Source organism: Rana temporaria, chromosome 1 (genome assembly GCF_905171775.1).
Source record: "Rana temporaria chromosome 1, aRanTem1.1, whole genome shotgun sequence".
In the NCBI taxonomy this organism is placed as follows: Eukaryota; Metazoa; Chordata; class Amphibia; order Anura; family Ranidae; genus Rana; species Rana temporaria.
In genome coordinates, this window is record NC_053489.1 from 208,144,999 (window position 1) to 208,212,709 (window position 67,711).

Genomic DNA, 67,711 nt, shown 5'->3' on the forward strand with positions numbered 1-67,711 from the left:
GTGGAGCTACACCCAAAAGGCAGCCCCCCCAAACTGCCACGTTTGGCACTTTGGGGGGGGGGGGGGGGTGGGGGGGTGGAGATCAGCAGGTACCTGGTTTTGACAGGTATCCGCTATCACTTACGGGCAAGATCGTCACATGGATTACCTGTCCAGGGATCCAGCACTGTCCCCACCTAAACCCATTCTTCAATGGGCTTTGGGTCAAGGCGCCGACATCTCAACTAAGAGGAACCAGCAGTGAAGCCTTAAAGCTTACAGCCTGTTTCCCACTGCACTTTGTAAATAGTACAACAGTCTTCTGAGACCCGTCAGTATTTAACCTACCGGCTTTCTGCAGGTTTAGACAGGATATTAGGGTAAACGCAGGGCGATTCCTGTGTCCCTCAATGAATGAACACGTTTTGGTTGTACACTTTAATGCAGTGTTACTGGTACTCCAATGTTTGTGTCCCAAAAAAAAAAAAAGTTCAAGTTAACTAAAAGCAAATATTTTTTTTTTCGTTTTGGATAGAGGGGGAATGGATCAGAACACCTGTCACATGACATCTGTGCCCCCCCCATTAGAGAGAATTGCCCTCTCTTCCCCAAGAGATTCCCTTAATTTGCAAATATTTTTCCTCACTTCCTGTTTTGGCTATGGGACAGTAAGTAAAGGTAAATCTCCCCACTGGGACAAAGATGGTAAAAATAAGCCTTACAGGTTATTACTCTCCCTTACACTATCCAAAAAATATTTTGCGCCTGATCTTCCAGACTTTTGGAACCCGGTACCGGCTGGCCATAGGTCTCCTGGACTCCAAACTTGGCACATATGTAGCCCCACTCTTCCTCTACAAGTGTGCAAAGTTTGTTGTTTGAGGGACCTACTGCTGGGAGCACCAAAAAAGTCAGTCTAGTCATGGGCACAGTGAGGCATGGGCACCCTAGGCTTATACATGAGTCAATAAGTTATCCCATTTTTGGTGGTAAAATTAGGTGCCTCGGCTTATACTCGAGTATATTTAGTATTTACAGTGCAATTCCAGTCGAATTCTAACTAAACCTACTCCCATTCTAAGTTTATTCTATCTACTCAGTAAAGGAAAAGCTGTCTATACTAACTTATTCTGAAGCCTCTCTGGTCTGGACACATGACCAGCTTCAGTGTAGATGAGGAACAGCCAACAACGGCTGCCCCATAGTAAGCCTATGGCTGATGTTATCGCCCAGGCTCTTCAGCCATTGTCGCTGCCTCTCCTCTTCACTGAGGCTGGCTGCTGGGACCCAATCATGTTACTGGACCAGAGCGGCTTCAGAATAGGCAAGTATAGACATTTTTTCTTTTACATGGTAGATAAAATAGCCTTGGAATAGGGGTGTGGGAGTAGATTTAGGCTTAGTTAGAATTTGAAGGGCTTTACTCTAATTGCTCTGTTTCTAAAGTAAAAGCTGCAAGAAGCCCATTTGAAAAAAAAAAAAAAGCATACCTGCTTTCTTCCATAAGCTTCGGAGAAGGTGTGAAGTCATCGATCGGAATAAATTCTGGTGGGACCCGTTCAAGCTTTTTTAGTTTCTTCTTCAGACGGTCCCTTACAACTAGATCCCGTTTAGGATCAGCCTTTTTCTTCTTTTTGGGTTCTCCCCTAAAATATCAGAGTACATAAATTGTATGATCCTTTCAGGACATATGTAAAAACTATTGTTGTTCCAAATGTTGATTTATGTCCCTAACTAAGAAAGCTGGTTATGCCACTGTTGTCTTTATACCTCATGGGAAGAGTGGTGCGCAGTCCAAGCAGGGAGGTCTGCCAGTGGCTCTCTCGTCTCCATACCCAAGGGGGACTGCAAGAAAAAAAATATAAAAAAAATCATTGCCACCAAGCATTGCCCATTATGTCTTATTCCAAATGAAATGTCAAATATGATTACAAAGTAAACATCAGCTACAGTGGGTATAGAAAATAATCAAATGTTGTTGCTTTGAAGCCTGAAATGAAGACAGACACAGTTTTTGTTTTATCCAGCTGTACAACTTATAACATCCAAGTGAAAGATATACCACTAACATGTCAGAAAAAAAAAAAAGAAAATTCAATCAGGTGTAAATAATTACCTTATCAATTGATCCGTGATCCGCACAGATCAATGACTTTGGATAGGCACACACGTGATCCGCAGCGTGCTGTGGGATTGCAGAGCGGTAAAACACAGGTTGCAAACAGCCCCGCTCTGCTTGCAAACAGCCCCGCCTTCTCCTAACCACGCTGTGATAGACAGAATGTGGGTCCAATGCTGGGATGTGTTCTGTCCATCACAGCGTGGGGTTATGAGGAAGCGGGGCTGTGTGCGAGCAGAACGGAGACAGTTTCAACATACGGGCCGCGAGTTGCTTTCTAGCAGAAAATGTGTGCTGCCGTCCGTCCTCCCCCCCACCCACAAACCTCTCTCGGCTGGCTGTCTCTTCGGGACTCCGTCACCCCCCCTCCTCCTCCCCCCCGGCCGCCGAGCCTGTCCCTGCCGCCTATGTACACAGTGAGAGGGGTGAGCTTTGCTCTTCCCATCTCAGCTGTGACAGGCGTTTCAGCACAAGTGCTAGGACTCCTGTTTTTGGAGGCGACAGGGTCAATAAACACAACCTGTCACCTCCAATTGCTATCACACAGAGAATTGTTTTCTCCTGTGTGATAGCAATAAAGTTAAGTGAAAAAAAAGTTTTTTATATAATGTAAAAATTGATGTTACACCAAAAATAAACCTAACATGTCTTGCTTGGGGAATAGAACACACAGAGCAGCAGCAAGCTGCTTGCTGCAAGGTCACTCGGCAGGAGGGAGGGGCCAAGAGCACCGGCGAGGGAGCCGAGAAGAGGAGGATCTGGGCTGCTCTGTGCAAAACCACTGCACAGAGCAGGTAAGTATAACAAATTGTTATTTAATAAAAATAAGAAAGACTTTAGTATCACTTTAAGAATGAATGGCACCACAGAGCACCAAATTACCAATGCCATTTACTGCAGTAGTGTGAACCCAGCCAAAATTTCTGTAGCCTAGCCACAGTGCACATAGCCAAAAGTAAACATGGTCACAAACCAGTTTGGGTCACAACTCGCACTCAAACACTGCATCTCAGTATGCATCTCTTCTTGGGTCCCAGTATGGTAACAACTTTGTAATTTGGATCACTGGCTATAAAAGTTTAAAGCGGAACTAAATCCATTGATTTAATGGTTTTAAAACCTTGGCGTGCCAGGAATGCCAACTATGATATTTGCGTGCGTCTTCAACCAAACTGTCAAACCATCAAATGGCTGGTGTCATAACTGATCACATGCACAGCATCATGGCAAGTGCAGTTCAAACAGAAGCTAAATGGCAGCTTCCTTGGTTTAAAAGCAGAGGAGAGCTTAGTTCCACTTTAACCGCTTGCCAACCAGTCACTGCAGTTCTACTGTGACAGTTTGGCTCGGCTGCGCAAATCGCCGTAGGTGTACATCGGGCTCGTACACTGTCGATTTCTGCCGGCCGCCCGCGATCGTCCCCCGCAGAGACAGAAACACGGCAGATCTCCTTTCTGTCAGGGGATGACAGAGATCCTGTCTTTCTGCTTGGGTGTAATAAAAGTGTAGCTGCTGACACACACTCACCTGTCCCAGGATCCAGCGATGTGGTCACCCAAACACTCTGTTCTCTCCCTCTCCAGTGCCGGCATTTCAACGTTGGGACAACTTGCAGCGTCACAGGCGGGTGCGCACTGCGCGACTCGCATTGCACCTGCTGAATGGTGGGGTAGTCTTCTGAGACCTGTGACAGAAGACTGCACAGAGGGAGATGAGAATTTCTGCTTGGATCCAAACAGAAGTGGGGGGGGGGGGGGGTATCTGTCAAAACTATGTATCCCCCTCCCCCCAAAAAACAACATGCCACGTGGTGTAGGAGGAGCGCTTGTGCTGTGTAATCTGCCCCCCTTTAAACTGTAAAAAACTAAAGCTACCACTTCCTGTATGCCCTCTCTAATCAAACCACTGTAACCAGGGCTGCTCTGCCCTGATCACTGTGGTCAAAGTGCGGCCCTTTGTGATAGGCTGCCTGCTACGCTCTCCTTTAAGGATGAGCTCCGGCGTGTTCACACAGTCCATATGCAGATCCAGCCAGGAAGTCGGCACCGCGCTGTGCTAATCACAGACAGCGAGACATTTCCCGATCTCTGCAGCTGAGCATCGGACAATGTCTCCCTGCCTGTGATTAGCGCAGCGCGGGCCGACTTCCTGAAGGGCTCTGCACGTGGACTGTGTGAACACGCCGGAGCTCATCCTTACTCTCCTCTCTTCCTGCCTTTCATTCCCCTCTGTGTCAGTCTCTGCGCCCCCCCCCCCCCCCATCACTATTCTTGTCAAATAAATGTGCTACATTTTCAGCAGGCAAAGTAAACTTTTTCATTTGTTTTAAAAAAACGAGCGCTGTAAATACCTGATTTCAGCTATCTTCAGGTCGATCACATGACTCGTGGCCGCTTGACAGCTATGATACACAGCTTCTGCGGAGGAGACGAGCGGCCACCTTATCTCCCCAGCTGACATCAGAGGGAGATCACGACCCCTCCCTCAAAAGCAATGTATTGGAGCTGGAATGTGGCCACGAGTGATGCGATTGGCCTGAAGACAGCTCAAATTAAGTATTTACAGCGCTCGTTTTTTTTAAACGAATGACAAAGTGTGCTATGACAGCCTCTAATAGAGGGGCTGGCATAGATTTGTATAGATGGGTTAACATACCCTTTAAAGCAGAACTTCCCCTTTTGGCTGGAGCTCCGCTTTAAGAAAAGTGCTCAGTGTTGTGTGACCGAGCGACCTCCCGTGTTCATTATTCTGCTGCTCAGGACTAGACCTGGAAGACAGCGAGGATCAGTGTGCTGGAGGAGTCGGAGACTTCCAGAGAGATTGCTATGCAATATGAATAGGAACATTAGTCCAAGATGGAGCAACAGAATTCTACTATAAAAGCCCCAGCTGGACCTCAGCTTTTATTGACTGTAACAGGTCAGGGCCCCCAGGCGTGTGTCCCCACGGAGTCCCCATTACAGCTTATGGCACCTGACTGTACAGAATGCAAACACTGTGCGGCCCTTATACCGAGCATTGGTCCGCCATAGAGGAACGTCGCTGACCTCCAGCACCACGTCCAATGCCGGCCGCCCTCCACTCACCAGCTCTTGCCGCCCTGTCTGCACACCCGCAGCAGAGCACTGCACGCCGCCACACTCATGCTCGGTTCCTCCAGCTTCCTCTGTCTGACTCCTGTAACCTCAACTTCGCCGGAGAACTGTGCAACCCTCCTCAGTCACTCGGCCGGAAACTGGAGCCGCGCTCTTCAGTTCCACCCTGTATTGTGTGACGAGCTGAGCAGGGTGATTCTGGGACGTGCATTCTGTCATCCCAGGCGCATGTCTACAGAGTTTCCTCTACTTCTATTTCAGCCCCTTCAGGACCAGGCCAGTTTTTGCTAGTATTCAGCACTGCACTACTTTAACCACTTGAAGTGAGAAATTCAGACAAAATAAACATTTAGAAGGGATGCATACTAGCACATTAGGCTTTTACTTTGCATGGGGGAAAAAAAAGAAAGTAAAACCCATCACTTGATACTTCTTCATAAGAACTATTCTGTTTGTTTCTTTTGAATAGTTTCAATGTTTGACTCACTATCATAACACTTCAGGTGTTTATTGATATTGTGCTAAGCGCTGCAATTTTTCTTGGCCATTGTTATCACAGTGTTTTGTATATCATCTAATTGCTAGCAGATATATACCATTAAGCGCTGACACCATTTTTTCTTTTTTCACAATTTGTAAATTGGCTTTGGGTGCATTGGAAGTAAGAGAAACTGGCAGGGAAGTCTTCTAAGGCCCCTTTCAGACGTGCGCTTTTTCATCCATCCGTTTGCGGATGAAAAAGGGACATACATTGTTCCCTATGTAATTGCGGGTGTCAGCGGATAAATATCCACTGACACCCGTAATCACCCGCCTCCGCAAAGATCCGATTTTGCGGACGGAAGAAAATCCTATTTTTTCTTCCGTCTGCGGATCGGATCTGATGAACACGGACACACAGTCCGTGTTCATCAGATCCCCCCATAGGGGAGAGCAGAGAAAAGACAGGGCAGTCCCTTCACAGTGTGCGGGGACCGCCTGTCAGCCGCCGGCTCAGCGGGGATCAACGGAGCGATTCCCGCTGAGCTTACGGACTTACTGATCCGCCTCGTGTGAAAGAGCCCAAAGATTGGCCATACACCTATAGATTATCTGCCGATTTTCTATGGTCAGATGGAAAAAGTGGAACAGATTCCTGCATGTATGATGAACTGTGTGGATGGAAGAATCTCCCACTGGCCCAAGCTTCCATATCTTGCTAGTCGGCCCCGCTGGTTCTCACAATACCTGAACATTCTGATTGGGTGCAGGCATTGTTTAGGTTGAGAACCAGCAGGGCCGATTAGCAAGATACTGAAGCTTGGCCCAGTGGGAGATTCCTTCATCCATACAGTTTAGTGTACATGGAGACATCTGTTGCACTTTTTCCATGTAACCATAGAAAATCTGCAGATAATCTATAGATGTATGGCCAGCTTTACTGTGCATTTGCAAGTTGCACTGCACTTTCTGAATGATCCTGCCATCCTCTGGGACCTGTGTATCCCAGAAGACAGCGGGGGGGGGGGGAGTATGAAAATGCTCGAAGATCGCTGCAGTGATCTTACCTGGAAGCAGGTACCTGTCAAATCTAGGTACCCGCTCCCCCCCCCCCCAAAAAAAAAGTGCCAAATGTGCAAGTGGAGAGTGCGAACAAGCAGAGCTTCCCCTTTTGGGTGGAGCTCCGCTTTAACCTTACGATTATCGTCCAATCGGTGGAAGTTTTCCAAACTTTTCCCTTACAACCGATTTTCAATTTGTGCCCATTAACCGGACGAGAAAACAAACACACTGTCCGAATGATAGGTTTTCTAACGATTTTCCACCTAGTGTATGGGCACTAGGGTTGCCACCTCATACCTTCAATCCAGGACACATATGAATTACACAGGTTCTGAGGCTGATTTAACGCAGATAGGGCACCAAGTGAGTTTATCTGCCACCTTAATCAGCCACAGAACCTGTGCATTTAATATGTGTCCTGGATCAAAGGGATGATGTGGCAACCCTAATAGGCGACATTATTCTCAGCATGGCAGACAAGCATTTACAGAATCAGTCAGCAATGGCAGCCTGCATGGTTCTTCCACAAAATTGTTCCCTGAAGGAGGAACTAAAGGCAAAACTATTTTTTTTTTTGGCTAGAGTAAGGGAGAATTCTAACCTGTCAGATTTTTCTGTGTCCCCATTGCCGAGATTTCCCTTCACTTCCTGTCACATAGCCAAACAGGAAGTTAAAGGAAATGCCTGCAAAATAAGGGAACCCCCAGACCCCCCTTTAATTACTTTTCTGGGGAAAACTAAAAATTTGGGATTTTCTTTTACTTTTGCTTTCAATGATAATGGTAAACAGGACAAATAGAGAGGGGGAATCTCCGTAATGGGGGCACAGACAGCAATAAAAACTGTCAGGGGATCTAATTTCTCTGCACTTTATGTAAAACTAAAAAAGTTTTGCCTTTAGCCATACTTGAATGTTCTCTGTTTGCTTCCACTCCACTACAAGCATTTGGTTACCCCTGGTGGCCTTCTAAAGAACAGAGCAGCCCAGTGTGGTGTGCAGCGTGTCCCCCAGTATCGTGTTCCCCCCCAATGGTGTGTGATGAGAGTGTGCCCCTAGCATGTCACAATACACAGGCTGCGCTGTCCAGCACTGAGGCGCTTCCTCCGCACGGTGCGCTCTGCACAAGGAACGCCTCGCACCAGGTCCGTGTTTCCAGCAGGACGGATTTAAACCTTACATCCCGCGGGCTTCCGGTCTTGGTGCGGGCGCTGGAGCGGGATGGAGCGGCGCTGAGTGGTGGTTCCGAGGCGGGGAGAAGCCTGCACAGAGAGCTGTGTGGGGGAAGAACACAGCCCCGCGGCTCAATGGGCGGCCGGAGGTGACACCCTGCTCTGGGCACACCGCGGGACAATGAAGCTCCTGAAACCCGCCTGGGTTAACCACAATGGTGAGGACAGGAGCGGGCGGGAGAGGGGCAGAGTGTGTGGCCCCAAGGGGCCCCTGAAGTTGGTGGCGAGAGATTGCAGCGCTGGTATTGCTCATCCGGAGTCGGAGAGTTCCTGCAGCTTTAATTGTTACCTGTACAGAGGGGAGTATGAGAGCGAGGAATGGGGGGGCATCGTTAGTATTGTAGCTGCTCCCATTGTTCGTTCTCTAGTGTTAGAGCAGAAAAAGCAATCTAATATGGAGCCCAATGCAACATCTGTCACCTGAGCATCTTAGTGACACCATATTCCCCCAGGGGACACCATTGTGCAGTCACAGGGATGCATTCACCTGCAGAACATGATGCAATGCTGTCCGCCAACAATACCTGTCACTTTACTCTTATGGCAGCACTTTGCATCATTGCAACCCTCCCATCCACTGCCATCTATAAAGTGGATTTTTGTCTTTTTTGTTTACTTTTTTTTTTTCTTCTAATTTCTCACTCCATTCTTATGAGATGTACTCGTGTCGGATATCCCAGGAAGCATCGGCTCCCTCACTGCGGCAGTATCAGAGCAAACCTGATGATACATCACCAGGAGTCGGCTGTAAGTATCCAGAGGTGACAGCCGGCTGCTGATGATGTAAGAAAAAAAGATGGCGGCGTGGGAGCTGCGTGTGACAGCTGAGTGTTTGATTACAGCAGGACGGCGCTGGATTGGCTGGGAAGTATGTTTATTGTGCATAACCCCAGCGACAAAGGTAAGGACCCATTCTCACTTGTGCTGTCTCTTGACATTTTTCGCAGAATTTGGGTATTTACGTGGGTTTATATTTTTTTATATCCAACGCTGGCTATACATTATACAATTTTTCTTATTAATTTCCTTTAGATTTAACTACAACTATGTAATGCAACGGCCTGCTTGATTGCATATTTTTAGGTTTGATTGCATGGTTTTGGAAAATCTAAAGTAAGTGTACAAGGAAATTGTATAATGTATGCCTGATGCACAATATCATTTTTATTTTATTTTTCATTTAACCCAGCGGGCAGAATAACAATAAACTGAGGCTCATGGGAAGAACTCGCTGTACTAACTAAGAAATGTTAGTACATCAATCTCCCCGTCAAGCTATTGTTTTCTGCCCCCCCAAATTGGCTGAGAGTGCTGATCAGATTCTGGTTTCCAACATGCCCATTTGACAGAAGCAGGCTGGTGTACACACATATCGGCCTGTTCCTGTTTATATTCGGCCCGTGTGTACCAGGCAGGAGCCAGTGGAAAGCTAATTGTTAGGAAAAAAAAACATGCATTATGTGCATTCCTCTTGGGTTCTATTAGGGCTACAAATTGCTACTCTGCCCCCTAACAAAAGCTCATGTACTTTATTTGAATGACAAGCTTCAAGCGACACTATACTCCGGTGTGAACGAGCGCTTTGAAATGCTTGTGATGTAGCTACAATTCTCACTACAGATTGCTCAGGTGTGAATGGAGGCCTAAGAGGGGAGCTAAAAAATGCATTGGAGTGAAATGCCTCTTTAGGATGCAAATGAGCAATTTGTGTTCTGCTTATTTTATTCCTTATGAATATGTGACTTTTTTTTTTTTTTTGTACAGTGCTGTCATTTTTTTTAGGTTTTGGTGACATGTTATGTGTCTAGCAAATGTGATATCTATCTTGGCAGCCATTTAAATATTACTATATATTACACACAAAGACAGAACTTTGATACAGCCCTGACTTGCTTTTCACTGCCTATCTGTGATTTCTTTCCAGTGCCTGTGTTGTAGTGAGCAGATGCAATAATCCTCTCTATAGAGGTGACAGCTAGCCCGACTCTATACATCTTTATAGAGTTTATAGTAGGATATCCTTACTGCAGTACAGGTGCCCAGAGGGAAAAATTGGATGTAATGTAAACACTGCCTTGCCTGACACAGCAGAGAGCCCGCCAGTTTAGACGGTAACGTTGCTGCATCTGAGGTCTGTGTTTGCATACAAACGTGATAGATAGGAGCAGGGTGGGGGAACCCGTACATGGTTTTTAGAATAAAAAATACCCGTACTTTAATACAGTGAATGAATATAATTGGGCTTTTGCATTTGCCTATTTATTTACTACTTAAATATTTAAATGTTTAGAAATCACTTTTAGCTTGTTTTTTGTTTTCATTTTAGGGAAGCCAATCTTTTCAGTGGACATTCACCCCGATGGCACAAAGTTCGCTACTGGAGGACAAGGTGTGTAAAAAACATTTGTAAAGTATGTTGAGGATACTTTCAATATTTCCAAATTTGCTATAGTAATGCAAGTCAGTTATTCCAAAAATGTTCTCAAGTACCACTTGGATTCAACAACAACTTAAAACAAGAAAAAAAAGAGGGTAAATTTGAGGAAATTTGGCATGCCTGGTTGAGAGGTACGAGTGTCGCACCACCAAAACTGTTGGATAGATTTTCTAGGTAGAATGTAGAGGGCAGGGGGGGAGGGGGGATATAAGAAATAAAGAGATGTATATGGGTATATTATAGGAAAGCAAAAATGTTGTATAATGCATGTTAATTGAATTGCAATGGATGTCGAATAGACATATCTATGTATGAAATAAGAAAAGCAAAATAAAAATTAAAGTGGATTTAAAAAAAAAAAAAAAAAAAATCTTAAAGGGGTTGTAAAGCGTTGTGTTTTTTCACCTTAATGCATCCTATGCATTAAGATGAAAAAACACCTTGCTCTCTCTGGCCCCCTGAGCCTGAATCTCCGTGGGTGCCATCCCGCGTCGTTCTTTCCATAGCTGATTGGATAGATTAATGGCAGCGCAGCCATTGGCTCCCGCTGCTGTTAATCAAATCCAGTGACGTGGCCGGCGGGGACGAGTCATATACTCAGGGGCTATACACGCAGAATGTATAACACGGGAGCGGGCCCGCAAGGTAACCACCTCGGGACAGAGTTTCCCAGAGGGGGTTTGCTCTTGCGGGGAGGAGCCGAGAGAGCCACCGTGGGACCCCAGAAGAGGACGTTTGAGGCCACTCTGTGCAAAACGAACTGCACAGTGGAGGTAAGTATGACATGTTTGTTATTTCAAAAAAAATAAAATCTGAACCTTTTGTGTCCCTTTAAAGCAGAAATATGCTCAACTTCAATCCAGTGATGCGGCGTCCTGGAGCTCCCCTCAAAGATGTCAGTGGCCGGTTTCCGGGTATCAATCACCAGCCACTTAGATTGGCAGGGCCAAAATGATGTAAATCCAGAGTGGGAGTTCAGTTAGCTTCAGCATTGCCAAATTTCTACAGTGAGCTGCACAGGGACAGACAGGTGGGTAACTTTAAGGTGGAGTTCCAGTCTGGGTAAAAAATTAAGTCAGCAGCTACAAATACTGTAGCTGCTGACTTTTAATTTATGGACACTTGGCTGTCCAGGCAGCCTGCAATGCCAGCACCTGGAGCCGACCTGTCCATCGACTTCTACATTTTTGCCTGGAACTCTGCTTTAATGCAGAAGAGACAAAGCATGTCTATTCTGCATTTAAATTACCTGCCTGTTCACCCATTTACATTTTCCATATAAAGTTCCACTTTACAGGCACTTTTACACTAGGGTGGGGTGGCATTGGTAAAGCGCTGCTTTTTATAGCAGCGCTTTACCGTAATTTTAGTGGTACTTTTAACCCCGGTTAGCGGCCGAAAAAAAAGGTTAGAAGCGCCCGCAACACATTGGCAGGGTCATTTTAAGAGCGGTGTATACAACGCTCCTGGAACGCTCCAAAGATGCTGCTTGCAGGAGCACCCATGATTTCACACTGGGGTGGCAGGGGAGGTGTTTTTCAGGCACTTTACGGGCGCTATTTTTAGCCCATTGCACATCAATGTCAGGCTTGTTGTACAGCTTTGCCTTTGTTTGTGGTTATCCAGTGGCTTTACCGGGTCATCTTATTTAAAAAAAAAAAAAAAAAAAGTTTTTCAGATTGTACTTCTATTTATACTCAATGCCTAGTACACACACTGAGAAAATTCGGAGTGATCATCCGATAATCTGATCGTAGGTACAAAGCATTCGTGAGCCAATCGCGACAGTTCATGTGAAAATATCCAATGGGAGAAGCATGAAAATTGTTTCTTGCGCGATAAGAGCGAATGATTTTCGTGTAATTAGTATGGTATTTGTACAGAAAAAATTGTGTGACCAAGACCACACATGCTCTGAAATTAAAGAATACAATACATTATATTTTATGCACGGAGAACCTAATGAGACACTGGAAACTTCAAATTTCAGTCTACATTTTATGAATGGGTTGCAAATTGTAGGCCATAATGTGCAGTAATATTGTGGATTATGTATAAATCCCCTTTTATCCTGGACGGTTAAATGTTGCCCAACCAAAGTTTTGCTGTTTAGTACGCATGTCACAGTTTTGGATTTTAATGTCTTTCTAGGGCAAGACTCTGGAAAAGTTGTCATATGGAATATGCCACCTGTTGTTAAGGAGGAAGATGAAAAGAACGAAAGTGTTCCCAAGATGTTGTGCCAGATGGATAACCACCTAGGTACCAATTCGCATCACTAAAGGTTGCATTAGGTTTAACAACTTTGTTTTAGGTTGCAGGAAACTTTAAAATTGTGCCAAGTGCTCCGTGGTGGGGGGGGGGGGGGGCAGTGGCATTTGAATAGCAGATTCAGCATAAAGAAATTGGATTGAGCTTTGCATATTTTCTTTCAGCTTGTGTGAACTGTGTGCGATGGTCTAACAATGGAGCGTATTTAGCATCTGGAGGAGATGACAAGCTTATCATGGTGTGGAAGAAATCTGGGTGAGCAGAGAACTGTATCTTTAATTGATTGTCCCCCTCTCTGTCCGGATGGAGAGAGGAGGAAGGAGCCGGTAAATCTGTCATTTAGCAGCTCTCTCCTTTTCTGAATAAACAGAGTGACTGTGTCCATTCATAACTGAGCATCGTAAATGTGTTTTTACGATGCTTCTGTTTATGAATGAACTGGAGCCTCCGTCTCCAGTTCCTTTTTGTCTTAAGTGCAGCTGAGGCTGCAAAGAAAGGGACTGGGAAATCTGTGTACTCGGTCCCTTTTCCTGTCTCAAATTGGAGATGTCAGGGGTGTTTAGACCCCTGATAATATCACCAAAGCCCCCCCCCCCCCAACAGGGTTGATTTTATAAAAAAAAACACTGACACCGTCCATTCCCTCCCCCTCAAAAGAAAGCATTGTAAAAATAAAAAATAAAAAATTAATTGTGAAAAATAAAAATAAACTACTGACACAGTCCACGCCTTATCGTATTGGTGCCACTGTCACATGACATAAAAAAAAAAGTATCGTAATTGGTGCAACCCTCGTTTTAACGGGATGCAGGGGCAGATAGGGTTAAAGTGGATCAGTATGAATGTTATGTTCATATGTTAACTGTACTGTACCATTTATTTATATCTTAGGTATATTGGACCCAGTACGGTTTTCGGCTCTAGTAGCAAACTTGCGAATGTAGAGCAGTGGCGCTGTCTCATCATTCTCAGGAATCATTCTGGAGGTAAGTTCATTTTGAATATAAAAAAGTTTTTTTTTAAACAAAATGCTGATATTATTGTGTATCTATATTTTTCACTAACTACATTGTAAACATGTTTCTCAGATGTAATGGATGTGGCATGGTCTCCTCATGATGCCTGGTTAGCTTCTTGTAGTGTGGATAATACGGTAGTTATATGGAATGCCCTGAAGTTTCCAGGTAAGTGAGAGAGATTCCCCTTCCCTGAAGATGATAATAATAGGGTTCTTAACGGCTCATTCAGATGGCAGACTAACACATCCTCCGTGCAGAGCTGCTTGCATATGCGTGTGTCTCTACCCTGGAGCTGTGTGCAGGCAGTCCATAGAAGTGGATGCGCATTCAGTGCCAGCACAGACTCAATCGCACCTCAAAGTTTGACATACGAGCAGGAGTGGGTGCACAGATGTGAACCCATAGCCTCTGTTTTTGGATCTGTGCACCAGGTCCTGTCCGCATGTCAAACTTTGAGGTGCGATTCACTTCTATGGTCTGCCTGCACACAGTTCCAAGGTGGATGCACAAGCATCTGCCAGTGGCTCTGCTTGGAGGACAGTACTAATCTGCCATCTGAATGAGCCATAAAGAATAGTGATGCAATGATACTTCTACATTCACTGAAGCCTCTTAAATGAGTCCTTTTTCTTTTGTAATTTAGAAATTATTGCCACATTGAGAGGGCACTCAGGACTGGTGAAGGGACTTACTTGGGATCCTGTAGGAAAGTACATTGCTTCTCAAGCTGATGACCACAGCCTGAAGGTCTGGCGAACCATGGACTGGCAGCTAGAAACCAGTATCACCAAACCATTTGATGAGGTACAAGTCATTTAGTGGGACGAGCATACATGACCTTAATGGCTGGACAAACAATTACAACGCTGTTTTAATTGCAAGAATTTTTCCCTTTCTTTTTCCCATGGAGTGCAAGAAAGTTACTGGTTTTTATTAGTCAAATAACCTATTATATACTACTGTAACAGCAGTGGTTGAACCCAGCATGTAACTAACTCTTGGCACTCCAAACCTTTCTCACAGTGTGGAGGGACCACCCACGTCTTGCGTCTTAGTTGGTCCCCTGATGGACATTACCTGGTCTCAGCTCATGCAATGAACAACTCTGGGCCAACAGCCCAGATTATTGAGCGTGATGGTTGGAAAACCAACATGGACTTTGTGGGACATCGAAAAGCAGTCACCGTTGTGGTAAGATGAACTGTACTTTATATTGTATAGAGAACTTTTTTTTTTCTCTTTTATCTGATATGCTAACTTAGTTTTTACTGGTGGGCATTATACTTTCTATCAAATATATTCTGTTGCATACTAGTGAATTGTCTTTTGGATGAAAAGGTCAACGTATTGTTCTTTTATAAACTTCTTATGTATATATATATATATATATGAAAAAGAGTGGTACTACTGCGCTACCAAATAAACTAATATAAAGGAAAAATAATCAACAGAAATAATTAAATAATAAAAGCTGCGTATCAAAAAGGTGAACAAAACCAATTAATGAATATGTAAAAAGTGAAGATAGCGCTAATATCAACTAGTGCTGATTTAGTACAATATAGTGAGTGATAATCATATTCAATTCAGTGAATAGTGTAAACATAAATTAGAAAACAACAACACTTATGAATGAATAATGATGAAAAAGCAGTGAGTTCATAATGGGTTAACCGACTAATCCCATATGCAGCACTCAGGCCACTCAGCTGATATCTTCTTCAGACTGCTTTTCATTAGACAAACGACCCTATGCAGCAATTCAGTCAGAAACACTCCGATCGGAATATGAAAAAGAAAAAAGAGAGAGGACAAGCCTCATAGCACAATACTGTGATGACTAGAGGGATGTACAAGATAATACATCGACGGTGTACCAACTCACACATCCGCCGATACACACAGGCTCAGAGTTAGGAAAAAAGCTGCCGCTCAGTGCGATGGTCTCCTCACAAGGATGTATTCCCGTCACATAGGCTCCTCCCCCACGCGTTACGCCACTCGTCACGTGGCTTAGTCATGGGTCTCCCCATGACTAAGCCACGTGACGAGTGGCGTAACGCGTGGGGGAGGAGCCTATGTGACGGGAATACATCCTTGTGAGGAGACCATCGCACTGAGCGGCAGCTTTTTTCCTAACTCTGAGCCTGTGTGTATCGGCGGATGTGTGAGTTGGTACACCGTCGATGTATTATCTTGTACATCCCTCTAGTCATCACAGTATTGTGCTATGAGGCTTGTCCTCTCTCTTTTTTCTTTTTCATATTCCGATCGGAGTGTTTCTGACTGAATTGCTGCATAGGGTCGTTTGTCTAATGAAAAGCAGTCTGAAGGAGACATCAGCTGAGTGGCCTGAGTGCTGCATATGGGATTAGTCGGTTAACCCATTATGAACTCACTGCTTTTTCATCATTATTCATTCATAAGTGTTGTTGTTTTCTAATTTATGTTTACACTATTCACTGAATTGAATATGATTATCACTCACTATATTGTACTAAATCAGCACTAGTTGATATTAGCGCTATCTTCACTTTTTATATATATATATATATATATATATATATATATGTATCGCTGTTGCCCATAACAGCTTGTAACAGTTCCCCCTATCCTTTTCTAGTTCAGTTTTGACAATGAAGACAAATGATTGGCTGTGCAGAATATTGAGTTCATCTGCAGTGGCTTTGCTTCTCCTTGTGATCTGCTTAATGCTTAACAATGTTGTGAGTTTGACTTGAAAACATTGTTCTGAATATTATTCTTTCCAGAAATTTAATCCAAAAATCTTCAAAAGGAAACAAAAGAATGGGAGTTCCAATAAGACTAGTTGTCCATACTGCTGCTGTGCAGTGGGTAGTAAGGATCGTTCGCTTTCTGTGTGGGTAAGTCCAATCTTAATCTTAAAGCTTCACTTTTAATCTTTCCATGATCTTGTTTTTGTTACCCTCAAACTGTTGTACTTTCTGTTCTAGCGATCACGTCATTGTCAATCGTGCAGCTAGTTTGACGCAGACCTTTTATCAAAAAGTCTGATGTTACCCTGACTTGCCACCCCCTTCCTAAAGCAGCATGGTGGTGCGGGTGGAGGGTTGACGCCCATAGTTTGGGTGTAATGTGTAACATGCTCTAGACTGGCACCCGCTGAAACATTTTTAAGGTAGTCCAGCCATGCAGGGCCTTGCCCACACAGCCATATCATTCATTCACAGAGATCTGTGAGCCTGACACTGCATCCCTGATCCACTGATTACGGGTGCCATGCTTTGCAGGCTCCTGAGGGCCAAAAAATATATAAATGCACTTTTATTATATTTTCCTGCAAAAAAATGCATTTTATATATATTTTTTTCCCCAAAAGGTGAACTTGGCCTTTTTAAGAATTACGTTGCACAAAAAAAATGTAATACATTTTCTGTAAAGTCTAAAGGTTTTTTATCTTCATGCATTCTATGCATGAAGGTAAAAACCTTTTGGTGGGCTGCCCCATCGCCCCCCCCCCACAGGCCCCCCTAATATTTACCCAATCCAGCGATTGGCTCTCCCAGGTCTCTCTCCTTATTGGCTGAAACGCCGCAACAGGAGCCATTGGCTCTAGCTGCTGTCAAACGCAGCCAGTGTGGAGGGAGCAGGGTTGGGATCGAGGCACCATCTGTGTGTCTTAAAGACACACAGAGATGGCTAAGGGGGAAACACGCACAAGTGCCCCAGAGCAGGCAGCTTGCTCTGGGGGCACTCAGCCCAGAGAAAGCACCAGGAGCGCTAGTGGGTGACCCCAGAAGAGGACAATCGGGGCTTCTATGTGCAAAACCCTTATACAGAGCAGGTAAATATACCATGTGTTTGTTTTTGTTTTTTTTCTGCCATATCTTCATTCAGGACTATATGTTTGTAACGTACCAGTTTTTCAATTTGACATAAAACAGGACTTTGTTAGTAGTAATGGATTTTTTTTTCTGTAGCTTACCTGCCTTAAGAGACCATTGGTGGTAATCCATGATCTGTTTGACAAATCTATAATGGACATCTCATGGTAATTGTTTTCTTTTGTTTGCTTATTCAATTTTTATTTTTCATCGCCTTGAGGCGATTCAGTTCGCATATGTAGCGCTATACAAGTTTCTCACTCATCAAGTGGACAGCACTATCATAATGGTGTATTCATATTCTCTAAACCTTGTGTTAACTATAAGGGTAAAATACAATATATTTATGTGCACAAATTCAGTTCATACAATTCACAAAAAAATTATGCATTCCATCTAAACGCTTATACCTAAATATGCATCATAATGTGCAAAAAACACTAAATATTGTTCAAAACGAAAAACCCTCTAAATAATATTTGTATTGTGTAAAATCATGCAGAAATTATAAATCCATAATGTAAAAAAATGTAATGAAAAAAAGTTCATATAACCAGATCCTTAAGTCCCAAGTGAGATAAATTGTGCAATGACAATGAGGGAAAAAAGTATTTGATCCCCTGCTAATTTTGTACATTTGCCCACTGACAAAGCAATGATCAGTCTATCATTTTAATGGTAGGTTTGTTTTAAAGAGAAAGTAAACTCTGATGTATTTTACTTCCTCTTTATTTCCCTGCAAAGTTAAAACATAATGGGCTACTATGCATCGCATAGTAGCCCATTATGTGTCACTTACCTGAAACTGAAGCCTGCGATGTCGCTGCTGTCCCCACTGGCAGCAAGCGTCCATCTTCACCCCTCTTCCTTCTGGGCCCGCAAACTCCGGCTCTGTGACTGGCCGGAGTCACGTGACATCACTCCTGTGCATGCGCGTGGGAGGCGCCAGTCACGGCATGGCCCTTTTTAGAAACGGCACGATCTGCCCTTTCTAAAGTGCCCATGCACTGTATACATCGGCATGCGGCTTTATTGTAAACATCTCCTAAACCGTGGAGGTTTAGGAGACATTTCCAGCACCTACAGGTAAGCCTTAATATAGGCTTACCTGTAGGTTAAAGTGGTTGTACAACTAATTTAACGGTGAGAGACAGAAAAACAAAAAAATCCAGAAAAATGCTTTTCAAAAATATTATAAATTGATTTGCATTTGAATGCGTAAAATAAGTATTTGACCCCTTCGCAAAACATGACTTGGTACTGGGAAGCAAAACCTTTGTTGTCAGTCACAGAGGTCAGACATTTCTTGTAGTTGGCCACCAGGTTTTGACACATCTCGGGAGGGATTTTGTCCCACTCCTCGTTGCAGATCCTCTCTAAGTCATTAAGGTTTCGAGGCTGACATTTGGTAGCTCGAACCTTCAGCTTCCTCCACATATTTTCTATGGTAATAAGGTCTGGAGACTGGCAAGGCTACTGCAGGGCCTTAATGTGCTTCTTCTTGAGCAACTCTTTTGTTGCCTTGGCCGTGTGTTCATGGTCATTGTCACCATACCCATCAACAAACTATTTTCAATGCCCTGGCTGAGAGGAGGTTCTCGGACAAGATTTGACAGTATATAGTTGTCCTGTCCTCTTAGCAGAAAAACACCCCCAAAGCATCATGTTTCTACCTCAACGTTTGACAGTGGGGATGGTGTTCTTGGGGTCATAGGCGGCATTCCTTCTCCTCCAAACACAGCGATTTGAGTTGATGCCAAAGAGCTTGATTTTGGTTTCATCTGACCACAACATTTTCAGTTCTCCTCTGAATCATTCAGATGTTCATCAGCAAACTTCAGACGTACATGTGCTTTCTTGAGCAGGGGGACCTTGTGGGCACTGCAGGATTTCAGTCCCTCACGGCGTAGTGTTACTAATTGTTTTCTTGGCGACTATGGTCCCAGCTGCCTTGAGATCATTGACAAGATTCTCCCGTGTAGTTTTGGGCCGATTCTTACTGTTCCCATGATCATTGAAACTCCACAAGGTGAGATCTTGCATGGAGATCAACAGGTATTTTGTGTTTCTTCCATTTGTGAATAATCGCACCAATTGTCGCCCTCTCCCCAAGCTGCTTGGCAATGGTCTTGTAGCCCAATCCAGCCTTGTGTAGCTCTACAGTTTATGACATCCTTGGACAGCTCTTTGGTCTTGGCCATAGTGGACAGATTGGAATCTGATTAATTGCTTCTGTGGATGGGTGTCTTTTATACAGGTAAAAAGCTGAGATTAGGAGCACTCCCTTTTTTTTTTTTTATCCAGAAAACGAGTTTATTGAAGCACACATATAAAATTTCATACATCGAGATTGCATTCAGGTATAAGGCATTAGGCTACATTCCGTTACAATTTTCAACAATGGTACATCGCATCACTCCACCATCCACATAGGAGCACTCCCTTTAACCACTTGCCCACTGGGCACTTAACCCCCCCCCCCTTCCTAACCAGACCAATTTTCAGCTTTCGGTGCTCACATTTTGAATGACAATTACTAAGTCATGCAACACCAGTACCCATATCAAATTGCTGTCCTTTTCACAAATCTAGAGCTTTCTTTTGGTGGTATTTGATCACCTCCTGGGTTTTTATTTTTTGCGCTGTAAATGAAAAAAGACCAAGAAAATGCAAAATTTTATAACGGAAATTAAGAAAAATGCAAATTTAGTAATTTTTTTATTCATACATTTTAACCAAAATGTATACTTCTACATATCTTTGGTAAAAAAAATAACCCAAATCAGTGTAAATTATTTGGTCTTTGTGAAAGTTATAGAATCTACAAGCTTTGGTGCCAATCATTGAAAAATTGTTCACACCTGATGTACGGCCTAACAAGCCAGGACAGTACAATCATACATTTTTCTCTCACGCAGCATACCACAAATTTCACCCCAAAACACATTCTGCTATTACTCCCGATTATGGCAATACCACGTGTGAGACTTTAACACAGCCTGGCCACATACAGAGGCGTTCTAGGAGCATAAATTACACACATAATTTCTACACTACCTCTTACACTTTTGAAGGTCTGGAGCACCAGGACGATGTAAACGCCCAATAAATTACCCCATTTTGGAAAGTAAACACCCCAACGTATATTCTGAGGCATAATGAGCCTTTTGACCATTTTTTTTTTTTTTTTCCCCCCACAAGTTTTTGGAAAACGTGGAAAGAAAATTAAAATTATATATATATATATATATATATAATGTGTGTGTGTATATATACACACGTTGTCCCTTTTATTTTTTTTATTTTTTTTTAATGATATTTCTAACACATAGTATATGTATATAGAAAAAATTACACCCCAAAATATATTCTGCTACTCCCTCAAGTATGGCGATGAGAGACTTTTTTTACACAGCCTGGTCACATACAGAAGCCCAACATGCAGGGAGCACCATCAGGTGTTCTAAGGGCATACATTTCAAATCTAATTTGACTACCTATTAAACTTTTGTGAGGCACTGATGTGGCGCGGATGAGCCATGGCTGGGCACAGATCAGCGCTGTGGGAACTTCAGATTCAGCCCACAGCGCTGCTGCACCCAGCTCTCCTCACACGCTGCACCAAACGGTGTGAGGGAAGGAACCGGACAAGCTCATTGTACTGCATGATCACGTGGTAAAGGTGTCTGGGAGACCCGACGTTCATGGAGATTTTCAGGGGGCACGCGATTCTGGAAGGAGGTCATATGATGGCCTCTCAGAGTTGTACGACAGCACTGTAGCTCGGTTGACAACTGGTTAAGAGAGTGCCCCTAATCTCGGCTCGTTGCCTGTATAGAAGACACCTGGGAGCCAGAAATCTTGCTGATAGGGGATCAAATACTTATTTTGCTCATTAAAATGCTAATTATTTTATAATTTTTTTTTTTTTATTTCGTTTTCTGGATATTGTTGTTGTTCTGTCTCTCCCTGTTAAAGTAAACCTACCATTAAAATTATAGACTGATTATTTCTTTGTCAGTAGACAAATGTAAAAAATCGGCAAGGGATCAAACATTTCCCCTCACTGTCTATTGTATGTTATCCACATGCTCTGTATAAGTGTTATAATTGTATTTATCATACTCTACGTGTAAGAATAAAATATTTGTTCTTCCAGCTGCCCCAAGGGTTTCATTCATGAATTAAACTTGGGACAAGTGACAAATGCTTTTATCTTTCCAACCACTTCATTATTTTAGCATTTCATAAGTTTGTTCCCTGGGTTATTTACAGGACGTTAAATGGGCTGGGCATACTGGTCTGTTCAATGGATGGATCAGTCGCTTACTTGGATTTTTCACAAGATGAGCTGGGTGATCCACTGAGCGAAGAGGAGAAGGTAGTGAAACCTTATACCATATTATTGTATGTTTTGTGGTGTGTGTTTTTTTTTTTTCTTTACTACTTTTCCCTCTCTCCTTATGAGAAGATTATTCTGCTCGCAGCTTTTACCTCTTTGTATATTTGTATCAAGTCATGGTTTTATTTTATTTATATCAATCCTTTTACATATTCCATTACAGAATAACATCCACCAAAGCACTTATGGAAAAAGTCTTGCCATCACAACGGGTTCCCAGATTCCTAACACCATCATAGAGAACCCTGAAATGCTGAAGTTTCAGCAGAAGCAGCAAATACTGCAGGATGGAGAACATGGTGCAGCTGCACACAGGGAGACCCAAGCTCCAAAAGTAGCCAGTATGGTAAATGGAGAAAGCCTGGAAGACATCAGGAAGGTACTGTATTGTAGTGAAAGGGCAACAAGTCCGTAGTTTTATATACATTTATTCATTCAAACTGTACATCTTTTACAATATTAGTGTTTATAGTTGTACTGTACCAGCTTTAAAGGGAAGCTCTAGTTTTCTAAAGTGGGGTTTTTGTTTTGTGTTTTTTCCAGATTTATTGCAAGTTTCTTATATTAAAGTTGTCTAAACATGAAATACCTTTTTAGAGTTCCATAAAAGTATTTTGGTGTCTAGAGTCACCTGGAACACTTTTTTTTTTTTTTTTTTTAAACCTGAAAGCCCATTACTCGCTGCTACACCATGACACCAGAATTTTTTTAAATGTTCCTTGGTATCGAATATCCCAGGATACAGGGTATCCATTATGATGTGCTTATGCTGCCACCTTCAGGTAACTGGATGTAGTTTTTTTTTGCTAGTGCCTTAGGTGATGATCATGTCTGTGCAAAGTTATTCTATGTAGCTGGCTTTTTCACAAGATTTCCATCAAAAATAGGAGACTGGCTTATCAAGATTTATTACTGCGGCTTCTGCTAACAGAAACAATACCCAGACCCATTACTGGACTATGCGGGTAGGAGCTACAGCATTGCCATTCGGCACTGGACTCTGTGTAATTTGACCCTGAGCACTCGTATCTTGCCTTGTGGACTGGCAGGGTGCTATACAGGTCCAGGGGGGTGATCCCCAACTTGAGAATCATTCCTGAAGTCCCTTGTGGCGACAGCCCACCATGATGAGTAATGTTTGAACCCTCCCTGGGAGGGCCTCAACATATTGGTACCCAGTGGGCTGGTAGTAGTAACTCTGCCTCTATACTTGTGCACCATGAACTAGATATGTCACAAGAGAGGTGGAGACTACTAGAAGCCACCATATTAGAAGCTTCGACATGAGACAAGACAGACACTTAAGACAGTGACTTTACAGCTCTTATTCTGGATGTGCAGTATAGCAAGTATTCCCAGCACACCACTGTTGTATTGTGGAGATGGACCACTGGTAAATAAAGGTAGGCGTTATTGGGACACAGTTTCTCTTTTTTTGTGGGTACCGGCGTCTGATTGAAATGGCACCCGCTCCTTACTTGGGACTGCTATATTGGCACCAATCCCATATTTATATTGTCAACCGGTCATGTCTTGGCAGTGGCTGAGGGAAGAGAGGGCTTCCAAAATCCTTTTATCAGGTAGGGAGGAACCTGAACCTAGTTCCCCTTGCACTATACCCCCTGGGAGTCGGGTAGTTCCATGTGGCTCTGATGTTCTTCACATGCCTTTTGTTCTTTTCACTATCTCAGGGGCACCTTTCTCCAATTCCTTTGTATCATGCTAACTATTACTTACAAAGCCATACACAAGTCTGCCTCCAGCTACATCACTAGCCTAGTCTCAAAATACCAACCTATTCAGTCTCTGTGTTCCTCTCAAGACCTCCTGCTCTCTAGCTCTCTCGTCACTTCCTCCGATGCTCGCCTCCGGGACTTTTCCAGAGCCTCTCCAATCCTATGAAATGCCTTACCCCAATCTGTCTGATTTATCTCCTACTCTATTAGCTTTTAGACGATCCCTGAAAACCCTTCTCTTCAGAGAAGCCTATCCTACCCACACCAAACAACTGTATTTTTATTTTCTTCATCAGCTCATCCCCCCACAGTTATTACCCTCCCTTTTTTTTCCCCCATTTGACCCTCCCTTCTAGATTGTAAGCTTTAATGAGCAGGGCCCTTTGATCCCTCCTGTATTGTAACTTTACTGTCTGCCCCCATGTAAAGCGAAAGGCGTAAACTGTTGGCGCTATATAAATCCTGTATAATATTAGCATGGGAGGAATTCTCATCTGCTGTTGTTGGGTTACAGCATCAGAGTCCTGTTTTGGGTTAGACCATCTTGGTTGCAATGAAAAGGCCCCTCCCCCCTTCTCTATTAATGGAGGCAGAACCTACCAAGGATCCGCCAGAGGAAGGGGTTGAAGGGAAAGTGACTTTTGTGAAAAAGGGAGATGTAGAAATTCCTCTTCTGAGGAATTTACACCAGAGGAATCCCAGGGTTCAGGGTTATCTCCGACTCAAAAGGACTTTGTAGGCTTTCTCACGAAGGTCTGGACTAGCTTAATGTTACCACTTCCTGAGGCACCTGTCCCAAAGGCTACAGGATTGGAATTCTGGTAACTAGGGTTGTCCCGATACCACTTTTTTAGGACTGAGTACAAGTACCGATACTTTTTTTTTATGTACTTGCCGATACCGAATACCGATACTTTTTTTTAAATGTGTCCCCAAACATATGCAGCCATGTCCCCAAACATATGCAGCCATGTCCCCAAACATATGCAGCCATGTCCCCAAACATATGCAGCCATGTCCCCCGTACCTAAAGGCTGCCGCGTTAATCACCGCGTGGGGAACATTACAGTCAGCTTTCGTTTGAATAGCTGTTTCCCTGCCGCGCTGTGTATAGAGACAGAGTGTCTATGCGCGGCGGGGAAAACAGCTATTCAAACGAAAGCTGACTGTAATGTTCCCCGCGCCACGGAGATTAACGCGGCAGCGGCTTTGCGACACACGATGGCGAGGGGGGGGGGGGGGGGGAGTATTCTATTTTGGCATCGGGGGTATTTGCACGAGTACTCCTGCTAATACTCGGTATCGGTACCGATACCAATACTGGTATCGGTATCGGGACAACCCTACTGGTAACCACTGCAGCATCTCCCATCTTTCTCTGTACATACTCCTTCTAAAGTGTAACTCCACTACTGTTCAGAAAAAAACATTCCCTTCTGGGTGATCTATGTACATTACAAGGATTTTAACAAAATTAGTTGCAGATTCCTACCTTTTTGTTCTGAAGAAATCATGGTTTGTTCCTCTACGCCTATGGGCACAGTGCGTCTAATGGGAGTGGTTTTATAATTATCAATCGGCTGTAGGGCTCTGAGGAAAACCGCTGACGTGATTTCCTATTGGAAATATCTTAACAAAAAAAATATTTTTGTCACAGGGGATGCCAAAAATCTGACTTGTATCTTAGTGTAGACTTCTGGGAAAATCAGTGAGCCAATTGCACAAGCAGGAAATTATGTTTCTGGGAGGTGTTTTGTACACATTCTGTGTACAGAACACCTCCAGGTAGCCATATTGCATTACATTTTACAGAGCTGCAGATTGAAAAGGAAAGGTAAATATAATAACATTCCACTACAGTATGACTTGAATTGCAATTGTATATACTATATTTATTTGTTCATTAAAGTGGCATTACCCTTTAAAGGGTGTGTTTTATAAGCGGATTGGGTTCACCCTGATAAAGTGTTCTTTCCACAAAAATAATTTGCTCAACCGTACCCTACAGAAAGCAATTTCACTAAGAAATGGAGCATATCCAAAAATGTGTCATGCAAGAGAAAAAATTACTTGCTAGGTAGCCCTAAGAGTAACTGGACAACACCAACAACTTTTTTGTTAATATTTTTTCTTTGTAAAAACCTTTTAACTTCTAGAGTAAAAATACTTGTACATGTACACATTTGTAATGCCTCCTTGGAAAGAGAGAGTATGCCAATGGTGGATTGGACTGTTTCCGATGTTGGGAGACCCTCCCCGTTCGAGCGGACGAGTTCCTGGTGTGTTAAGGATGCTTCAAAAATTGTCTGGTGCTCTTATTTGAAGCCTGTCTTGCTCTTGTGGGGGGCAGCCTTACAATGGGCGATTTCAGCTGTAGAAGTGTGTCAAAGCCTCAAGGTTTGGGCTCATCCAATGTTGAGGGATACCGAGTCAGGCAGATGCCTGGAGGTTTTGCCTTGTGCTCTTAGTTTCTAGGTGGATGCCTTCACATACTCTATTCAACAGCTGTCACCTTGGTATCCTGTTTGTGCACATGCCCTGAATCCTATGGCTGAAGTGTTTGTCAGCGGAGTTACTTTATAAGAAGCAAGTTTAACAATTACATTTTCAATGGGAACGTTTGTTTTGACCTGCTCTGGATCATTACATCCAAACGGTTATTGTGGGCAAGAGTACCCTGTTAAAAAAAAAGTCCGTGCCTGTGGTACAAAAGCCTGCCACTCCTTCTTCTAAAAAATGTATTACTTTTCCTAGTCTTGAGATCCAAGTTCTAATCTCAATTCTGAAATAGGACTTGGACTTTAATGCTTTAGAAACCTAGAGACACGTCCTCTGCGCAGGTGCACCTCCACCCTCTGGTAGGGGAACTTTTGTAGGCCTTCCTGTATATTTTGGCAGGAGAACATTGCAGATGTCTGGGTCTGCAACATAGTGGCTCAGGGCTATAAGCTAGAATTTAGGAGCTTCTCTGTGCTTCATGCTCTTAAATGTTTTTTAAATCTGTAAAAAGAAAGGACTGTTTTTTTCGAGCTCTTGATCACCTGCTATCTTAAGAATATCATTCCGGTCCTGGAGATCAGAAAGGTTTCATGTGTGTGTGTGTGTGTGTGTGTGTGTGTGTGTGTGTGTGTGTGTGTGTGTGTGTGTGTGTGTGTGTTTGTTTTTTTTTTTTTTTTCTTGAACCTCCTAACTGAAACTAAACAGCAATGTTCACCCCCTCCTGGATCTCAAGAGACTCAAGTGCAGAAGTTCCGTATGGAATCAATATAGTCAATCGTTGCCTCCCTCCACTAAGGAGATTTTCTGGCATCTTTTGGATATCAAGGATGCCTATCTGCACATCACAATTTTCCCGCATCACCAAAGGTACTTACGGCTTGAAGTGGAAAACCGCCATTTTCAGTTTGTGGCTTTGCCATTTTAGCCTGTCCATTGCTCCCAGAGTTGGCCGTGGGTGAACTTTAATGGCATGGCTGTTGTGGAAAATAAAAATGATCCTGGACTGCCGCCCTCTGATGGGTGATTTATTGAAACGAAATAAAGGATAAAAATCCAAAACTGTATAATGTTCAAAAATTCATGCAACACTGCAATCAATGGTAGGAAGTGGACACAGGGGGAAAAAAAGGCTGACATCATGGATAGATGCTTACTCATGGCTGTTGTGTTGGGATCTAGGATCTTGAGAGACAGAGGCGTATCTGATTCAGTAATTTTTACCCTGCTTAAAGCTAGGAAGGTGACCATTTACCACAGGACAATTTTTTTTTTATTTTTTTTTTGCCTGGGCTTTGGCACTTTATCATCAGATGTATGTCATGGGCAGCATCCTGGCATTTTTCCAAGCTGGGGTTGACCAGGGACTGGTCTTCAGTACAATAAAGGATCAGGTTTTGGCATTTGCAGTCCTTTCAGTGATTTGTTGATTCTCATTCCTTGGTGCATGCATTTGTACAAGGGGTCTCAATAGATATCTCAGCACATTTTTCAATCTTGGTCTAAAGGGCAAATTGCCACTGTTTTTGGTAACAAGCCATTGTACCAGGTGCCTTCTGGGCTATTCAACATCAGACCTCGGTGGCTAATGGTTTATAAGGCTGTTACCTGGTCTTCTGTTCATACTTATACAAACCTGGATGTGGTTTTAGTAACACAGGTTCTTCCAAGCCTTAGCTATGGTTTGCTTAGCTGCTGTAAAAGTTTTATATTTGTAAATGTGGGATTTTTGGGAGGCTGCTTGTTTTAAGAGCATCTAAGGCGTGATAAGCATGGATGAGGTTGTTGGATGGGATGTGAAATGTTTTGGTCCTGAAGGGTCTGAACCACCAGACACAGGACCATTACGTGTAGATGGAAAGGCGTTTTTGAAAAAAAATTACAATTGTGTGGCGTAGCTAATAATAGCTGGTCGCATTCAACTGACATTTGTTCTGTTATTTCTTTTGTCATCCAAGCCACTTGTTCAGTTCCATTATGTGTCAGGAAGATACCCCCAGCACTTCTATCCACATGGTTAGCCTAGACCAGTGATGGCGAACCTTGGCACTCCAGATGTTTTGGAACTACATTTCCCATGATGCTCATGCACTCTGCAGTGTAGTGGAGCATCATGGGAAATGTAGTTCCAAAATATCTGGAGTGCCAAGGTTCACCATCACTGGCCTAGACCCATTTGTTCCAATCACCTTGGAATGTGTAGCTACAAAACATAATTGGATATAGATACTGGGGTAACTTCCTGATACTGTAACAGAAGTGGCTTGGCGAAGCTGTGAAATGTCTTTAAAGGGGTTGTAAAGGTTTGTTTTTTTTTGTTTTTTTCTAAATGTTGTTCTTTTAAGCTAGTGTGTTGGTTCACTTACCCTTTTCTTCGATTTCCCTTCTATATGTTTTTCTTTTGAATTTCTCACTTCCTGTTTCTCCTCAGTAAGCTTGCCCCCATCACCTGGCTGGGGATTAGTCAGCCAGAACAGCTTACTGAGGAACGGGAAGTGAGAAATTCAGACATAAAAAAACATTTAGAAGGGAAATGGAAGGAAAAGGTAAGTGAACCAACAATGCACTAGCTTAAAGGAACCTATTTAGAAAATAAAAAACAAACCTTTACAACCCCTTTAATATTAGAAAACAAGTCCTGTTGAATGTGACTACTAACTTTACCACAACCTGGATAAATGAGAATCTTCAGACCTATTAACAGTGGTTTGAAACGCAAAGTAAATGTCATTCAGTTAAGGTTTACTGAATTAACTACATTTTGTGCGCATTTTAGAATCTCTTAAAGAAACAAGTGGAAACGCGGACAGCAGATGGTCGTCGTAGGATAACCCCATTGTGTATCGCCCAGCTGGACACTGGGTATGTAGTAGTTCCAGATGCTGTAAATGTTATATACATGTTGACTGTGAGGCTTACTTTATGTATTTTTGGAATGTTCTTTTTCAGAGACTTTTCTACAGCATTTTTCAATAGTATCCCAATATCAGGGTCGCTGGCAGGATCCATGCTCTCCTCTCAGAGCAACCAGCAGCTCATATCTGTGGATTCCAACACAACTAGTTCACAGGGGGCCAAGTCAAGCCTGGAGCCTATGGGAAATGCAAAATCTGCAGAAGAAACTCCAAACAAAGAGAGGTGTGATATTAACATTTTCATGCACCTAAAAGGCACTGCGCAAATGTTAACCGCTTCAAGACAGGGTACTCCAGTCCCCCTCCTACCCATGCTAATTTTCAGCTTTCAGCACTGTTGCATTTTAAATGACAGTTGCGTGGTCATGCAACACTGTACCCAAACAAAATTCAAAAATTGTTTCCATAAATAGAGCTTTCTTTTGTTTTGGTATTTGATCACCTCTGGGGTTTTTATTTTTTGCTAAACAACTGAAAAAAGACCAAAAATGTTGAAATATAAAGGTTTTCTTTTGTTTCTGATATAAAATTTTGTAAATCAACTACGTTTTTTATTTTCCTCCTTTACTGATGAGGTGGCACTGATATGCGTTACTGATTGGCCTCCCAGGTGGTCATGGGTGGGCATCCCTGGTGGGCACAGGTGGGCATACTTTGGGGTGGGGGGGATGGTGGCGCGCAATGCACTGAAAATCAATCGGATGGTAAAGAGCCTACATCAGAAACTCTTTACTGAGATCGGTAATGCAGTGTGTCAGAATGATCACCGCACTGCGTGCCCTCGTGGCTTATTCTGCTAAACGTCATGCAACGTCTTGTCAGGATTACTTAACAACTTTCCGGCCGTCATTCTGCTATATGCTGAGCAGGAAGTGGTTAAATGACTCTAAATCTTGCATTGCGTAGATCTCTGTGCAGGCTTTGCAGGTGTTTTTGTTTCATTTTCTCTCCTCGATCGGGTTGTTTCGGGACGTTCCTAAATTCTGAAGATCCTCTTTCCATTGATGAACGATTAGGAAAACAAACAACCCTCTGCATTTATGATCTACTCCTAATACTGCTTTACCAACAAAACTGAAGCATCTTGTGAGTGGGAAGGGTTATACATGGTTGTCAAACAGCTTATTTTTTTTATTTTTTGTTTGCCGTTGTACACTTTCTCCTAAAGGCAGTAGTATACCACCCAGTGTTCTTGAATTCCACTGAATCTTTGTCCCTTGATAACCTATACAAAAATGATTTTACAAGTGTAAAAATTTCAGTTTTTATAGGGTTTGTAATACATGATCCATCCAATATAACGTTCAGTACAGGCATACCCCACTTTTAATTACACAACGGGACCAGAGCATTGATGTAAAACCAAAATGTACTGAAAGTGAAGCAATGCCTTTTTTCACTTCTAGGCTGTAGTGGGGGTGCCAGGGGCTTTAGTGGGGGCATCAGGGGAACACTCGCATGTAAATAAGCTCATCTGATGCAAGGGGGGCCGCTCTAATACATCCCCCGGACATCGCGCTGTGCACAAAGGACAGTGCTATTGAGAGGCTGGATGGCATTCTGTGGCTGACAGGGAAGCCTGAGGGGATGTGATGTCACCGGAGGTGGGGAGGCAGCCAGGATACAGAAAGAGCACACTGGAACTGGGCAGGCTAAGTGCTCAGAACTTCAGTTCCGTCTAATGCGGGTGCACGGCGCGGAATATTTGTACTTGTGAGACACTTTACGTACACTCGCGGGCATGTCCGTACTCGCGAGTGTACGTAAAGTGAGTGTCCGTAAAGCGGGGTATGCCTGTATTGCCCTGCAATATGCAGCACTGTACCTAATGAGATTTTTTTCACACAAATAGATTTCTTTTGGTGGTATTTAATCACCACTGTTTTTTTTTTGTTTGTTTTTTTATAAAATTCTTCTTCATTTCTGTATATAAAATGTTGCAAATCCTCTTTCTTAATACATTTATAGGCCAAACTGTATTCTGCTTCATTTCTTTGGGGAAAATAACCCAAATCGGTGTTAATTATTTTAGTCTTTAGGAAAGTTGTGGAGTCCACAAACTTTGTGTATCATTTCTTGAGGCCCTAAAATGCCAGGACAGTACAAATCTCCCCAAATGATTTTTGAAAAGTAGACAGTCTAAGCTGTCTAAGAAGGCATGGCAAGCTTTTTGAATTTTTTTTTTTTTTTTTTTTTTTTTTTTTTACAAAATTTTGTTAGTAAAATCTATTAAAAAAAGAAATACAAAATTGTAAAAAAATTATTTTTACATAGGCTGTCACCAGCGCATTACAGCATCATCATATAACTGGTGTGGCAGTGATCATTTTTAATGTTTAAGCAACCATTTTTACTGAATGAAATGAATTCATTCAGTGTTTACTATTGTGGTTAGCTGTGATTGCCTACAGCTAATTACATGGTATAGATGGGCTGTGATTGGCCCTGTCTGTACCATGTGATCACTGTGATCAATCCGAGATCATTGTAATAGTACAAAATGGATAGCATGTATTGAAGCCATCCATTGTGCACAATTGTCATGTGATCTGCTGTGATTGGTCACATCGATCACATGGTACCAGCAGCGATCAGTGCACTAAAGTCATCCGCAGCGCAGCCTGTTCTGGGAGGATGTCATATGACAAATGACAGCCAGACGGAAACCGGTTAAATAGCGTTAATTGATGCAAAGCATAACATGTCTCCTGTGTTGTTAAAGAGTGTTAAGTAATTCCATTTTACCTTTTCTTGTAGTGGAAATGCTCCTTGTACTACTCCTACAGCCCTCGCAGGTGTCTCAACTCAGCCTAAGCTTGAACCTATGAAAGCACTAGACTCGCGATTTACAGAGCGATCGAAAGCCACGTCCGGCATAACAGGGATTTCTCACACAAACCAGGCTGCTGCAGAGAAGTATGTAAAGCAACTTTGTAATTGACTATTACTTTCTAAAGGTGGGCATAGACATCAGGGAATGGATGCCCGGACCTGCTCAATCCAAGCTAAGCTTCTGCCTGGAAGCTGAACTTTGGGCACATGCAGGGTAATGCAGAAATGTAGCAGCTTCTCCTTTTACTAAATAGACAATCATTTTTGCACTAAAACATCTCAGACTGGAAAGCGTGTTAAAAACCTGGTTCTAGACTGGGGTAAAGGCTGTCATTTCCTGCTATGGAGACCGGTCACCTCACCACCCTTCTGTAGTTCCATGCAGGCAGCTCTGATGTCACCATGTCAGTGCTACCTGCAATAGCAGTTTCCTATCCTCCTCCCTAATACAATTTTCTCTGTGTCTGTGCACACCGATATACGAAAATATGACGTCTGTGCATGTGTCTGACTTGTTCACTCAGCTCACAGCAGCATGACTCTCTTCGCCTTATTAGATTAAAAGATACTGTCTGTACATATTCAGATGCCTGAGCAATGACAGTGTAGTTCTCTGCTACTCCGTTAATATCCAAAGCACCACCACACACTCCCAAGAGGAAGCCAATGGGCTCTTTTGGAAGTGTAGTCTGTGTGGTGATCCTTTTGTGCACAGGATAACATGCAGGTCACCATGCACATTCCTCTCCCCTAGCTGGCCTGATAACATCACGGAGTACAACTCGGATGTATACTTCTTTTCTTTCTTTTTTTTTTATTTCATCTACTTGATGCTTTGCACTTGGAGAAGGGTTATTTTGCCCCAGATTATCTTTAAGAAAAAAAGAAGCAAACTGGTGATCCCTTTCTCTCCTGAGAAGGGTCTTTTGAGGCTGTGCATTTGTGTAATGGCAGGCAAATCTACATATTAACGTGAGCATGCTTTTACAACAGGATCCAATATTTGTGGACAGCTTTGTTTTTAAATGACATTTATCATTTCCCATGACACTTTCTATATTTTTATCTACACAGACTGAAAGATCAGAATGCTACTAAAGAATCAAAGCAGCGTGACCTCTTGGAGAGCAGTAGCGACAGCGAAGAAAAGATTGTAACCAAATCTCTTTCCAAGCGAAAGGTTGAAACCGACGCCGATCTTGGTGAAAAGAGAAAGAAGGGACGACCTCGGAAAGACGCTCGGCTTATGTCTGTCTCTCTTGCTGTGCAGGTTACTGATATAATTTATTTATTTTTTGCAAATGGAACAAAATTTACGACCCAAAAACTTCATGTGCTCAAAAGCATCACCACAACATGATACTGCCACCTCCATGTTTCACGGTGGGGATGGTGTATTCAGGGTTCTGTGCTGTTAGTTTTCCGCCACACATAGCATTTTGCTTTTAGGTTAAAAAGTTAAAGGAAGGTCTCATCTGACCAGAGCACCTTCTTCCACATGTTTGCTGTGTCCCCCACATGGCTTCTCGCAAACTTTAAATGGGACTTTCTTTCAACAATGGCTTTCTTCTTGCCACTCTTCCAAAAAAGCCAGATTTGTGAAGTGCACGACTAATCATTGTCCTGTGGACGGTTTCTCCCACCTGAGCTGTGGATCTCTGCAGCTCTTCCAGAGTTACCATGGGCCTCTTGGCTGCTTCTCTGATTAATGCTCTCATTGCCCAGCCTGTCAGTTTAGGTGGACGGCCATGTCTTGGTAGGTTTACAGTTGTGCCATACTCTTTCCATTTTTAGATGATGGATTGAACAGTGCTCTGTGAGATGTTCAAAGCTTGGGATATTTTTTTTTATAACCTAAGCCTGCTTTAAACTTCTCCACAACTTTATCCCTGACCTGTCTGGTGTGTTCCTTGGCCTTCATTAAGCTGTTTGTTCACTAAGGTTCTCCAACAAGTCTCTGAGGGCTTCACAGAACAGCTCTATATACTGAGATTAAATTACACACAGGTGGAATCTATTTACTAATTGGGTGACTGTTGAAGGCAATTGGTTCCACCTGATTTTAGTTGGAGGGATCCGAATAAAGGGAATTGAATACAAATGCACGTCACTCTTTTCAGATATTTATTTGTAAAAAAAAATTGAAAAACATTCATCACTTTCCTTCCACTTTACAATTATGTGCCACTTTGAGTTGGTCTATCACACAACATCCCAATAAAATACATTTAGATTTTTGGTTGACAAAATGTGGAAAATTTCAAGTGGTATGATTACTTTTTCAAGGCACTGTATGTGAACATGAACACAACACAGAAGGTATTCCCAGGCATGCCACAGAGAGAGTTATGGCGCGTACACACGGTCGTTTTTTGTGATGAAATAAATTTTAAATCATGAAACCAAACGATGTTTTTCAAACTTCATTTTCAAAAACGACGTAGCATACACACCATCGTTTTTTCAAAATGCTCTAGCAAAGCGCGGTTACGTTCAACAGCCTGCAGATGGACACAGCGCCGGGAGATCAGGTACGTGAGACATGCAGATGGGCACAGTGAGGCTGCAGATGGGCATTATTGACTCTCTTCCACTTACAGTAGCTGCTACATTTCTCACCCTAGGCTTATACTCGAGTCAATACGTTTTCCCATTTTTATTTTTGTGGTAAAATTAGGTGCCTCGGCTGATATTCTTGTATATACGGTATTTTTTTGGTGCAAATCTAAATAAACATTTTGAAACCTCCCTTTTTTTTTTTAAGTTCTGTGCAGATTTCTTTCAGATAAATGAGTCTAGCGGCTAAAGGGTTAAACACTCATGCCTGGCTTTCAAGAAAGTTGCTCAGATGTTGAAAAATGCTTGATGAAGCTGGTGCTCTTTGGGCTGGAATTTATAAGAACACCGAACAATACTCTTGTGGTTAGGGGGATGTAGGATACATTTTCCTAAACTAACTTGAGTGGATACAGGTTTCCTCTTGCAGCCATAAAATTGTATATGCCATGTTTAGCTTTCCTGTTAAGTTTTCACATACGTTTAGTATGTATGCATGTTTCCACCCAGCACCCCCCCCCCCCCTCCCTCTTTGCTGAGCATCCTAATAGAGCAATTCTTTCAGGGCTAATGCATTTTACTTTTTGAGATCATTAATTTTTCATACATTATCTTTTTTTGCATTTAATTGTTTTAGATTCTGCAACGTTTGATTAATTGGAATAATTTAATTATGTTTTATATTTTGCTTTTCTAGTCTCAAGTGGCAACGACTTCTGAGAAAGAATTAACATGTGTAACTACGCCAGCATTAACACTCAGGCTGCCAACTCCAGCCTCCCTGAAATCCTTTACTGTACAGGTGGGTCACTAAATATAGTGTCTTTGAACCATGAAATAAAGCACTGACTATTGGCATAGTTCACAAGGTCCTAATCCAGAGTCCTGTTAAGTACAGGGATATTTTGCTTTATATGTAGGTTTATGTAACCCAATAAGAAACTAAATTGGATAAAAGTGTTGGGGCCCCCTGAAGCCATACTGTGCACATATGCTCAGAAAGTTATGGAACCCTTAACTTGCAATGCACCCTCCTCCCAGAGATGTCCTTTGTCAATGGCACTTCCATTTTCTCTTGGTCTCTTTCCAGGTTTTTATGTTCCTCCATTGTGATTCACTGGACTTGGATGTTATAACTCTGCATAGGAGTTACTTTGTCCTGGTACAAAATCCATGCATTGAATTGTGCATGCGCAGTTCAGTGTAGTTGGGGGGGCGGGGGGACGCTGTCAGGGAGAAGTAATTATGGCAGAAGAGACTTATTTATGACTGTCAGTATTTCCTGGACAATGCATTTAAAGGGGTTGTAAAGGCTCGCGTTTTTTCACCTTAATGCATCCTAAACGACTGGCAGTCACCAGCCCCCTCGTTTTACTTACCTGGGCCCCTACATCTCCTCGGCGCTTCCCCGCCGTCCTTCTCTCCACGGAGTCTCGGCTTTGATTGGATAGATTGATGGCACAGCCATTTGTTCCCGCTGCTGTCAATCAAATCCAATGACTCGGGGGTGTGGCCGAGTCATACACTTGGACTCCGAAGAGGATGTTTGGGGCCACTCTGTGCAAAACGAGCTGCACAGTGGAGGTAAGTATGATATATTTTTTTTTATGTGTTTTTTTTTTTTTTTTTTTTTAAACAAACCTTTTAGTATTACTTTTAAGTTCCTCTAAACTTTATTGACTGCAACAAACTCCCTGGCTGACCAATCTGGTGTGTGTATTTGTTGGGAAAGGGGGTTAGTCAGCTGACCATGTTTATCAATTGCCAATTTTCTTATGAGATGAGGCCTGTTTCAAGGATGTTTCTATTGTAGTTGATCATGGCCTATATGTTTATGTAAAGAAGTATTGCTTAGCACCATCACCTATGGTTATCTTACAATTAAACTGCTGTCAAATTGTTAAACGGTTGAAGTGCATATTTGAGGACTGTTGTAACGCCACAGCATTTTGTCATTCTATTTAGCCTGTGTTCTGATACAGAAAACCCTGCCAGACAATATAGCACAGTCCTGGAACTCACTGCTGAGTATACTGCAGTTAAAGGGGAGTTCCAGCCATTTGTATGTTTATTAAAAGTCAGCAGCAACAAAAAGTGTAGCTGCTGGCTTTTAATAAACAGACACTTACCTGCTCCAGCGCTCCAGCGACGCGCCGGCCGGGGCTCCGCTCCTCTCCCCCCCTCCCCGGCCGGCGTCTTCATTCTGAGTGTGGGCACCCGGCCGTGACAGCTTTCGGCTTCACGGCCGGGCACCCACTGCGCATGCGCGAGCGTGTAATTGGCCAGGAGCTCGCCTAGGACCTGTGACGTGTCCTAGGCGATCGCCTACAGCAGCCCCTTCCTGAAGGCGATTAAGCTTAGTCGCCTACAAGAAGGAGGAAGTGGGACAGGAAGTCCCACTCTTCCTGAAGCCCCCACTCCCCCCCCCCAAAAAAATTACATGCCAAATGTGGCATGTAAGGGGGAGAGGAGTGGGTTAAGAGGAAGTTTCAAATTTGGGTGGAACTCCTCTTTAAGCAATTCTGCCCAGTCCAGGACTTACCTCAGCCAGACATTGAACAGTTAGGTGGCAGTAACACTCTGAGATCATGCCTGTGCTTACCCCTCCTCTCCTCTAAGCATTTTCCGTCATTGGGGCCTTCACTGAGAGTACTCTCCCGTGTTCCACTATGCATAGAATTACATGCAAGCAATCTAGAGTAGATGCTCATGCTGGTTCTATCTAAAAACGCTTTAAGCAAGTACAGCTTTAACCAATTGTTTTAAATTATGATTACCGATTTGTCAACCGGTCCAGTACTATTTTAATCTTGCTTGGGTTTGGTTGATCATATTGTTGTTGGAAGTCTAACTCCAGGGTCACCCATCCTCTCACTTTCCAGATAAGCTCAGATCCCTCAATGTACATCGAAGTAGAAAATGACGTCCGAGTAGTTGCTGGATCAAAGATTAGCCGGCTCAAGTGTAATCGGGAAGGAAAGGAGTGGGAGACCGTAATGGCTAATCGAATCCTTGCAGTAGCTGGCAGCAAGTATGTCTTGTGACTTTTTAATATTTGTGTGTGCGTGTGTATATGCGCGTGTGTGCGTATAACCTCTCCAAATCTTTTCTCTTATTCTGCAGCGAGGTAGTCTGCGTGGCCTGTGAAAAGCGAATGTTGTCCATGTTTTCTAGTAGTGGAAGAAGAGTATTCCCACCTATCATCATGTCCTCCCCTATTTCCACATTGCAATGTACAGGTTATTATGTCATGGCACTTACAGCTGCTGCTGCTCTGTCTGTCTGGTAGGTACAAAACGTTTTATAGTTGGTATAGCTGGTTTCAGCTATCTGTATCTGGGTAGCAAAAAGCTACATTAGTCGCTACATATATGGTATTACTAAAAACTGATTCAATTTGAATTAATTGTGAAATGGAGATGGGGGCATTTTGTTAAAGAGTAACTCCACTTTTGTTGAGCAAAATCAATTTCCTCTGTCGATGGTCAATGTGCATTGCAGGGATTTTAACAAACTTTTTTTGCAGAGTCCTACCTTGTGTTATTCTGACGAAATAGCTGTTTGTGTCCATTTGCAGAGTGAATCTGTACAGGGGTGATTTTTTTAATTAATCAGTTGCTGCACCTGCATGACTTTAAAGAGTGAAGTGGCAGGGTTGCATCTTTTTAAATGCAATTTCTCTTTTGGGAATATCTCACCAAAAATGACACTTGTGTTGCAGGGGATGCCCAAAATCTTCTGGCTTAGTGCAGACTTCTGGAAAAATCTGTAAGCGAATCATAGCGATGCCCCCACAATATACAGAATGCCCCCAGGTTGCCATATTGCATTGCATTGCATTTTACAGAAAATTAAAGTGGATGTAAACCCAATTTTTTTTTTTTTTTTAAATGAAGACTTCTACCTGATGCAGTAGAGGATGTCAAGTCACCTGTGCCCAGTCTTGCTATGAAGAGTTAATCTAGCTCTGAGCAAGCCGTGTGTGTGTGTGTGTGTGTGTGTGTGTGTGTGTTTTTAGTAAGATAAAAAAGGACACACAGGTAAGTCTGTGTCGCCACATCCCCCACTGCTGTGATTGACATCTCATTTCTTTATCTCATGAAGGAGCATGAGAGCAGAGAGTGTGTTACGATTCCAGCTCTCCCAGGATTGGCTGCTCCACACCTCAGCATGATCAGACATGCTGAAGTCATGTGGTGCCTTTCCTGAGTTTTTACTGGATGTTACTCATCATGGGGCGTGATCAGTGTGGGTGAGGAGGATTTCATGGTGCAGTCAGCTCCCAGAGCCAGCAGAAAGAGTAGGAGTGTGTAGAGGTGGGCGGCGAGTCTTGTGACATCACTACTCCACCCACTGAGCTTTGGCAAAGAGACCCACCCACCGATTCCAGAGTTTTGAGGGGCTCCTACTGGGGTGACATTTGCAAGGTAGGGATACATGCAGAAGGCTTGCATGTGCAGTATCTCAAAAGAATGAGTACACCCCTCACATTTTTATAAATATTTTTTATTATATTTTTCATGTGACAACACTGAAGAAAACGACACTTTACATTGTAGCAAGTAGTGAGTGTACAATTTGTCCAACAGTGTAAATTTGCTGTCTCCTCAAAACAACCCCTAAGTGAAAATGTCCGAATTGGGCCCAAAGTGTCAATATTTTATGTGGCCACCATTATTTTACAGCTCTACCTTAACCCTCTTGGGCATGGAGTTCACCAGAGCTTCATAGGTTGCCACTGGAGTCCTCTTCCTTGCGCTCCTCCACTTTCCATTTTGAGGATGCCCCTCAGATGCTCAATAGGGTTTAGGTCTGGAAACATGCTTGGCCAGTCCATCACCTTTACCCTCCGCTTCTTTAGCAAGGCAGTGGTCGTCTTGGAGGTGTGTTTGGGGTTATCTATAAACTGTAGCTCCCCAGTGCCTGTAGCACTAATACCGCCCCAGACCATGACACTCCCACCACCATACTTGACTGTAAACAAGACACCCTTGTCTTTGTGCTCCTCACCTGGTTGCCGCCACACACGCCTGACACCATCTGAACCAAATAAGTTAATCTTGGTCTCATCAGACCACAGGACATGGTTCCAGTAATCCATGTCCTTAGCCTGCTTGTCTTCAGCAAACCTGTTTGTGGGCTTTCTTGTGCATCATCTTTAGAAGAGGCTTCCTTCTGGGACGACAGCCATGCAGACCAATTTGATGCAGTGTGTGGCGTATGATCTGAGCACTGACAACCTGACCCCCCACCCCTTCAACCTCTGCAGCAATGCTGGCAGCACTGATACGTCTATTTCCTAAAGACAACTGATGCTGAGCATGTGCACTCAACTTCTTTGGTCGACCATGGCAAGGCCTGTTCTTAGTGGAACCTGTTCTGTTAACTTGCTGTATAGTAGATATAAAGATATGAGGCTTGTAGTTGTTAAATATGTAAATAGGTCAGGTTTCCAGTCCTATAACTGCATATATGAAAAAAATTGTTTGAACAAGAGGGTCAAACCAAAAAGAAGGACTATAAGGAAATACACCTGACTAAATAATTATTCAAAGGTAGAAAATTTTTTAATTAAATATTAATAATGCATATAATGGAAGAACTTGATTGGATAAGGAACAATATTATTAAAAGATTGGCTGCAGTGCGGTTCACCAACTATAGGGTATATTGAGACCAGCAAGGCAGCCTCCACATACTAACAATAAAGAAAAAATATATACAAAACATATAAACATAAAGGCCATCCGGATATCAGATAGTATGGAGGGATATATATTACAGGGAAATCCCTGAATGAAATTAACCAATAAACCAACTTATTGAAAAGTAAAGAAAATATATTATCCCTCCAGTCTCATCTGAAGCTCGAGCTGCTGAGAGAAATAAGAAACCAGAGGTGGCAGAGATAGAAGGAAGAGGAATCAATGTGGCAATCTTATAGCAATCAAGGAGGGAGCAGGAAATCCTGTATATGTCCTCATGTAATTGATGTTGAATGTACTCCGCTACATATAGATTCAAACCAAGAGTATTGTATCTCTGCTAGTTGATATAAGGCAACTGTGGCTGATGGATATTCACATATCTTGAAAAAAATATAAGGGACAGGAAGCTACCTGTATACGTCCTTACAGAGTGAAAGTGCAGTGATTGCAACAATGCCTAGAAAAGATTGGATTCCTGAGGCAGACAGACCCACATATATTTCAAGGGGGTCCCTGAAAGTCCAGCATATGATTTCAATATTTTCCAAAAGATGCGTTCTCATAAAGTATAGAAGAGGAGCATTAATTCACAGTGGGTACTTTACCAGTCCTGGAACATTCAGGTGTTTGCTTCTGCCGTTCGTGATTGTAGTCCACAGATGGAAAGATCGCAGCGTCTGTGTGTCCAGCCTGGCTGGTTGAGAAGAATTCTCCAGCCGTTTGCAATCATGTAGGGGGATCTGTTCAAATATAGATAACACACAAACCAACTGATGTCCTCATACTCTGAAGATATTACTTCATGTGTGTCATTCACTATTGCAGTGATTAGCTTTATAGCTGGTTTTGCTGTTATCCCCAAAGACTCACATCCGTAGGTTTAAAACAGGAATCAAATCATGTTCTATATCCTTCAATGGTTGCCTGTAGTTTTAGCTCTGCTCTCAGTTGTATTTGTGATACAGTCTCAGACAGCTCAGCCTCATCGTATGAGAATCACACAGACATGCAAGTCTGTAAGATAACCGGATGGTCAAAATAAAAAGATCCTCGCCGACTAGTTTCGCATGGTCAATGCATAGCTTCGTCTGGGCGTGAGACTGTATTCCATTGAAGGATATAGAACATGATTTGATTCCTGTTATAAACCTACGGATGTGAGTCTTTGGGACACTTTCACTCTGTAAGGACGTATACAGGTAGCTTCCTGTCCCTTATATTTTTTTCAAGATATGTGAATATCCATCAGCCACAGTTGCCTTATATCAACTAGCAGAGATACAATACTCTTGGTTTGAATCTATATGTAGCGGAGTACATTCAACATCAATTACATGAGGACATATACAGGATTTCCTGCTCCCTCCTTGATTGCTATAAGATTGCCACATTGATTCCTCTTCCTTCTATCTCTGCCACCTCTGGTTTCTTATTTCTCTCAGCAGCTCGAGCTTCAGATGAGACTGGAGGGATAATATATTTTCTTTACTTTTCAATAAGTTGGTTTATTGGTTAATTTCATTCAGGGATTTCCCTGTAATATATATCCCTCCATACTATCTGATATCCGGATGGCCTTTATGTTTATATGTTTTGTATATATTTTTTCTTTATTGTTAGTATGTGGAGGCTGCCTTGCTGGTCTCAATATACCCTATAGTTGGTGAACCGCACTGCAGCCAATCTTTTAATAATATTGTTCCTTATCCAATCAAGTTCTTCCATTATATGTATTATTAATATTTAATTAAAAAAATTTCTACCTTTGAATAATTATTTAGTCAGGTGTATTTCCTTATAGTCCTTCTTTTTGGTTTGACCCTCTTGTTCAAACAATTTTTTTCTGTTAACTTGCTGTATGGTCATGGCCACCGTGCTGCAGCTCAGTTTCAGGGTCTTGGCAATATTCTTATAGCCTAGGCCATCTTTTTATTTTTTTTCATATCCTCAGAGATTTATTTGCCATGATGTGCCATGTTGAACTTCCAGTGACTAGTATGAGCGCGATAACACAAAATTTAACACACCTGCTCCCCATTTACACCTGAGACCTTGTAACACTAACACTGTCACATGACACCGGGGAGGGAAAAAGGCTAATTGTGCCCAATGTGAACATTTTCACTTTCATAGGGGTGTACTCTCTTTTGTTGTCAGTGGTTATGATATTAATGGCTGTGTTGAGTTATTTTGAGGGGACAGCAAATTTACACTGTTATAAGCTGTACGCTCACTACATTGTAGCAAAGTGTTATTTGTTTAGTGTTGTCACATGAAAATATAATAAAATATTTACAAAAATGTGAGGGGTGTACTGTTAGTTTATACTAGGTGAGTGGTGGGTTTACAGCCACTTCAAAGGGCTGCAGATTTAAAAGTAAAGGTGATTTTTTTTTTTTTTTTGTATGTTCAGTTACAATACGACTTATGTTGCAATTGTTTAAGCTATATATATATATATATATTTTTATTATTATTTGCTATTTCTTTTTTTTCCCACAAAAGTGACGTTAACCAGTATTTAAAATTATATAAAAACGGTAATTGGTTCTAGTGCCATTAAATGCCAATTGTGAATAGATCTGTTTTTCTATCTTTCCAGGGATGTCCAGAACCAGGTAGTTGTTGTAAAGGATGAGTCTTTACAACCCATTTTATCAGGTAATGAATAATCCTAATGTAAACATATGTTAAAAGAACCCTCTCACTTTTTCCTTAAAACCATACTTTATAAATGTATTAATAGAGAGATAGAGATAGAGATAGAGAGATATCGATATCTATCTCTGTATAAATTTGTTTAAATCCCAATTCACAAGGATGCCCAACACTCTATCAAAGGGGTTGTAAAGGTTTGTTTATTTTCTAAATGGGTTCCTTTAACCACTTAAGACCCGGACATTTAGGCGGCGATCAGCGTTTTTTTTTTTTTTTTTTTTTCAGTGACTGCGACATTATGGCGGACACTTCGGACAATTTTGACACATTTTTGGGACCATTGTTATTTTCACAGCAAAAAATGCATTTAAAATGCATTGTTTACTGTGAAAATGACAGTTGCAGTTTGGGAGTTAACCACAAGGGCTTATGTGTGACCTCATGTGTGTTTCTAACTGTAGGGGGTGTGGCTGTAGGTGTGACGTCATCGATTGTGATTCCCTATAAAAGGGAACACACGATCGATGACAGCGCCACAATGAAGAACGGGGAAGTTGTGTTTACACACAGCTCTCCCCGTTCTTCAGCTCCGGGGACCGATCGCGGGACTCCAGCGGTGATCGGGTCTGCGAGTCCCGCGGCCGCGGAGCTTCGGACCGGTTCACGTGCACGCGACCCCGCAGCTGGGCTTAAAGAGCCACGTACATGTACGTGGATGTGCCCAGCCGTGCCATTCTGCCGATGTATATCGTCGGTAGGGGGTCCTTAAGTGGTTAAGCTAGTGCATTGTTGGTTCACTTACCTTTTCCTTCAATTTCCCTTCTAAATGTTTTTTTCTTTGTCTGAATTTCTCACTTTCTGTTCCTCCTCAGTAAGCTTTTCAGTAAGCTCTTCTGGCTGACTAACCCCCAGCCAGAACAGCTCAGGTGATGGGGGCAAGCTTACTGAGGAGAAACAGGAAGTGAGAAATTCAGACAAAGAAAAAAAACATTTGGAAGGGAAATTAAAGGAAAAGGTAAGTGAACCAACAATGCACTAGCTTAAAGGAACCTATTTAGAAAATAAAAAATAAACCTTTACAACCCCTTTAAGCCAGTTCTGTAAATGATGATACAAAGAATGCTTGAAGGTAAAAAAAAACCTTGAGCCTTTAGAACCACTTTAATTCCACTTTAAGGCTGTCGGCAGATCAGCTTTTACAAACCCAGCAGTGCTGAAAAATAGAGAGCAACTGACCATGTGCAGAGCAGGGTAAGAAAGTGTATTACTGGAACCTACGTTTTATTCATCTTTGTGATGTTAAAGAATAAGCTGAATACTTGCCTATCCAGTGGGCGGTAACGGAATGCTTTCTGGAAGAGTCCTTGACGCTGCTGCTATCTCACAATCTGGGGTGTACTGATAAGTGTGCCTGGCTGCAAGCTGCTTTTCCTCCTGGTGACACCCCCATGTCATCAGAAGTCACCGGGAAGATAGCTTATTCTTTTATATGTTGTCATTAACTGAGTATTGTTGCAATAGCAACAGGGTTGCTTCAAAAAATGTTGAATGAGAAGTCAACCCAAAACTGGTATTTCAGTTTTGGATGAATGCTGACAATCTGAGTGCTCGTGATGAGACCTCTGATGTTGGAACCCAAGTTCCTACATCTCTATTGCAGCCACCACCTGTAGAAATTGTCTTATTCGTTATTGCCAAGAACTGTTCGGCTGCAGCAGGGCAACCCAGGGCACAAATTTTGATGCATGTATTTCGTATTTAGCTTTAGATTTATGACAAAGGGGGAACAAACAGAACATCATTTAGTATGAAGCTATAACTAAAATGTCAGTTTTAGATGGAATGTTCCGTTGTTTTAATGGGAATTCATATTGATGACATGGGCTTATTTATTCACATCTTCATTCCAGGAAATGATATGACAGTTACTCAGACGTTGCTTACCCAGAGAGGTATACCTGTGCTGAGCTTGTCCAATGGCAAAGCTTATTGCTTTAATCCTGCACTCTCCACATGGTAAGAAACTAAGCTGTAAATAAATGCATCTGTCTTATGTGTATGCTATGCATACTTTGGTAAAATGTAACAAAAACGTTTGTTAAACTGTAAAGCAGTTTTTTTGTGATTTTAATTCATTGCTTTAATCTGCAGTAATCCTGGGCTGATGAGGAATTTTATTTTTAACAGCAGATACCCGCTCCCTCATGAAATGCATGCTACACTGTCATACTTAACCACTTAACCTCCGGACCATATTGCTGGGTTAAAGACCAGAGCACTTTTTGCGATTCGGCACTGCGTCGCTTTAACTGACAATTGCGCGGTCGTGCGACGTGGCTCCCAAACAAAATTTGTGTCTTTTTTTTTCCCAACAAATAGAGCTTTCTTTTGGTGGTATTTGATCGCCTCTGCGGTTTTTATTTTTTGCGCTAAAAAAAGAAATACAGCGACAACTTTGAAAAAAATTAATATTTTTTACTTTTTGCTATAATAAATATCCCCCAAAAATATATATATATAAAAACATTTCTTATCCTCAGTTTAGGCCGATACGTATTCTTCTACATATTTTTCGTAAAAAAAAAATCGCAATAAGCGTTTATTGATTGGTTTGCGCAAAAGTTATAGCGTTTACCAAATAGGGGGTATTTTTATGGCATTTGTATTTTTTTTTTACTAGTAATGGCGGTACTGTGACATTATGGCGGACACTTCGGACACTTTTGACACATTTTTGGGACCATTGGCATTTTTATAGCGATCAGTGCTATAAAAATGCTTTGGATTACTACAAAAATGCCACTGGCAGTGAAGGGGATATAACACTAGGGGGCGGGGAAGGGGTTAAGTATGTTCCCTGGGTGTGTTTTCACTGAAGGGGGGGGTGGACTCACTAGGGGAAATGACCGATCTTCTGTTCATACAATGTTTGAACAGAAGATCAGTATTTCTCTCCCTGACAGGACCGGGAGCAGTGTGTTTACACACACAGCTCCCGGTCCCCGCTCTGTAATGAGCAATCGCGGGTGCCCGGCGGCGATCGCGCCCGCCGGGCACGTGGGTCGGGGGCGAGCCCCTAGTGGCCTGCGCAAGAGCCGACAATATATAACGTCCTCTCGCGGCGGCAGGTCGGCAAGTGGTTAATGATCTGCATAATGTTGCAGAGAACATTTTATGATGGGAAAACCTGGTTATGCCTAACTTTTACAGATCATGTGACTTTTTGCTTTTCTCTCAGAACTAGGGTATCAAGAGATTGGTAAAGCACGTTCATTCTGCTGTCTAACTAGGCCCCTTGTTACAAATGACTACAGTTAGTTGTGAGCATAAGGACATCTCTATCTCTTCTAAATGCTTTTCTCCTGGCAGGAGAAAAGCGGCTGCAACCCATAAACAGTATTTTGTATTACTTTTTTCAAGCGCGTTTAGGCGTGTCAAGCACTTGGGCATGTATTGATTTCATTGGACAGAATATAATTCCTTATGACCACTGAACTGAAAAAAACAAAATACTAAAACACCTAGTGGCATTAGCGCGCATTTACCTCCATTTAAACATGTCAGGAGTTTTTATATAGATAAAATCTGACAATCAAACAGGAGAAGAAGGGTTTCCAGTTTACAAGTGCTTTAATACATGACGGTAAACTGGTAGAATTTGTGTGAATAGCTAATAAGTTACGCTATGTTCTGTACTTGCCTCCAGCAATCCACTCTATAAATACATGATTCTGTAACCCCCCCCCCCCCCAAAGAAAAAATAATTGTTTCGGAGTGTGCCCAAAGAAATACCTGTTTTGAGCAATGAACAAAAAAAATGTGATTGAACCACCTTTTAACCACTTGCCTTTCTACAACAGGAATTTGGTATCCGACAAGCAAGATTCCTTGGCGCAGTGCGCAGATTATAGGAACTGTTTGACCTCGCAGGATGCCATATTGTGCTCCGGACCACTAGCCATAGTTCAAGGACGAGCGTCTAAGTAAGTTTATTTTAAAACATTTTGATCTGTAATGTTAAGCTGGCCATACATATACAAATGTCTGCTTTCTGCTCATTTTAGGGTCAGTCTATACAATCTGACCATTGTAAAACCCTGTTAGGTACTGGCTGTTCAAGAAACAAGGCAAAACCTGCACAGCAAAGCCATTATTATTATTGTTGTAATCCAAGAAAATTATTTTACAGGTAGACCAACAATCTATCTCTAGGCACAAAGAAGTTAATAGTCATAACTGCATTGGTTATACTGCTACCTTCAGGTGAATGGACACTGACCAGATAAATAAGGCAGGAGAGATACTACCCAGGCATTACCCCCTCCTAGTTCGGCTAAATGTCAGTTTTAAGGCTTCTTGCACACAGGATTAAAGGGGTGTGAAGGGAAGGCAAAGATTGGAGAAAACTGATTCCAAGGAGTCACCACAAGATCCACCACTATGGCCAGAGGATCCTTGGTGTGGGATACAAACCAGTCCAGTTTGTTAAATCTGGATGCCGAAAATGTGACCCACAGAAATAAGAGGAATGTGAAGTTCTGCCCAAGAGAAGGTCCTCCAGATCTTCTTTTTGTTCCACATTCGTTTTTTCCCCTCCTTCATGATTGATATATGCCACCATCATAGTATCGTCCAACTGCACGCTTTCTTACAAGGAGACTGAAGATAGACTAGTTCATGAGGGTCAGATGAAATGCTTGAAGTTCCAGAAGGTTGACCGGCATTTTCTTCCCCAACACGCTCATGCAAGTCTGGATCGAGGGACTCTTTCTGTGGAAGCAAAACATTTGACTGAGATGTATTCAGGACAAATGCCAAATATTCCAGGCATTGGGATGGGACCAATGCCGACTTTTGAAGATTTAGAACCCAGCGGAACTTCTCCAGGACCTCAGCCATCATCTGTACATCTTGTGCCAGCCACAGATGTGATTGCTCTTGAAGAAGCAAGTCATCCAGGTATCCCATAATGGGGATCCTGTGGACTCCTTTTTTTCTTTTTTCTAAACACTCAGAAAAGCTGTATAATTTAGCTCTTTGAACAGATTTAGAGAAGAGGGCTGCATATAGACAGGTACAACTTGCGTTGGAGGATTTGATTTATCTGTGTATCACCTGAGGCCAGTCACTTCACTGGGTATATGTAAAGGTTTGCTACTACTTTAAACTTCAAGTGGCAAGACGGCAAAATGTGGTGGACACCACCAGTGTTAATTTCGTCGACTAAAACATTTTAGTTGACTTAATACTATTTTAGTCGACTAAAATACGACTAAATCTAAAACAATTGGGATGACTAAAATATGACTAAAACTAAAATGGCATTTTAGTCAAGACTAAAACAGTCTTTTTACTAAAATGACATTTTAGTTTTAGTCCCAAGACTAAAACTAAATTGAAATTTGACTTTAAAATGAACACTGGTCTGTAGTGCATGTTCATACCTCAATACCATAAATAACCTATTAGATTTTTCACTCCAGCAGTATATAATGAGTTTGGAATTTGTAGATAAATATTAACAAATGCATTACAAATTAATTACACCTATTCAATTTTAGACGACTAAAATGAGTTTGTCGATTAAAATGTACTGGAGATTTTAGTCGACTAAAACGCAGGACATTTTATTCGACTAAAATATACTAGAGGTTTAGTCGACTAAATACGACTAAAACTAAACCAATGGCAGAAGACTAAAATGGGACTAAAACTAAAATGCCATTTTAGTCCTAAGACTAAAACTAAATCGAATTTTGCTGTCAAAATTAACACTGGACACCAGGCTGCACACCCAGTCATCTGATAACCTTGGTCTAGGTAGCCACAAAAATATTTAGGCGTGGTGACAAATGCACCTCTGGGTGAGGCCAATCCACATAAATCACTTTTTGTAAGGGGGAATGCTCTGGAAAGGATTTGGGAGCCTTTGGCAGCCTCCAGGCCCCAAACCCAGTGACCTTAGGAGAAGAGGATTCTGGTAGTAGCAACTTAAGATTTGTACGCACCACATCTGCCAGGAAACCCATTGTGGACTTCTAAAGCAGCCCATAGATTATGTGTTTTCGTTCATTCCACCATGGGTGGCACGAGTGGAAAGAGAAAATCGCTAAATTCCCCCATCAACACAGTCAGTGTTGGAGGAATCCCTCCATGCTATAGCCACCGGCAGTAATCGTAAGTAAAAAATTTGACGGGCTGGTTGTACCCACGTTGATCGCTCAAATCTTGCTGAAGTGGCTGAGATTCGATCCATCTATGGATGGCTTTAGTCTTGCGATGAGCCTTGTCCCCGAGATTCCCCTTGAAAGGATTTGTCTCCCGAAGATTCCCAGGCATTCTAGACTAGTAGGAACACCTGAAAGCTGGTCTCTCGGTCCAGAAACAACTGTAGAGAATTTATTTCTATGACACAAAGGAAGTATTGGCTTGTGCCCCTGAAACAGTGGAAACACCAGATAAGTGCAGGGATTCAGAGCTAATCTGACCCCTAGGGGAGGTATTAAAGGGCAAACACTGCAGGGGAGCCTCTCTTTTTGGCAAGGAAATCTGAGATCCCCCATTTTCCTTCTCCTCACACCTCTGGCTGCAAGAAGTCATGGCTTGCTGACAGTTGACCACTCCCCAAAAATACAACTGCCCCTGTACTTGCTGGGTTCCTGTGACAAGGATGCAGCTCATTTAGCAGTTGTGGAAGGCAGGATGTACGCTGGATGGCGCAGTTAGTCGTAAAACTCCATAGAGTTGAATGGGACACAAGATGGTGCATGCGCAGTAGCACATGATGACGACATCCTGTGGAATACCATCTGGCTGCTCTTGTACACTGCCACAACCTATATATCACTCCTATTAAAGGGGAAACTCTAGATTATTTTGCATCCTGCACCACATGCTCATGACACAGAAGGGGCACTGTAAGAAAGTGGGGGCTGTCCTCAAACACAGAGGCAGACACCAGTCTGCACTGCAGGGTATTAGTATGAGCAAATTTCACCCATCATGGCAGGCATGCTCCACATATCCTTCAGACATCCTTCAGATCCCTCTAGGAAGCTCGCTGTCCAGGACCTGTAGAGGACCCTGCCAGTGAGGTCACCAGGCAAACTGCAGAGTGGAATTCACTGCCTGCAAGATCCAGCACCAAATGGCAGATTTACCGGATGTCCCCACTCGTGCATGCGGGGGCTGGGTACCATCGCAATTGGCTAGCAGTCTTTAATGACTAATCAGGATAAGGCTCACTTCTCTCCAGAGAGCATGTAAGGAACAGGCATGGGGGAACACTTACACAAAACTGAGGTTTAGCTGAGCTTGGAGGGGTTATGCTTCTAGGAACCCCTGACGTTTTTTGTGTCATTCACCTGAAGGTGGAAGCATAGCTCACACAGTAATGACTATCTGATGTATGATTTAAGAAATGGGATTTTCAGTCCCGTCTGAGATCACAGCAGATATCCTGTTGAAAATAGTGGTTGCCTAGACGTGCTGAAAATAAGCAGGTGAAGTCTGAAATGGCCCTTTTTTCTCCAGTCATCTTCCAGGATGGCAAGCCTACTTAGGTGTGCCGTCCTGGAAGACTTCCTAGAAAATCCGCTTCTGGTAAGTGTAACTGGTACTTTTGATCACTATTAAAAAATAAAGAATATGTTGACTGATGATTCACTGAGCATAGATGATGGGTGACCACACATCTGCCTGTCTCATTGATGGAGTTCAGGGACCAAAACAATGCTTTCAGCAACTTGTGTTTCTAAATATTTATGAAAAATTTATAGTAAAAAAAAAAATATCCCCATAGACTGTTTAAATAAGACGATCATTTGTGGCAAACATAAGGAATGGATGATATAGGGAAGTGTTTTTCAACCTTCTATCGGTTAAGGCATCATTCAAAATTCTGCACAATCTTGAGTCATCCCATTCTAAAATATAAAACGCTAAACTAAGAAGTTTACATATTGCAGCAGTATCAACACATGTAGGACACCCAACGCTAGAGGCAATTTATTTCTCTACCTTTGCACATTGGTACTGACTACTATTCCAAACTCTCTTCTTCTCCCTCAGTTTTTCCTCCTCACTCTGCTAATGCAGAGAGCATTAGTGCTAACAGAGAGCAGCAGCAAAGGGGGAAAATGAGGACACAGGCGCCCAATGTCTTCATTATCAACCTATGGCGTCATCAGTTGTTAGGATGCAAGCAGCTGACCCCTGCATGGTGCTAAAGGGTGTAATTCTGCACAACAAAAACTTGTGGCTTTGTGTAAGTCAGACTTGATCATCCCACTAGTTTGACAATTTTGGGGCAGTTTTAGGAACCTCTAAAGAACCCAGATGGCACACCAGAGTGCAGTGGAATTTCATGTTGCCTTTTGATAGGCATTGCTTTGCCCTGAATGTGCTGCCTCTCTTGAACCTTGTACATTCTAAACCCGCCCCCCCCCCCCCAAAATATTTGGACAATTGGGAACAATTTTTAAGTGTTTTGCCAAGGCACACTGGTTGAAAAAGGCTGATATAGGGCAACTTGGCAATAGCAAATAAACTCTTCTGGTAATTCGTGCACATGTCGGACATTTTCCCACTTGCTGGCAATGCTTTTTTTTCTTGGGAAATTAGTGAAAACGTCAATGTCTCTTGTGGATTGGCTGCCAAGTCATTGGGAAATGTAAATGGAGATTACAGTGGGCCTGGCAGTGAAGGCAGGGTCTTATTACCCCTTACTTGCCATAAGATGTTTGCCCATGGTATGACTAGCCTATGAAAACTGGAGATATCAGAAGCAAAGATTATAACACATCACATGCCCATGCACAGTTTAACAACAAAACCTGGGGAATGCCCAGGGAAAAACCAAGCCTCCTTACCGACCAGTCTGCAGAGCAACCAATTAACCTGTCTAACAGTATGCGTTAAAAACAGGGGTTTTGACCGCACGCAATGCGTGAGCCACACAGCTGCACCAAGACACCCTGTAATCTGTGGTCCAATGAGCGTCCCCACAGTGGAGCACATGCATTCTAATGCACAGTTTGTCTGATTTGTACCTTTTTTGTGTCCACTGTAGTGCAGGCAGACAGGCTGCTCGTCTTTTCACAATGCCTCATCAGGTACAGCAGGAGACCACCATGGCTTACCTGGAGAATCAGATTGCAGCTGCCCTCATTCTACAGTCCAGCCAGGAGTACCGATACTGGCTGTTCATCTATGCACGCTTCCTTGTTAATGAAGGTGAGCCACACAACAGCAATCTAATACAGTTTAAGAATATATGCAACCATTTCTGTTAAGAAAATTACATGGCCAATTTACAGTTTAACCAACATTATGTGTCCTAATGTTCTACTCATGTTATTTGGGCAAAATATAGCTTTTATATTTAAAGTCTGTTTTATAACCTTACACTATGCAGGTTTTGAGCAGAAGCTGCGGGAAGTTTGTCAGGATCTTCTGGGCCCAGTCCATCGATCATCTGGCAGCCAGTGGGAATCAAGAATCTTGGTATGTATAAAGCTGGTCATAGATGGGTAGAATTTTGAATTAAAGTTCTTGGGGGGGGGGGGGGGGGAGCAGGTTCTAAGAAAGTTTGTTTTTTCTAGTCATTAGTGGGGGTCAAATAAACCTTCAAATGTTCTCATCACTGCAGTTAAAGATGAAGGAGCAAGATGTAAATGTTTTCTCGAATTAATGTCTAACAGTGTATGTGGCTTTTGTTCAGTAAAGTCCATTTATTCCAAAAGCAAACAATCTTATGAATGAAATTCGAATGCTCTGAGAATTTTCTTAGACTTTTCTCCTAAGAATTTTCTTCTGCAACTTTTTATACAACTAGACGAGTGTTTGTTCTCTAAAGAATGCCTTCCTGCATAAATCATTGATTCCTGTAGCCATTACCAAAAATGTAATTTGGATCAACAGGATACACGTTCATTGCACATCCTTATGTTTTTAATTTCTAATACTATAGTTTAATTTTTAATATATTTATTTGTTTATTGTTTTACACATTTTTCACAAATGTGATCATTTTGCAAAGTATGTTTTCGATTTAAAATTTAAATATTTTATCCTTGTGTTCGAGAGACATCAGATTTCAAGTCAAAACAATATACGGTGTGAACATTCAGTAAACCGGCTAAGCTTTTGGGTGACCACAAGTAATGGAACGTTTTGAGCATTTGCAGGCAAAATTAAACTGATTTATAGATGAAGGAAAGAAGAGAAATTGTTAACCACTTAACGCCCGCCGCACGACTATTTACGTCCGCAAAATGGCACGGACAGGCAGATGGGCATATATATATACGTCCTTGCCTTTGCGCAGGTCGGGGGTCCGATCGGGACCCCCTTCGCTGCATGCGGCGGGGGCGGATTCCCTCGGGGGAGCGATCCGTGACGACGGCGCGGCTATTCATTTATAGCCGCTTCGTCGCGATCGCTCCCCGGAGCTGAAGAATGGGGAGAGCCGTATGTAAACAAGTATTTTAAAATCTTAGGACAGGCGAAGCCAAAACTTTGTGTGTGTTTTTAGTGTGTGTGTGTGTGTGTGTGTGTGTGTGTGTATATATGTGTATATATATATATATATATATATATATATATATATATATATATATATAATATATTATACCGTGAGATGGGCCTCATTCAATAAAAAAAAGTGTTTTTTTTTTTTTTTTTGTATCAAAAGACAAGAAATGTTGGGAAGCACAAAACACAGGACATCCAATCTTGCATAGGTATACATGTCCACAATAGGCCAAAACAAACACATCAGTGAGTTATTACAACAATCCGCAGGGACCCTGTGAACTGGAGAGCTAGAACTGGTAACTATTAATTTCACAGGCATGAGAATTGCAGGACCTATAGTAACAAAATAGATAAAGGGAGGCGGTAAAGGGGAGAGGGCTTTACCATCCTCCAGAGTGGAAAAACATTCCACGTAGTCCAGTTTTTCCAAGTGCCTCTCGCCTATGATGTGCAGAAAGCACCGACATTGCCTTTTTATTACGTACCTTTTTTTTTTTTTTTTTTTTTTTTTTTACTCATGTCTTGTGTTTATTGTGAGGGTGTGGTATTTCCATGCTACCAACACAGGGGGAGGGGGATACTGCTGCAGCACTGGAGGTGATCAGAGCCTGAAAGTATAAGGTAAAAAGATAATGCTGCGCTGTATAGGGTGGGGATAAATGACAAGGTGCACCTAAATAGGTGTAAGTAGTGATCAGTCAAAAATCAGATGTACACAAATAAATGCATCCTAGAAAAGTGAACTCTAAAAGTGAATGGCACTCAAAATAAATGAAATCCAAAGTGAAAAAACTGTGCAATATTAAATTGCTAAAAACGAGCTGTAAACAACATGCAAACATGCACTGCTGACAAACCAGTCCTCCAGGATGTGGCCACCAAATGACAAAGGTAGCCACAAATATGTCCACAAAAAAACGTTCCTTAGTGCTGATGTGCAGACAACAACTGATTAAAACAATGGGTGCTGAATTCCAACGTGAAGTGTCTTAATCAGAGGAAGAAAGGAAGATTCCTGTATCCCATGTGATTGGTGATGAGGGTGTCCCCTTACCTTACTGCTGTAAGGTAACATCATATATAGAGATCTCTCTGAGCAGATCTGATATATACTCTGGCCGTTCACTGCTGTCATACCAGACAGGGGACCCATAGTGAGATTCTATTTACAGAGAACACTTCACACTAGGAGTCGCCATATCCGGAAACGGCCAGAGTATATATCCGATCCGCTCGGTAGAATTATTTTTTCTTTCTTTCTGTATTTTGCCAGCAGTGCATACTGCCAGTTCTGAATGGAACTGGGTGGCTGGGATGATTTAATTCCAGTACTCCTACACACAAGTTACATCTCTGGCCACCCAATAGCTGAAGAGAAGATACAGGGCTAATGAATTTAAAGTGGCTGCAAAGTCACTCCTGACAAATCCTGTAATCCCCTCTCTTGCAGGATGACATAATGTCAAATATCTTTTTTTTATTATTGTGCAAAATACCTTATTTGCCGTGCAGCTGTGGGCATTCGCGTGACCTGCCGGCTCTCTTCTTCCCCGTTCCGAGCACTACAGCAGGAGGGGTCAGCTGGGAGGAAAGCAGGAGAGCAGCAGGTGGTCACGTGAGCACCCAGCAGCGCTGCAAATAAGGTATTGTGTACAATAATTTAAAAAAAAACAGTTACTGCACATTCTATCCTCTAAAAGAGGGGATTACAGGATTTGCTAGTAGTAGTGGTGGGGAGGAGCTGGATCACACGCACACCAAGCTGACAGGCAGGGAGGGAGGGGGGAGAGAGGAAGCCGTCTGACGGAGGCATGTAACCTGACCACGGTTATTGGTGATCAGCAATGATTACCGTGGTCAACACAAGGGGAACACAGGAACAGGCATAGAGGGGGACACATTTTATATCTTGCTTTTAAAGGATCAGGATAATTTTATTTCTCTTATCGTCCATGGACGGACACAGCTCCTTAAATCTTGACAAGTGGGTTATGTTCCCTGTTTACAGGAGAGGACTAGGCAGAAACATGTTAAATAGTTAAATACATGTTACATTAACAGAGTTGAACAGCCCCGCCCAGGGGGCGGTCCCTCCAGACATAACCCTCCTCACTGCAGCTTGCAGCCTCAGTTTCGTTCTGCCTAGCAAAGGAGAAGGACGTATGGCTCCCTTTGGGCCCAGCGCCCTGAGGAGAAATTTTATTTTATTTTACTTTACTTTTTCTTGAAGAATCTTCTTTCAACTGTTGGCTGAGAGACAGGCTAGATATTATAGATCCTTGTAGTCTACTCAGTCCGACCAGCAAGCGTGGGCACACCTTTGCAAAGAGGCTTGGTCTGCCACGCCATACCTCATGACTCCTGAGGTGGCCGGTGAGCTTTGCTCCGAGGTCCACATATGACTGAGCTGTGGTGTTGCCTCAATCACAGTGGACCGGGCCGACAGCTACCTCCATTGCGGTTGTAGGTCTGTCAGGAATGCGTCAGCGAGTCCTCGCTCGGACGGGTAAGTACAGTCCCTCCTGCTTCGGTGGGTTGGTACAGCTGGGCATTCCTGGGGTTCGGGGGTCCCTTCCCCTTACTTCCCTGCTCCTTTCCCTTGCTGCATTGCTAACATTGCCGCTGTCAGGGGGGAGGGGGCCTTCCTGAGGGGACTGTTATCTGGCCTGTGTTTTTTCTTTTTTGTATTGGGCTTTCCTGTGAGGTAAAAAGCCCTGTGATGAGCACAGATGTTTATGATTATACTTCAGCAGACGCTGACTGATTGGTGAATTCCTCCATGGTAGTTGCTTCCTTGGCCGCTCCACAGAGTGGATGCTGAGGAGATCCCGATGATTCTAATCGCTCCAGATTAATCTCGGCGTCCTTGGTACGCTGATATCGGGCGCCTGGTAGCGGAGGCACCCTGGCCATTGCCAGGGCAGGAGGTTCCTGTCTCAAGGTCCCATACTTCCTCCTGTTGTACAGTCACTGACTTGCTTAACATGGTTATTGGAAGCCAGACTTTAGGTGACCAGGGTCTGTCTGACTCGGTCATCTCAACAGGGCACCGTAGTCTTCTTCCGGAGGATCTACCGTCGCACCTCTCTTGGTGCGAAGGGATGGAGTGACGTCCACGGGCGTACTTTCAATGTCCAGGGTCCTGCTGTTTTTAAAGCTTGGATTGGATCTAAAAATTGCTTAAAGCACCGTTTGGGGGCAGATTTCAGCCTTGGCTGTGTTCTTTTAGTGGCCTTTTTGCGGCCCGTTCCCTGGTGGGTCCCCTTTTTTTGTGTGCAAGGGGTTTGTCATATACTTTCCCCTCTTGGCCCATCTCTTCCCCCATGAGTTTTGACTCTGGTGCTCTCGGTTCTTCAGGAACCTTCCTTTTGGAAACATCAGAGAGATTTTCTCTTGACACTATCTCAGAAGGTGGCCCCTTTAGTGGCCTTTACCTCTGTTAGAGGGGTTTCTGAGTTGGCGGTCTTGTCTTGCAAGCCGCCATGCTTGATCCCCCATAAGGATTAGGTGATGGTGCGCCCGCGACCTTCCCTTCTTCCGAAGGAGGTTTCGGCCTTTCATACTTTAGGCGTGGTACGCGCTTTGCGGGTATACCAGCCTACTACGGCTCCATTTCGGAGCTTCTGACTCTCTTTTGTGTCGGTGTCTGGTCCACAAAAGGGCCTGGCGGTCTCGTCGACCACCATTTCTCGGTGGATCGGGCAGGCCGTCATACAGGCCTATGCTCCTAAGGGCGGGCCCCCCTTTCCGGTCCCGGCACTTTCGACCAGGGCAATTGGTGCTTCCTGGGTTTTTTTTTTTTTTTTTTTTTCTCCCGACATCATGCGTCGGTCTCACAGGTGTGCGAGGCGGCGATTTGCTCGTCCGTTCACGCTTTTTCCAGAATTTACATGGTTGCTGTGAGTGCATCTTATGATGTTTTTTTCAGCCGCTAGTTTTTGCCGGCGGCTGTTTAAAGTTGCACCTCCTCCGTTGAGGAGCTCTGCTTGTTTTGGGGTGAAGTTAAAATTGTTTTTACTGATATATTTCCCACCCCTCGTTTTTTGACACTGCTTGGGGACGTCCCACTTGTCAAGATTTAAGGAGCTGTGTCCGTCCATGGACGATAAGAGAAAATAGGATTTTTTGTACTCACCGTAAAATCCTTTTCTCTGAAGTCCATGGACGGACACAGCTCCCACCCCTCCTTTTTAGGTTTGTACTGCTTGTTACGAACTGAGGCTGCAAGCTGCAGTGAGGAGGGTTATGTCTGGAGGGACCGCCCCCTGGGCGGGGCTGTTCAACTCTGTTAATGTAACATGTATTTAACTATTTAACATGTTTCTGCCTAGTCCTCTCCTGTAAACAGGGAACATAACCCACTTGTCAAGATTTAAGGAGCTGTGTCCGTCCATGGACTTCAGAGAAAAGGATTTTACGGTGAGTACAAAAAATCCTATTTTTTGCACTTTAACCAAGAAATAGCAGTGACGGACACAGTGGAATCGTGCATCACTGAGCTGAAGGGGAAAACCCAGATGTAGGTGTGCCAAAATGGTAAGAGCTGCAGACCCTCAGCCACACTAGTTTCTTTTTAGGCTCTTATCAACCTGTTTGAGTGAAATAAATATATAAGTTCACTAATCCAATTTAACCTTTTAGTAAACCATCCCCAGTGTCTACTATTCAACCTTCTGTGTCATGGCTATTAATGTTGTCCTTATCTTGTTGTCCAGGGTTATCGTAAAAGAGAGCTGCTTAAGGAACTACTCCCACTTATTGGACAGAATCTTCGATTTCAGCGACTCTTTACAGAGTATCAAGAGCAATTGGACAGTTTAAGGGACAAATAACTTTGGTTCACATCCAGATCCTCCTATTTGGTTGTTCTCCTTTGCGTAAATGCCTGCAAGTTTAGGAAGATGAACAGCAAGGCAGCTTCCACTGTGAGAAACAATGGTGCTGAGGGGAAGATGCATGGACATTGGGATTACACAATCTGCTCTAGCCTGTTGAGCACCAGCTAGAAGCCCTGTATCCATTATGTCTTTCACATTCGCTGAAAGACTGAGTTTGTTTTAAAACATTAGAAATTGAATGAGAAGATAATAGTCGTCGTTTGCAAGAAAAGCACAGTATGTTATTGAAACACTTGAATTGCGCGCTACCCTATCCATAATGAGGGTTGTGTCCTATTGCTTAGCCAAGATCTTGCACTATACTAAGTAACAATGATGGGTACAACAGTGTGTCATTTTGCAGCCTGATTTCACCTTTAAATATAGAAAAATGCTGCCCCATCGCAGACTATTTTTGTATTAGACTTTGATAACTTGTAATTAAATTTTCAATGCCCAACCCCAAATATCTACATTTCTGCTGAATGTAGGATGCTATTATGATGAATACTGTGTCTAAGTAATACAATAGGCGATTCTGTACTCATTCAGTTTTTAATTTTCAAATGTTTGTAAAAGACAGGGTTTTTTTTCCATTCCTTTTCTAATTACCGAATAAAAAAAAAAAAAAAAATGATTTTTATTTTCTTTTTTTTTTTTTTTACAAACTGTTAAGATCAAGAGTTGTAAAGAGATGATAGGGGTAACTGTTTTTGTATTAAAAGGACATTTCCTGGGCCGTTTTGTCTGCCATGCTCCATTAAAAGGGGGTCCTCTAGGATAACGAAAGATGTAACTTGGCTGACTGAAAATTGGACACTCGGATATAACGTCCGTTACAGAGCATTCTTTTTTGAATTATCGCTCATTGATTCTGTTCCACCTGTGATACGGAGAAGTTGTAAGGTGCACACACTCCCAGGTCCCTATCAAGAATGCTGCGGTTTGTCTAGCCCTTAATTATGGGCAACTGAAATCAACGTCAGATGTTTTTTTTGTTCACAGGTTTCAGATTTCGATCTGAGTCTATCAATGCCAAACAGTAAATGTGAACCATTCACAACCAATTTCATACAATAAAATTCTCAGTTTACATTGTTTTCTGCTTTTCTCTAGCCCTGTAAGGAAATTGGAAAATTATTTAATGCTGAACTCCAGGGAAATATCCAACTGAGGCCCAGTGCGGCAAAAGTGCATGACAAATATCCCCTTTATATTCTATCTAATTGTGCACATCTGTGTGCTGTGTTTTATTTAAAGTCCTGCTGGCTACATCTTTAGTGCTCTGTTTAAAAAAAAAAAAGACACACACCAAAAATGCACCTTCTATTATGGTCAAATGAAACGCACCACATATAACAAACACGTTATACTTACTGGTTCTTTGCACAGAGCCGCCCAGATCCTCCTCTTCTTGTGTCCCACTTGCCAGCACTTCTGGCCCCTCCCTCCTGCTGAGTGCCCTTACAGCAAGCAGCTTGCTATGACAACCAAGCCACTTCTCTGTGTCTATTCAGACAGGGAGCTGCAGCTCAGCTCGACCTGCCCCCTCTTCTCATTGGCTTACTAACTTTGACAGTAGCAGGAGCCATTGGAAACCCGCTGCTGTCTCAGCCAATGAGTGAGTGTGATCAAATGGGGCTCAGGTAAGTATGAGGGGTGTTGCACACAAGTTTATTTTTTATTTTTATCCGAATGCATTAGGATAAAAAAAAAAACTTCTGACTTTAGAACCACTTTAACGGCTCGTTGGTACCATTAAAAAAAGTAATTTTGCCTACCTTCCTCCCTGGCAGCCATTGCTGTCTACTTCTCTCTGGATTGTGGGTGGTCTCTCATTATCCTTGCTTACAATGCAGCTTGCTGGTCCTGTTTTGTATGGGATGACAGAGTGCTTGCATCCAATGGAGGGCTGAAGAGAACTGGCTTCAGGGAAACCATTGCAGAGGAAATCTGTGGGAGCAAGGAATAATATAGGTAAAACTGATTTTTAATGATACTCTAGCCTAGAGAAAGCAAGAATTAACCCTTGCAGTGCAATGGTAGTCCCGCAGAGTTCAGCTTTAAGATGCTCACTGTAATTTTATTTTCTGTCATTATCTGATGTCGGTTTGTGATATGTTAAAGTTTGCCCCCTTAAAACCTGAGGACAACCTGCTATGTTTCCTTTTAAAGTGTATGACTAGACAAAAATAAAAAGCATTTCTTATGTGAACTCCTCACCTTGTAAAGCAACCTATTCAGTTTAGAATTGAAGTGAGAAGCAAAACATTTGTGTATAGATATAAAAAGAACAATATAATTTTTTTTTTATTGTTTTGCGTGATTATATACAGACATGCCCCACTTTTAGGTAGACAATGGGGTTTATTTACTAAAGCTGGAGAGTGCAAAATCAGGCTCACTTCTGCATGGAAACCAATGAGCTTCCAGGTTTTATTACCAAAGCTTAATTGAACAAGCTGGGGTTAGAAGCTCATTGGTTTCTGTGCAGAAGTGAGCCTGATTTTGCGCTTTCCAGCTTAAGTAAATAAACCGTTGTGTACTGTCTCTCCCTCAGACTGGACGTCCTTTGCATCGCGGCCGCTAGGGGGCGTGCGTGCGCCGCCGGCCCGCTGCATCGCTCACAACCCGGTGCGCGTGCCCGGCAGCCGCGATTGCCGGAAATCACGGCAGGAGTGTTGATCTGTGTGTGTGTGTGTGTGTGTGTAAACGCACAGTTCCACCTCCTGTCAGAGGTGAGGAGACCGATGTGTGTTCCCAGTACAGATGAACACACATCGCTCTCCTCCCCTTGTGAGTCCCCCTCCCCCCTACAGTTAAAACACACTTTAGGGAACATATTAACCCCTTCCCTGCTAGTCACATTTACACAGTAATCAGTGCAGTTTTATAGCGCTAATCGCTGTATAAATATGAATGGTCCTAAAAAACGTGTCCGATATGTCCGCCGCAATGTCAGTCACAATAAAAATCGCAGATCGCCGCCCTTGCTAGTAAAAAAAAAAATAATAGATAAAAATGCCATAAATCTATCCCCTATTTTGTAGACGCTATAACTTTTGCGCAAACCAATTAATATACTTTTATTGTGATTTTTTTTTTTTTTTTTTTTTTTTACCAAATATATGGTGTTTTTTCAAAATGGTTGCTCTTTTGTTTATAGCTCAAAAAATGTAAACCGCAGATATGATCAAATACCACCAAACGAAAGCTCTATTTGTGGGGGGGGGGGGGGGAACATAAAGATTTCATTTGGGTACAGTGTTGCATGACCGCGCAATTTTCATTCAAATTGCAACAGCGCTGAAAACTAAATTGGTCTGGGCAGGAAGGGGGTGAAAATGCCCTGTATGGAAGTGGTTAAAGGTGGGTTATGCCTGTAATATGTTCTCAACTGAATAAGGGGCTTGGGGAGGTGGGGGTGAAGAAACAGCAGTACATGACTGGGGGGGGGGGGGGCGCATATCGGCAGAAGTCTGATGATTGGAGGATAGGGAGGCTGCTCTCCTGGCACAGCCAGAAAACTGACCACGCTGGAATTGATGTGCTGTCATGCCTAGCATTGAAATAAGAAAGCAGAGGGACTGGCAGGATAATCAGGTATTTTACACAAAGGAAACAATACAAAGAGAAACTTAAAACATCTGAAATATGACATTTTGGGGTAACATTCTTTAAAGCGATACTCTAAACATACAATGTGTCAATGCCATTATCCATTATAGTTATGTATAAAGATCACGTCACTGTATTTCATAGAAATAAAAAATCATCTGAGTATCTTTAATCATTGCAGTTCAACGGCCACATGACATTTCAGTCTTTTCCAGCCTCACGGAAGGAGTTTCACTTTGTTCACACTGTAACGATATCTGGAGAAGGTTCTGCCAATTACAGGCCGTGTCACACCCCTCCAGCCTGTGTCTATATGCTGGCACAACAGGGAGATGAAGCCTCCACAATCAACAGTTTATATGCTGCCCCCCATGGTGTTTAGCAATATATGGAGAGGGAGGAGACTGTCATTTTACAACTGTATGTGCTCACATGTGTGACTATAGTCATGTTGGATGGACAGGTGAGAAAAAGGAGGCAATGAACTGCTTAGAAGGGAACTGAAATTGAAGCATGCTCAGCAGGTGTGGCAATGGCTGATCTACACAATCTCAGGCTTCAGCGGGGACACAGACAAATAGGGAGGGACAGTGAACAGCAGGATCAGACAGGAGTTTTGCAGAAAACAAATTCTCTAGTGGATGAGGGAGTATGAACAGAATGAAATATAGCATGTATTGACAATTGTTAATAATTTGTGCCTGATACTTTAATTGTACATCACAGGACACAGAGGGCTACATATGCATGACTACTTGAGTCATGCTGCCACCTTCAGATGAATGGACACTGGCTAAAAAATAAAAAAAAAGTTTAGTCTCCACCTAGGCATAACCCCTCCCAGCTTTACTAAGGTTCAGTTCTTAGCTATTCAAGAAAAAGCAGAATTAAAGGTATGGTGTTTTATACATAGTCACACAGGTCCAGATTGGACAAATGTGACTATACACCATACCCGTGGGATCCCTGTAAAAACTAGAAATCACTGTAGTAAACACCGCTACTCCAGTGCTCTCCACTAGCTTCCATGTCCCATGCCAAAGGGCTGCAGTGTAAACACAGAATGTGGTATAAATTACCACAAACAAAAACATTAACAGCATTGATACATTTAACCACTTCAGCCCCGGAAGAATTTACCACCTTCCTGACCCCAGAGCACTTTTTGCGATACGGCACTGAATCGCTTTAACTGACAATTGCGCAGTCGTGCAACATTGCACCCAAACAAAATTGACGTCCCTTTTTTCCCCCCACAAATAGAGCTTTCTTTTGGTGGTATTTGATCATCTCTGCTGTTTTTATTTTTTGCGCTCTAAACAAAAAAAAGCAATTTCTCTTTCGTTAATGGACGGACACAGCTCCAAATAGTCTTGACAGTAGGGTTATGTTCCATCTATCAGGAGAGGACTAGACAGACATGTTAAATGGTTAAAAAATGTAATACAGCAAAGCTCTCTGCAGTAAGCAGCTCAGTTTTTTCTGCCTAGCATAGAAGGACCTGGGGGCCCATTGGTCCTAGGAGAACTTTTTATTTTTTTTGTTCCTGAGATCTATCAACTGCCAGCTGGGTGACAGGCTGGATAATATAGATTTTTCACCCTCCCTTTCCTCCTTCCCATGCGTGTGGGCCTGCTGTTTTCTGGGGTCCCTGGGGGGGCCTCCGCGCAGAGGCTTGGCATTTGCGGCCTTCTGTTTTCTGGGGTCCCTGGGGGGGCCTCCGCGCAGAGGCTTGGCATTTGCGGCCTTCTTTTACATCAGATTCGCGCCGGCACCATTTTCGCACTGTATTTATTTCAATGCAGCTGGTGGACATTTTCATGTAGCCGTGCTGTTTTCTAATGTATTTGCAGCTGGTCGCCATTTTCTTGTAGCTTGCACTCTTTTTTTTTTATGAGGCGAGCGGTGGCCACTTTGTTGTGGTTTTAACATGTGGTTTTGGCCTCTAGCGCTTAGATGGCTATTTTTGTACGGTGCGAATGGCAGATCACCTCAGACTCCTGAGGCACACACTGTGCTGAGTGTTATTGGCGGACCGCAGCAGCTAACAGTAACCAGGTCAGGGCGGTGAGTTCCTCTGGGGTTAACCCCTCAGTCTCTGGCAGCAAGGAGGGTGGGTTTGTTTTATTTCAGATACCTTGACTTGATCCCTATGTGGCTGTCAGGTGAGCGGTATGGCGTCAGAGGCTGGAGCTTCTTCCCCAGAAATACCAGTGACTGGTCCCCCAGCACCTGTAGTACAGGTAGACGTTTTGTCAGCGGTCCTGGAATCATTTGTTGCCAGGATGGAAGCGGTGTGCGGGTGTAAGGGGGGTAAAAAAGTGCCCCCTCCTCCCACCATCATCTATGAACAGCTCTGATTCCGACTCCAGCCTGGCTGTGGCGCAGGACCCTGTTCGGAGGACGTGTACTGTGACCTTTCGGACAGTGAGGAGGACTCTGTTTGGGGCAGCGCAGGAGAAGGCGCTTGTGGGAGCACCTATAACTGCGGTGCGGGAAACACTCATATTGGAGGATGTCTCTGGGGCATCTGCTGAGGTGCGGGTCCGTTTTGGGTCCTGCAAGTCAACCCACACGGCTAAGGTTTTTCCTTATCTGTCTTATTTTGATAAATTTATAGACAAAGAATGGGAACGGCCGCAGAGAACCTTTTGCGATCCCAAAACGCATGGTGGTTCATTACACTTTTGAAAAAAATGGGCACCCCCCTCGGCTGTGGACCCCCCGGTGTCTAGGTTGAACAAGTTCACAATTCCGGTGGAAGGGACCCCTGCATTTAAAGACCCTACTGACAAGAGGTCCGAAATGGTGGCCTGGTCCATGTTCACCATGCTGGAGTCAGCATTGGCCTCGGCCCTGGTGTCGCAAACTCTTATTGAGTGGGCAAAATTGTTGCACCGCGAGCTGGAGAAGCAACAGGCTTCCCCGGTCTGTGTGGCTGACCAACTGGTGCATGGCCTTACGTATGTCTGCAATGCAGTTTTGGATACACCTTCCTTGCCCTCCAGAGCCTCAGTATCTGCGGTGGTACTATGTCGCCTAATTTGGCTAAAATGCTGGTTCACGGACCAGAGTTCCAAGAAGGCTCTGGCAGATTTACCATTCCAGGGTGAGAGGCTATTTGGAGCCTCGCTGCAAGACATTTTTAAGAATGCCACTGGGGGTAAGCGTACTTTACTCCCACAATTCAGAAAGGGTAAGGAGCCACGCCGTAGGTCAGGGCCCTCCTTCTCTGCTCAGAAGAGGTATTTTCATCAGTCTGGGCCTGCAGGTAAGCGACAGCATGAAGGTTTGCCCCAACCCGACTCTCGGGTGAGGGGTCGCCTTTGCGAGTTTGCAGCTCGATGGACCTCCCTACTTTCCGACCAGTGGGATTGCGAAGTGGTTTCATCAGGGTACGAGATAGTTTTCTTTCTTGCCCACCAAACAGATTTTTTTCCCTCAAAATTTCATCTTCCTCCGGCTCGTCAGAAAGCCCTATTTGGGGCAGTGCAGGACCTGCTGAGGCGCAGGGTAATAGTACCTGTCCCTCTGTCGGAAAGGTTTCAGGGGTTTTACTCCAATCTGTACTCCCTAAAAAAGACGGGGTCCGTCCAATCCTGGATCTCAAGGCCCTCAACACCTTTGTGAGGGTACGAAAATTCAGGATGGAATCAATTCACTCCGTTGTCGCTGCACTTCATCCGGGGGATTTTCTGGTGTCCTTGGACATCAAGGACGCATACTTGCATGTTCCCATATATTCCAAGCACCAGAAATGTATGCGATTTGCAGTAGGGGACAGCCACTACTAATTTGTGGCTCTCCCTTTCGGTCTGGCATCAGCACCAAGGGTTTTCACCAAGGTGCTCGCTCCAATTCTGGCCTTGCTGAGACAGCGAGGAATCGCTATTGTGGGCTACTTGGATGACCTCCTGCTCAGAGCTGCTTCGGGCTCAGACTTAGAGGAGGATGTGGTGATCGCCAGTCAGACTCTTCAGGAGTTCGGTTGGGTACTGAACCTACAAAAGTCGGTGTTGGAGTATCTGGGGTTAATTATGGACTCCTCGGAGGCGAGAGTTTACCGCCCCTTGGAGAAGTTGCAAAGAGTTTGGCGGTGAAGCTCCTGGCATCTCGTAGGTGGTCGACACTGCGCTTCTGCATGCGAGTCCTGGGGCTCATGGTGGCCACCTTCGAGGCGGTATCATATGCTCAGTTCCACACTTGTGTCTTGCAGAAGGAAATCCTGTCCAAATGGGACAAGTCTCCGTTGTCCCTGGGTTGTCAAATCCAGGTAAGTCAACTAGTCTAAGCTTCCCTGGTATGGTGGCTGAGCTCTCTGGCCGTTCAGTCCAGGAAGACGTTCCTTCCTTTTCACTGGACAGTGATCACGATGAACGCCAGCCTGACTGGCTGGGGTGTCCTGTTAACACAGGGTCAATGCACGCAGGAGGAATCCCGTCTACCGATAAATGTGTTGGAACTTCGGGCGAAGTGCCTCTCCACTTGGTCTCTGAGGCTTCGGGGACATCCAGTCAGGATCCAGACGGACAATGCCACAGCGGTGGTGTATGTCAACCACCACGGTGGAACAAAAAGCTTGGCTGCAGCATTGGAGATCGCTCACATCCTTCGGTGGGCAGAACGGAGCGTGCCTGCTCTGGTGGCCGTATACATTCCGGGTGTAGAAAACTGGCAAGCAGACTACCTAAGTAACCAGATGTTAGACCAAGGAGAATGGTCACTACACCCGGATGTGTTTCAGCTACTTTGCTGGAGATGGGACACGCCAGACGTGGATCTCCTGTCTTCTCGACTCAATCGGAAGGTTTTGAGGTTTGTGGCCAGGTCAAAAGTTTCCTGGGCAGATGCACTAATCCATGGGGTCAGTATCGGCTGATATATGCCTTCCCCCCCGTTTGAAGCTTCTTCCTCGCCTGCTTTGCAGGGTGGAGACCAAGGGGATCCCGGTGATTCTAATTGCTCCAGATTGGCCTCGGCGCCCTTGGTATGCCGACCTTGTCCGCCTGGTGACGGATATCCCTTGGCGACTGCCAATGCGGGAGGACCTTTATGACAAGGTCCTATTCTTCATCCAGCTTTACAGTAGCTGGCTTTAACGGCATGGCTGTTGAAAGTCAGGTACTGAGGGACTGGGGTCTGTCTGACTTGGTAATTTCCACCATGCTGAGGGCACGGAAATCTTCTTCTAGGAAGATCTATCATCGTACGTGGAAGGCCTACATTTCCATGTGTGAGGAGATGGAGTGGTGCCCACGGCTTATTCGGTTTCCAGAATCCTGCTGTTTTTACAGTGTGGGGTGGATCAAAGTCTTGCTCTAAGCACCATAAAGAGGCAGATTTCAGCTGTTATACCTGAAGGGTTCCACATGTACTGGCACTTTAAGGCTGGCTCCACCCAGCAGTGATGACAAGGGTCAAGGGGCATAGTAGCCATCTTAGAGAGACCACATGTAGGAAGCAGAGATATGTAATGTCCTGAGATGCATGTTCCAGTGTACAGCCTGTACTGAATAAACATCCATTGTTCCAGACCAGAGTCTTGTGTCCCTCACAACACAGAGGATATAACATCAGCCTTGGCTGTTTTCTTTCAACGTCCCTTGGCGACTCATCCACTGGTGAGAATGTTTGTGTAAGGGGTTCGACATGTGGCCCCTCCAGTTTGGCCACCCCTTCCCCCGTGGGATTTGAATCTGGTGCTCTTGGCACTTCAGAAGCCTCCCTTTGAGAACATCAGAGAGATTCCCCTTTTGACACTCTCTCAGAAGGTGGCCATTACATCAGTCAGGAGGGTTTCTTAAAGTGGAGGTTCCATC

General features: G+C 43.3%; 2 protein-coding genes across 3 annotated transcripts in view; one reads left to right on the top strand and one right to left on the bottom strand.

Moving 5' to 3' along the window:
• MRPL40 (mitochondrial ribosomal protein L40) overlaps positions 1–5,413 on the bottom strand; it is a 5,967-nt gene extending 554 nt beyond the window's left edge. The window contains exons 1-3 of the mRNA XM_040348277.1: positions 5,185–5,413; positions 1,750–1,824; positions 1,470–1,625 (exon numbers count right to left, since the gene is read on the bottom strand). Coding sequence (XP_040204211.1) covers positions 1,470–1,625; positions 1,750–1,824; positions 5,185–5,243 — 290 coding nt within the window. The 5' untranslated portion in view covers positions 5,244–5,413. The remainder of the gene's footprint in view (positions 1–1,469; positions 1,626–1,749; positions 1,825–5,184) is intronic.
• Positions 5,414–7,899: 2,486 nt separating this feature from the next.
• On the top strand, positions 7,900–59,372 carry LOC120936147 (protein HIRA). 2 transcript variants are annotated; one of them, XM_040348299.1, is made up of 25 exons: positions 7,900–8,123; positions 10,292–10,354; positions 12,554–12,664; positions 12,838–12,928; positions 13,565–13,659; positions 13,762–13,857; positions 14,336–14,496; positions 14,716–14,883; positions 16,464–16,577; positions 17,655–17,725; positions 21,834–21,939; positions 22,124–22,339; positions 28,969–29,054; positions 29,142–29,330; positions 31,865–32,023; positions 33,014–33,209; positions 35,193–35,297; positions 37,378–37,526; positions 37,619–37,780; positions 42,806–42,864; positions 44,772–44,877; positions 46,722–46,844; positions 51,932–52,095; positions 52,277–52,365; positions 58,113–59,372. In XM_040348299.1, exons 1-25 carry the CDS (start codon positions 8,087–8,089, stop codon positions 58,227–58,229), a joined length of 3,033 nt encoding a protein of 1,010 aa, XP_040204233.1. In that variant the 5' UTR covers positions 7,900–8,086; the 3' UTR covers positions 58,230–59,372. The 2 variants fall into 2 exon arrangements, with proteins under 2 accessions (XP_040204233.1, XP_040204224.1); XM_040348290.1 differs by lacking the exon at positions 29,142–29,330 and having other exon boundaries at positions 7,970–8,123.
• The last annotated feature ends 8,339 nt before the right edge of the window (positions 59,373–67,711 follow it).

Bases quoted from the DNA above. Each gene is read 5' to 3' on its own strand.
- LOC120936147 (XM_040348299.1), top strand. From the start codon at position 8,087: ATGAAGCTCCTGAAACCCGCCTGGGTTAACCACAATG. The intron at 14,884-16,463 runs GTAAGATGAACT...TATTCTTTCCAG, and splicing joins GAAAAGCAGTCACCGTTGTG to AAATTTAATCCAAAAATCTT. The intron at 22,340-28,968 runs GTACTGTATTGT...TGCGCATTTTAG, and splicing joins GCCTGGAAGACATCAGGAAG to AATCTCTTAAAGAAACAAGT.